At 36.6% G+C, this 63,748-nt stretch overlaps 1 protein-coding gene and 1 long non-coding RNA gene across 16 annotated transcripts; one reads left to right on the top strand and one right to left on the bottom strand.

Moving 5' to 3' along the window:
* Window positions 1–5,354: 5,354 nt before the first annotated feature.
* On the bottom strand, window positions 5,355–58,087 carry CREB1 (cAMP responsive element binding protein 1). Of its 15 annotated transcripts, none has more exons than XR_014079066.1 (11): window positions 57,873–58,087; window positions 39,164–39,285; window positions 32,540–32,686; window positions 25,474–25,574; window positions 22,870–23,012; window positions 18,668–18,850; window positions 17,329–17,391; window positions 16,807–16,948; window positions 16,344–16,494; window positions 12,698–12,863; window positions 5,595–8,193 (listed from the first exon to the last, which is right to left on the bottom strand). XR_014079066.1 is itself a non-coding variant. In XM_081578149.1 (9 exons), exons 2-9 carry the CDS (start codon window positions 39,275–39,277, stop codon window positions 8,049–8,051), a joined length of 1,026 nt encoding a protein of 341 aa, XP_081434275.1. In that variant the 5' UTR covers window positions 39,278–39,285; window positions 57,873–58,087; the 3' UTR covers window positions 5,355–8,048. The 15 variants fall into 15 exon arrangements, 8 of the variants coding, with proteins under 8 accessions (XP_081434275.1, XP_081434276.1, XP_081434279.1 ...); XR_014079069.1 differs by having other exon boundaries at window positions 57,989–58,087; XR_014079067.1 differs by lacking the exon at window positions 12,698–12,863 and having other exon boundaries at window positions 7,306–8,193.
* LOC145541504 (uncharacterized) lies at window positions 18,116–37,400 on the top strand. Its single transcript, XR_014079073.1, has 4 exons — window positions 18,116–18,381; window positions 28,878–31,356; window positions 33,686–33,831; window positions 36,217–37,400. It is a non-coding gene; the product is annotated as an uncharacterized LOC145541504 (long non-coding RNA).
* Window positions 58,088–63,748: the final 5,661 nt, after the last annotated feature.

Below are 63,748 nucleotides of genomic sequence, written 5' to 3'. Positions count from 1 at the left end.
TCAAGAAAATGAGAAGAAAACTTATAGGATAGAAAATATTTGCAAAATCCTATTATTTGATACAGTATCCAGAATATATAAAGAACTCAAAACTCAAGAAAAAAAAAAAATCTGAGCAATGAAGTTGGACACTTCCCTAAAAAAGATATACAAATGCCCAACACACACATGAAAAGATGTTCAGCATCATTAATCATTAAGGAATTACAAGTCAAAACCCCATAAGATACCACTTCCCCATCCATGAGAATGGCTTTACTATTTTTTTTTCCAAAAAGTAAACAAGTGTTGGCCAGGATGTAGAGAAACTGGAACACTTCTGCATCACTGGTGGGAACGGAAAATGGTGCAGCCACTGAGGCAGTTCCTCAAAATTTAACTCATAGAATTATCATATGACCCAGCAATTCCACTCCTAGATGTATATACCCCCCAAAAGTTGAAAACAGGCACTCAAACACAAAACTTGCACATAGGATTATTTACAATGGCTCCAAAGTGGAAACAAAAAAGGTACAACAGATGAACAAACTGTGGCATATACATACATTGGAATATTACTTGGCCATAAAAAGAAATGAAGTACTGATAAATGCTACAATGTGGAGGAACCTCAAAAACAGTATGCTAACTGAAAGAGGCCAGACACAAAATGTCACATATTGTATGATAATGTGAAATATCCAGAACAGGTAAATCTACAGAAAGATTGGTGGTTGCCAAGGGCTGAAGGGAGGGGAAAATTGAGTGACTCTTTATAGGTGGTGGTAATACATTATGAATGCACACATCAAAATGATGTTTTGTTATGAATTTGCACCTCAAACAAGAACAAAAATCACATTCAAACTCAAATTACCTTCTCTCTTCACTCATTAGGCCCTCACTAGCATTCTAAGCCCTAGTATGGTCAATGTGCTTAAGTTGTAGACAAATTAAAATGAAGGGGAAGGACAACCCTGATTAAGGCAGCTTAGTGGATAATGGTATCACCTTCAAGATGGAGAAGAACCAGCTTAAGGGAAAATAGATTTAGAGGAGAAATTAAAAGTTCAGTTTGGACCTCTGTTTTGCAGTCGGAGTACAGATGACAAATGTGAGTCTAGAGTTCAGGACTCAAATTGTGTAAATATGTTAGAATTGTTTCCTTGGCTGTGTGTCGTAGTTTCTTGAAGACAGGAACTTTTCAGTGCCCTGACTTGTGTTCTCAACAAGTATGTGTTTGTGAAATGAGCAAGTGACAGCAAAGTTGTGGATGGAGAGGACAGGCACTCTTTGCTTTTACTGGAGGTCCAGGCACCTAAACGCAGCTTACAAGGAGGGTTACCATAGTTCCCAATTTGCTCAGCATAGTCCTGGTTTACACCTCACCCTTTCCCTCTCAAAAATGTCGGTCTGTACAATACATTACGTGGTCACTCTTTGTAGAAGAAAAAAGGAATAAAATTCATGTATTTCTTTCAATACAATGGCAGATATAACAGGCTTAAACAACATGGCAATTTTTAAAAGTCCTTTAGACTGCAACTGCTAATTTTCAGAAACTGAATCAATAGTACAGGACAGAAAATCTTTTATTCTTGTGCTTTAAGCAGAGCAGATTAACCACATCTCTTTCCCTTTCCTTCCATTTTATGTGATCACAGAACTTTAGAATTACAAGGAGACCCAAGAAGTCATCTATTCTTACCCTTCCAATGCAAACATGCATTTTGTGACATTAAACACAGCTGGCCATATGTCTCCCATTGGTTTTCTCAACAGGGCAGTAACATCTCTAAATCCTCAAAAAGGCACTGTTGATTCATCTTACTGAAAAAAAGAAATCTTGTGCTAAAAACCAGGAATACAGTAAAATTAAGTAAAGATATGTTAGTTTGAGTTAGTTTTCTGCTGCTGTGCAACATAAGCTTGTGATATATTCTAGCATAACTTTTGCCATTTAACAAAATAAACCAAGTCCACAAAATATTGCTTAACACACCTAGGAAAAACCACAATGTAGATGATCCCCTCCCAAAAAAGAGACTTAAGGAGTTTTTAAAAGCATGTTTATGTGACAGCACATAAATGTTTGTGTAAAAAGGGCATTATGACAGTTGATACCACAAAGATTACAGTAAGAAAAAGCACTTTATGACAATATTTCACAAATTCACAAGGATTACTTTAATATACAAAGCAACTGCTACCATTCTGAACACAAAGCAGCTAATATGTACATAGTGTTAATAAAATGCATTATAACTCAGTACATTTTTTTCTCTTTACACAAAGCACAAAAAGATTTAGGTTAAAAAAAAATTTTTAAAACAGGGGTGCTTCTAGAATGTAGGGAATTTTATTAGAAATGTATTTTCCTCACTATAGTTACTTATTTAGTATTCAACTCCAACAGCAACATCAGAGTTAAAAATCAATACCCTGTTTTGTGCTGACAGTTTTGGGGGGAGGTATTCTTGACCCCAATCCTCAAGGAAAAACAAAACAACAAAACCAAAAACCCAACACCTTTCTCTCTAGAAACTTCCCTGATTATTTTGTTTCTAAAGTTTCAAGTGATACAGCTAGGTTAGAAATAATTCCTTTTTTGGGTGGGGATGACAACTGACATGACAAACCAGTCGGGCACTTTACATGGAAAACTGCGAACTAGCACTCTTCTCTGCCATCCTATACTCATAAATTTCCCAATTTTAATATAAATAATTTTATTACATACACAAATTGGAGTGGCACCTGGATAAAAATACAATGTCTATAAAGCATATACCAATTCAATTTTAAAAACGTAAGAAAATAAAACCTCCCGAACACAATGACAGATCGTTTCACTTGGCCAGCTGACTAAGGTCATCATCTGCAGGGATTTTCTTCCTTCCCTACCAATTTTTGAACTATGTTAGATTTACTCTCACATCTGAGATGCTCCTCAGACACCAGCTTAGAAATGCCATACTTCTATAGGCAAGTATTAAATAATGCCTGTATAAAGCAGTTAAAATTTGCATTTCCTATGGTTTGACCCTTTCAAAAAACATTTACTGAAGAATATGCATTTTCCTTTTACTTGCTGGTGAGAATAACTCAAAATGTGTCGTGTTTTATCCCACTAGGACCTGTATGCACAGTACCAGAATGCAGACAGGTCAATATTTTCTCTCTGTGCTAAACAACTCAGCCTGTTTATAGTATCAAATTGCTTCACAGGCTTTGTTTTTTTTTTTTTTTTTCTATTTTTATTTTTTTAAAAAATAAATTTCAAGCTAAAACACCTGAAATATAATCCCTCCATTCAAACGTTATCTGGTCCCTCTTAAAAGTTTGTCTGCCCCCTGAGGACACATACAAAGGCTTAAGCTACATTCACTCATCAATAAGAACTTATCATCAGCAGATGAGACAGATGGAACTGCAGCACCCTGTTTGATTGATTTGAAATTCTTCCATACTGACTCAGCTCCATGATATGTTCGACCCCTCAGGGATTAGTGCCTCTCTCAGCCGTTGATTCTCGACAGTCAAGGAAACCAGTTCCTAGTACATACAGTGACTGTGCAGTCAACTTAAAAAAAGTCAACACATCAACATTAAAAGTATTCAAGATGTATGTAAGCCATCCAACAAAAAGTTCTAGTTGTGCTTTGTACAACTGAGTGAACAAATTTATCCCATAATTCACCTATAGGCTTACTATAAGCACATCTCACTTTTCCTCATCTGAAACCAGTCAAATTTAGACAGTTATTTTTTATGTTAACAAAGACAATTTAAAGTGAAAAAGTTAATCAAATTATTACGTGTTCTCCATGACAACAATAATTAATTACCTTGAAGTCTTTCACTGTTCTGCACAAACTCAAGGATATCTTAGGATCCTACAGATAGTATTAATGTTAGGGTGAGGACAGAATCTCATTTAAAATTGGAAATAAATATTTATTTGAGTTGTATTTCCTTCTATATTTATTCATGATGAAAGAGAATTAGATAGGGTTTGAACCCATTTTTAAATTAATTGAGCTAGTCTAATTTCCTTATTTTTCTCTTTTTACAGCTATTTATAAGGCTAGCCTTTAGGTGTTATTAAATAAAATATTTTAATCAATAAAAAGCTTCCATAAAAAAGCCACATGATTTGAAGAGAGGAGAAAGACATAAAAAGTCAGATGACAATCAATTGATGAGGGAATTTCTCAAGTTTGCTAATACCCCAAACAGGGTCATTTTAAAAGTGCAAGTTACACCAAACATTTACAAAGAATATAATGTAAATATAATCCAAATAAATAAACAACTTTTGTATTAAGTCAATGGGAAACAATATACCAAGTTTTCAGGGTTACAAAGGCAACAAATAAAGCCTCTTGAAAAAAATGAAATGGTGCATAACAAGTGTCTTTGGAACCTACTTTAATTCAAAATTTTAACTTTAAGATGTCAGCCTTATTTAATCCTGCAAAATGAAGCGCCAACCTTCTGATCTTCAAAATAAAGAGACCAATTTATGCTGACAGCTGACTATAGCTGATCACAGAATTAAAAATATGAGAAATGAAAATAAGAAATCTAGATTGAAGTCACTTAAAGTAAGTAAAAGCATCCTGGTTTAAACAAACTTGTATCCTCCTAAGCCTTTGTATGATTCCACATGTCACCCTAAATGGTCAAAAGGATCAGGGATTAGGCCTGAGAGACAGAGATAAACTTCAGCCAGATGACTTCTGATCGGACAGCCTGCCTGACCGGTATTGTGCTTTCAGATACTAGCACTGCTGCTGACTTACCATCTAAGTATATTTTCTGACAAAAATCCCTGCTCAAATGAAAACACCAAAAGTTTTCCCCCAGGATGATTTTTGAAAAAATCAGTGGTACCTTTTAGAAGCTATCTTCAAAATGTTCTTACCACTGTTATAGCTGCCAGAGACAAAGCATAAAAACCAAATACTTTTGGGGGTGGTGGTGGTTGTGGTGGTGGTTCAAGTGACTAGTAACATGTTTAAAAGTATCAAGTCAAAGAAAATTAACAATTAAAAAAAAGAAAATTAGCAGATAAAAAATCCATCATGAGTGCTGGAGTAATGCAGTCCAAGAAACTACCAAAAGGGATGCAACAGATCACGCAAAAATGTAAGATTTCATCTGACCTCAATATACTATAATACTCAGCATTCCTGACTTAAGAGCTCTCAGAGCCTCAGATATATACTGTATGTATATATATATGTACACATATATTATACAAATGCCATCCCCCCAAGAATATCTAAATGAACAGAGCACCTATGACAATATTATGGTTGCCAATGTGGTACTTGAGTTTGAAAAAGAATGAACTTAAAAATTACATCTGGTATCAATTCTTTTTAATAATGTGAACACATTGGATCTAGCCCTTTCTAAACCACTTTTCAGTTAAACACTATCAAAGCCTAAAAACTCATAAGAGCAATATATCAAAAATAAACCCCTCCCACTTCATTTTTATTAGAGTTAATCTGTCCTATAGATAAAAGTGCCACATGGCCCTATATTTGCAAAGTGAGCAATACCAAACTTGCTATTTTCTAGGCAAATCAGTAGCATATGTACAGATTCCTATGATGACATTTTTATTCCCTTTTGGCCAATATGAAGAGAAAAAACATTTATAATGTGGCCACATATATTCTTGGCTGTAAGATTTTTAAAAATTATGTTAACAAAGATTCTCAAAGTTGCATGCTTAAAAACACACATTTTCCCCAATTCTCTTAAAAAAAAAAGAAGTCTTCACAAAAGATGCTTAATTTCTGTATAAACGAAAATCTTCAAGTCTCTCCAAGATCTAAACAGATGTAGCAACAGAATATACTTCTTACCTCACCATTAACTGACTTCAAACCAGAGCAGTCATCCTCAAAGTAACTTATAAATCCAACCAGCTAATATGGATGTGATTGCCTTGATTTATCAGGGACTAAGAGACCACCAACTTTCTAATTAAACAGAAAGCCTTCATTTCTGAAAACATTTGCTAAATATTAAGCAATTTTCATTTCTAAAGCTTATGACTTTTAAAATGTTCAGTTTTGACATTCTGACTCATTTAAGAATTCTGGTTCGTGAACAGATTTGTGATTTTGCTTGGTTTCTATCAAACCAGTTTTGGAAAATGGTGTATCTATGCTGGCATACAAATAATTTTTATGCTATAACTTTCACCGTTAGCTCAGCAGGATAAACAACAAAATTTACAGTCGTTTGAAAGCCTTCTTGAGAATCTGGTGAACTGTCCAAAGATAAGACTACATCACTCAATTCTTAGAATGATGCTGCTTCATAAACTTTGTTCATCCTTAAAAAAAGACAACGGTTTGTTACAAACAAAAAAATACCATTTACAAATATTAATTAAAAGTCTTTTCAAAATGGACTCAATAATTAATACCCACATCTGCATATTTTGTTAACACATTAACAAACTTTTAAAAACCCATGACATAACTAAATATAAAACATTAAATCCTAGACTCTTAAAAAAAGAACACCTTCTCAAATGAAAAATTATAATCTAACATTATGTCAATTTCAAATTTTTCAGATCCATCTCAGTCTTATTTTTTTAAAGGGTAACTTTTAAATTTATCGACTTAGGGAATAAAATGAGTATTAATAATTAAAAGTCATATTGGAAACAATGTGTGATACATGCAAATACAGACGGTTCTAGTCAGGAGTTAAAACAGGTAGCTCCTTTACAGGATAACAGGATATACAGCATACTGGAAAGCTAAGCATCCCTATCCCTTTTGGAAGAAAACAACAAAAAAAGGTCTTGCAAGAATGACAATTCAAATATTGTAGTACAGCAGTCATTCAAATAAGTCTGAAGAAAATTATTTTCCTTGTGTATATCTAATACTGTACTTTTAAACTATATCCTTATAACTTCTTTCATTAAAAAATTCGCTAAACTGTTAAAGTATGTTAATATGGAAACAATTTAAAATCAGTATTTTTCTACAACACACAACATTTTATAAACAAATATATCACTTTGCTTCAACATTTTGAAGGCTTTCCTGTTGGTGGTATAAGTGCAAAGGGGAGCAGTTTACTTAGAAAAACCTTTTTAAGTAAATGTGTGACAATGTAAATATGTTTGAAGGTGATGACAAAAACATTTACTTAAAAACCTTGTTATATAACTCAAGGAACTGGTTTACTAATGAGCATCTTTGTACTAAAAATTTAGTACTAAACTAAATGAAGCTTTGTAATTTTACTTACTTTGATTTAATTTAAAATCAAATACCATGCTTTTTCATTCAGTTGGTTACTTCTTTTAATGTATTCAAAAATGTTGAACACATACAGAACTGAATTAAGAAGCAACAACTGCCCTATCGAAGAGCTATGGTTAATACAGAATATTTTTAAGAACCAAGGACAAATGTTCAGTATTGAAGAGAATGTACATTTTGAAAGCACTCTGAATTCATTGTTAATTTCTTCAACACCATCCTAAAATTCTTTTCTCACAGGGTATGTCTCTTTAACGATTTTACATAATTCACAATGGAAATGTGAAAACATGTCAATTTGGCAATCAACACTTCTTCATTGCACCTTACTTACTTTAAGCATGCGGCCCAAACATTACATCAACTCAAGAAGCTGGGGTAATTCTGTCCCTAAGGCAATCAAGGAGCTCAGCACAAACCTCGAAATCATTTAAAAAAAGATTTTCTTTTCCTCATTTCCCCCATCAATTTACAAGTGAACAAATTATTACTTCTTGAAGAGGGCAGGGGATAAAAAGCAGAAGTCTCTTCATGATTCCTGGTGCTGAAAATTTCTTGAGGGGAGAAGTGGAGGCAGGTGTTGGAGCATTCACAGTTTAATGCAAAAGCACAAATGAATGAAATTCTGTAGTTGCTTTCAGGCAGTTTTGCGCATAGAAAAAAAGAAATGTTTAGAAAATAAAATGTTTATTTCGTCTTTCTGGTTGTGGCCAAGCCAGTCCTTTTCCCACCATAATAGGTGAAAATTTAAATCCCAAATTAATCTGACTTGTGGCAGTAAAGGTCCTTAAGTGCTTTTAGCTCCTCAATCAGTGTCTTGTTTTGATTTTCAAGCACTGCCACTCTGTTTTCTAGACATTTCACATATTCTTTCTTCTTTCTACGACACTCTCGTGCTGCTTCCCTATAAGCAAAAGACAGGAAAAATTATGCAACATTTCTGCATCCCTTATTTTGTTTTAGATAGAATACATTAAAAAAAAAAGATCTGGCTCAAAGCAACAAACATTTTAATATATTATAGATTAGGCATTTGAAAAAAATAGAGAATGACTTGGAATTTGCCTAATGTAAAATTTTCAACATACCATAGAAAACTGATTAAAAAAAAAACTGTTCTGAAGCACCAATTTTAATTGATGGGGCAGAAGGGTAGCAAGCGTTCTCACATGAAAATAAAAATTACTGTATTTTGAAGTAGAATACAAAGTTCAAATGAGCTTTAAATAAAAAATTTAAAGAACTCTTTAGCTTGGAGAGTGCCTCTTAAAGCGTCTCAAAAATTTCTGAGTATTTTTAAGAACAGAAAAGAATGAAAAGATTCTCCCAATGGACTGGATGGGCAAAAGGGCAGATACACAAAACAATGAAGCAAGCCAGACACCCCAGAAACAAGCCTATACAAATATGGTCAATTACATTTTAACAAAAGTACAAGGGCAATTCCACAAAGAAAGAATAATTTTTTTTAACAAATGGTGCTAGAATAAACAGTTGATACAGAAAGATGAACCTGAACACACTTCACACCTTACAAAAATTAATTCAAAAGGGATCAGAGACTTAAATGTAAAATATAGTTGTTAACACTTGATACAGAGCACTTGGAACTTTCATACATTGCTGGTAGAAAGGCAAATGGTATCTGCAGAACAGTTTGGCAGTTTCTTATAAAATTAAATGTATACTTACCATTTCATCCATCCAGGCCACTCCTAGATATTTACTCAAGTGAATTGAAAGTTCATATAAAAACCTGTATCTAACTGTTCATCGTAACTTTATTCATAATCCTTCAAAACTGGAAACGAAGATAAACTTTAAGGTGAATGGATAACCACATCCATAGAATACCAGGGATAAAACCAACTACCTGATTCATACACCACTAACAATGAATCTTAAATGCATTGTGCTAAGTGAGAGAAGTCAGATCCAAAACGTTACATTTATAGGAGATTCTGGAAAAGACGGAAGAAGATGGAAAACAGTTCAGTGGTTTCCAGGAGCTGGGGAAAAGGGTAGAGGCTGACCATCAAGAGTTATCACTGGGAATTCTTTTTAGCATGGTATAAATGTACTGTACGGCACTGTGGTGGTAGACATAATACCTGTGTGTCAGACGCCATAGAACCATACAGCACAAAGAGTAAAGTAATGACAACTTAAAAACAGAAAACAAGATTGTCAGGTAATCCCAGAATTGAATGAACATGTTGACAAATCTAACGTTACTGTAAATGTATGACATAACCTCACTGAGGGCTTCCCAGGTGGCTCAGTGGTAAAGAACCTGCGAAGCCAGAGATGCAGGTTTGATCCCTGGGTCGAGAAGATCCCCTGGAAGAGGAAATGGCAACCCACTCCAGTATTTTTGCCTGGGAAATTCCATGGACAGAGGATCCTGGCGGGCTATAGTCCATGGGGTTGCAAAGAGTCGGACAGAATTTAGCAATTAAACCACCACCACCACCCACCTCACTGAAAGGTGTGGAGAAAAAAGAAGCACAGCTAAGTAACTTTGAAAACAGTGCCTTCACTAGTACTTTAAGGTTATAAGCAAAGAAAAAAAAGAATTGTACATAAATGTTGTATTCTAACTTTGTTTCTCACAGGGGTATAAGTTAGCAATTATAAAACTATTTTATATGATACTAGTATTTAATAAATACATAAATAAACCATCTTTATTGGGAAGCCAAGGTTCTCTCAGGGAACAAAGTTACAAATAAGCAAAGGGGGAAGGGAAGGCTAAAATAAACTCTGTGGTTACAGATTAGTCAGTGGGGTTAGTAAAACATACTTATTATAGTAATTACTACAGTATATAGTAATACATAGAACTATAGATGTTTGTATACATGAGCTAGTGTGTATACACACACACGTATATATTTCCTAGCTCTGTCCTTTAAGAGGGCCTGTGAAACCTCAGTAGCAAAGAGCACTTTGAAAAATTTATAAAAAGAGAAAAATAACTGTAATGGGGGGACAGTTGGACAGCACTTTAACCAAGTGGTCAAAGTAAACCATTTTCCAATGAAAGAAACTAGGGCTCACTGAAGAAATGGCTGATTTCAAAGCTAAGGCAGGGAAAACCATAAGATGAGAAGTTGAACCTGGATAATGTAGTGTCAGAAAATAAAGATGTGTTTCAAGAAAATTAAACAATATCACACTTAAGTAATATTGAATTACAGCCCAAAGAATAAGGTAAATATCTGTAAGTTCATACTGATATAAATAATAAATACATGGGGAAGAGACAGATTTTCATTAAAGAATTCCAGTTAATAATTGCAGAAGGGATGGGGAAACAAAATCCTCATTAGAATATCATAGTAATAATCACTGCAGGAAAGATCTCCCTGTGAATACTAAAATTAGTGGGGAATACCTGAAAGAGAAATAACATATCTGCATAGTCTCCAAGTATCTTTGCGAAAACACACCAATTACTGTGTTAGTTTTCACCTATAACCACAAATTCTTTGATACTCTCTGTTCCAGGAGGCGGCATTTAATAATCCTCCATTTCAGTGTGGGCTGAATGTAGTGACTTGCTTGTAAGGAATAGGGTGTAAAAAGAGAAAAATAAATGTAGTGGAGCAGTTGGACAGCACTTTAACCAAGTGATCAAAGTAATCGTCAGGAATGAATCATGCTAGTATGTGCTTCCTGATAAGTGACAAGAAGGGGCAGACTACACCTCTGTGGGATTCTTCCCCCAAATTCATTACCTTCACCTAATCATAAAACATCACACAGGTCCAAAGTGAGGGATATTCTGGAAGAAACTTAATTATTACTCTTCAAAAGTGGCAAGGCCACAAAAGACAAGGAAAAAAACGGTCATAGACTGGAGGAGATGAGGGACCACAATAAGTAAATGCAATGTAGTAACCCAGATTGGATTTTGAAGAGAAAAGTGGAATAACTGAGGAAATTCAAATAAAATGGATAGTTCAGTTAATGGTATTACACCATGATAAAAAAGAAAGAAAGAGAAGTCGCTCAGTCGTGTCCGACTCTTTGTGACTCCATGGACTGTAGCCTACCAGGTTCCTCAATCCATGGGATTTTCCAGGCAAGAATACTGGAGTGGGTTGCCATTTCCTTCTCCAGGAGATCTTCCCGACCCAAGGACGGAACCCTGGTCTCCCGCATTGTAGGCAGACGCTTTACAGTCTTAGCCACCAGGGAAGTCTAAAATTACTATGTTAATTACCATCCATAGTATATGACAGAATGTTAATTTCTTTAGCTTTAAAGAAACACAGACTGGTTATATAACATGCTAAATTGTAAGAAGGTTGAGAAGGTTGATAGAGTATCTAGAACTCTATACTAAAATGTTTTTTTAACTGTTCCCATAAGCTAAAATTATTTCAAAATTAAAAATTAAAAACTATACTAAAAATATGTTATTTATCATTGCACATGTATACTAGGGGAAAAAAATTACACTCCAGAATGTTAACATTTTGGGTGGCACATTAGTGGTGATTAAATATTTTAGCTTATGTTTTCTAATATGCTTATAATGAGCACGTTTATCTTCTGTAATAAAAATAAATAAAAATGGGATTATAATATATATATATATTGGTAACCTGCTCTTTTCCACTCTGAGCATCTTCCCATCTCAACAGAAACAAATCTTCATTATTAATGGTTGGTTTTATATAGTTGAATGAAAAAGTGAAAGTCAAAGCTGCTCAGTCGTGTCCGACTCTTTGCAACCCCATGGTCTGCAGCCTGCCAGGCTCCTCTGTCCATGGAATTCTCCAGGCAAGAATACCGGAGTGAGTAGCTGTTCCCTTCTCCAGGGGATCTTTCAAACCCAGGGACTGAACCCAGGACTCCCACACTGTGGATGGATTCTTTACGGTCTGAGCCACCTGGGAAAGCCCAAGAATACTGGAGTGGGTAGTCTATCCCTTCTCCAGGGGATTTTCCTGACCCAGAAATTGAACCAGGGCCTCCTGCTTTGCAGGCAGGTTCTTTACCAGCTGAGCTATCAGGGAAGTTGAACAGATGTACCTTCACTGACATAGCACACACTTTACTTGGTTTGAAGTTTCGATTTTTTTAAACCCCACTTCTAATTCATTGTCTTTAAATCTACCTATTACATACCCTTAACTTATCAGTCTTCTGACTTTATATGTTATAAGGTTTCTAGTTTGTTTGCTTTGCTAGTTTATCTTTTCTTTGGCTAATCATAGGTATTGTCAAACCTACTTAACCTTTTCCTTTATGACTTCTACTTTTATGAAACCTGTTAAATTCTTCCTGCATTCTAAAATTACAAGACAGGCGTTGCATTGCTTCCATAATTTTTTACTCCTCCCTCCCTGTGGGAAGAATATACATCCCCATTTCACTGATGTTGGGCTTGTCCTCACCTGTGCTTTCGCCAGTGGTACTTGACTGGACGTGATGTTCACCACAATCAAGCAGATGCTTCAAAAAGCATTGCCCCTTTCCCTTTGCTACAAGGACAGGCCTCAAAGAGATGCTCCTCCTTTGGCTGGGAGCATGTGGAGGAGAGCCATAGCATATGACTTGCAGCTGCCAAAATGTAAGTAAGTGAGGAAGAGATTTTTGTTTCTAAGTCACTGATTTTTTTGTTACTGTAGCAACACAAATTAATGTAACCATCTATACTTTTAGAACATTTACCACTTTATTTTTGAGTATATGGCAATTTGAGTGTTATAGAATTTGAGGAATCACAACTTTTCCTTATCCAAGTTTAGAGGACAGCCTTTGTTTGAGGTGCATAAGGGGCATCTATCCTAGTGAGTACGTTCAGGAGAAGACTGATTCTCTAACTTTTCCACCTAAGTAATCATAATATCAGAGAAAACTAAGGATGGGGGCACAATCCAAAGCAACTACTGTTGGTATGAATTTATTTTTACCTTTAGTTTTGAATCTTTAGTTTTACCTTTAAAATGTTTGTTTCTGTCAAATTTTTGAGCAAAATAAATATTCAAGGAAAGCTCCCATGTTTGCTTCGTGGCCCTACATACCTCCAGCACACTGCCACCATGTGTTCCAGTTTGAGCGGCAGAGCAGGCGATGACAGTTGCATGCTGGAACCTGAGAGGTAGCATGTGCACAAGTTCTGGTGCCAGATCCAGGCTCATATCCCAGTTCTACCCATTTCTTAAAAGGTGTGACCTCTGGCAAAATATTTACCTGCTTACTGTAAAGTGGAGATAAGCTTCTTTCTTACTGTGGGCAGAACTAATGAAATATATAAAGAAACAAAGTACTGTGTCTAACATATACTGGTACCTAAATAAATAATACCTCAAGGGAAAGGTCAAAACCAGTATATAATTAAGTTGTATCAACATAAAGGTGATGCCTGAAATATAGGTAGGCATGAAAGTTTCAAGGGAAAATCTGAAAAGTAGGCAGAAAACCAGGTGAATAAGCCAAAGAAGAGCTTAGAGAAATGAGCAGTTAGAAGTGTCAAATACTCCCATAAAGGTAAAATGAAATGAAGAGAGAATACTAGATGTGACAAATGGAAGGGGATCTGTACGTTTTTGTAGACATAGGAGTGGTATGGTGGGCACAGAAGGCAAATTCTAGTGAATGAAAGTTGAAAAAGTAGCAGCAGCAGTAATCTGGGAATAAAGGGAAAAGGGAGCTATAGCAGTCAATGGGACGTTTCCTTAGAGTGAAATTAAATCTAAGCCAAAGTGTTTTATTAAAGAGCTCAGAGTAAGTTAGGCAGCTTCCCTGAGTATCTCAGGCAAGCAGAGGGTGTTAGGAGCTGTAGCTGTGTGCTCTGTCCCCAACCTGGGGGGTGTGTGTGTTTGTGGGTGGTTGTGTGGGGGGGAAATCATGTATCAAATGAATAGAGAAAAAGGAAAATTTGGTATGCCAATCAAATTAATTTGCTTTTATAAATGGGCAGCTTGCTCTCTGTACACCAGAGCAGACAAGAAGCCATAATGCTGCCTCCTCACCTAATTTTTAAGTGTTTCTGTTCTACAGAGGCAGACTACACAGACATAATCTGAAGTCCTTCTGATGTTTTCATAATCAAGAGATTTATTTTTTATCTGACTGCTGTGTCTGTTGAGAACTGGTTTCTTTAGTAAATACTGTTATCTTAAATTTTTTAACCTAGCCTTTACATGAGACTTCTAATCAGACTTGCTTCTAATTTTAAAAAGGGTTAAACATTTCCTTACAAACATTTAAAACTGAAAAAGTTTAAACAGTTTATATTTTTAAATACATTTAAATATGAACACAGCTTTTATGTTTCTGCTTATTATTCTAACTTAAATACTTACAGAAAATCACAGATTGATGGAGCACAAATAAGTTACCCAGCTTGTTTCCAACTCTTTTCCTAATAACCCAGAAAAAAACTGCCATTTCTCATAGTCTAGATGTAATTTACTAACATTCTGTAATAGCTAGGAATATTTTAGGAATGAAAGAGGCTGATCTGAGCTGAAAAATGAAATTGCAGAAAAACAGATGTTTCAATAGAGCACTGCAGTTACAAAGTGCTTTCAAAGGAATTATCTTATTTGACCCACAGAACAACCCTCTGGGTGGGTAAGAAAGAAAGTGAAGTTGCTCAGTCGTGTCCAACTCTTTGCGACCACATGGACTGTAGCCTACACCAGGCTTCTCCGTCCATGGGATTTTCCAGGCAAGGGTACTGGAGTGGGTTGCCATTTCCTTCTCCAGAGGGGATCTTCCTGACCCAGGAATCGAAGCCGGGTCTCCTGCATTGCAGGCAGATGCTTTACCCTCTGAGCCACCAGGGAAGCCCTCACTGGGTGGGTAGTGGGATCCTATTTTACAACAGATCCTTTGTAAAAACGCCAGAAAACTGAGGTTTAGGAGGTTATGTTCTGAAGTCACAGCAAAAAGGGTAGATCCAGGATTTGAATCTAGATCCTCTAAATTCAACTTGCATGTTTCCTTCACTTCATCACAGCATGTGAAGAATCTTGGGGTGAAAGGCAGAGGAATATTTTCAATGTTAAAAACTTTTAATATCTTTATTTTCCTTTTCTTTGGTTTGTCTTAGGTAACTTCCATATCTTAAGGTAAATATTTAAATCCTAAGCTAAATACATAAAAATACTAGGGTTGCTGCTGCTAAATCACTTCAGTCGTGTCCGACTCTGTGTGACCCATAGACGGCAGCCCACCAGGCTCCTCCGTCCCTGGGACTCTCCAGGCAAGAACACTGGAGTGGGTTGCCATTTCCTTCTCCAATGCATGAAAGTGAAAAGTGAAAGTGAAGTCGCTCAGTCGTGTCCAACTCTTAGCGACCCCATGAACTGCAGCCTACCAGGCTCCTCTGTCCATGGGATTTTCCAGGCAAGAGTACTGGAGTAGGTCGCCAGTGCCTTCTCCCAAAATACTAGGGTAAATACAAGTAAATAAAATTTTTTATTCTGCTTTTCTTTTTTAATGACAAAGCTATTTATAGCTATGAATTTACTTTAGGGAAATAACTTTCCCATGTTTAATAAATTTTTGACATCTAGCATGTTCATTGTTGAAGACTCGCTATATTATAAGATTTTTGTCAATAAGATATTCTCAGAATTAATCTATTTTTTGAAAAATCTTTATTTAGGTGTTTAATATGCATTAAAACTTGGACTAGCCATCATACATTTATCTTATTACAAATATGTTTAATGTAAATAAAGCTTAGCATTTACACACACACACAAAATTCTTAATTTTCTTAATGATACTACTTGTGACAAGAAACAATTTTTAAATAACTGAGTCGGCTGGCTGAAGCAATAGTGAAAATATAGCAAAGTTGTGCATTATCTCTCTCACGGAGAAACTGCATGAAAGAAAACAAATCATCAAAGACTGACCATTAGCCATCTCATTAAGTGCAGCTTATTAAATAAAGAAGTTTTAGCAGGATCCATCAATTTTACCAGAAAAAAATCCCAATGCAAAGATCCTACTGACATACATCTAGCAGAATCTGAAGTTATACTTGACCTACAACAATCTAAGTAAACGCAACGTAGGTACCTGTTCTTCATGAGGCGGACCTCTCTCTTTCGTGCAGCTTCTTCAGCAGGCTGTGTAGGAAGTGCTGGGGAAGACGCCATAACAACTCCAGGGGCAATGGTGCTAGTGGGTGCTGTTCGAATCTGGTATGTCTGTACATCTCCAGAGGCAGCTGAAAAGAGAAACAGTGAGCATGGTGTGAGACACTGAAGCACTGTGACTTGGTAAAACTATGGGTCAATTATCAATCTGAACATATATTTTGGATTAAAAGTAAAAAAAGCAATAGATGATTCTGACTAAAATGTTGAGAATCAGCAGCACTCTTTGGGTCATTCATTACTCAGAAATAATTCCCAATTTAGTGTATTTATTAGTATAGGCACTTGGATGAAAAAAGATCTTCATGACTTATGTCTGCTGGATCTTACATTTATCTTTCATTGGAACATAGTTCTGCTCTGTTGTTAACACGTTTACCAACCTTAAATCTAAAAGGTAAGTAGGGCACAGCTTGGATGATCTTCCTAGACAGAGTATAGTCCTCAATGTCTTCCTTTGATATTGGTAAATTCATATTAAAAAATTTCAAGTAGACTCTTGCCACGACATAAAAACGACCATGACTTTTCATAAAATAGCAAAATGGAAGAGAAAATAAAGCATTATGGTCAACTATTATAAATTCCTAATTGCAACAAAACTGAAAGGATGAAAAAGTGTATCACTTGATACCAGTTATATTACCTGTTAGCACTGTTTTAATGTAAATGATAATGGCTAAATAAATTGAAGTTTTATTTTTATAATTAAATGATTCATCATTTGTGAAATAAAAAAGTCTCTTTCTAAAAACAGCTTAAGAGTAAATATGCCCTCCTAGGAATAAGAAACCTAACATTATCCGAGAGAATTTGAAACTCTTTAAAAATCATCCATATCTGTTATTAATATCAATTAAAATGTGTAGTTTGAGTGGAAAAGATGTATATACTAAATGTGTTACCATCTTCAAACTGACGTTCAGAATTCAAATTCACTGACATCCTGCTTTACAATTTTTGAGTACCTGCATGTAAAGTGAAAAGGTGTTTTACTCCCATTAATAAGCAAAATATTATCTTCTTCAAATATTATTTGTTTAGTAACAAAATATTCTGTAAGTACATTAGGGCCCTTTAAATAAATTATGATTCTTTAGCTGGTTTTAGAATTATTGAAAATTAATCATCCATGGTGAAGGGGCATATCTGTCATTACCTAATAAAGATAAAACATACTATTAATGAAAATATTTTTAGAAACATTTATTATTTCCTTAATATGCAAATTTTAAATCTGGCATAAATCATTCTTAAAATATGCAATGAATTCAAAGAAAAATGATCCACTATTCATAAAGATTTCTGAAATAAACAGGAAGAAAACAACAAGAAAACGAAATAAAACAAAAAAAATTTTTGTAATTCACCATGGATTTAACTACTCTTGCTCATAGAGCAGTGAACTTGGACACTGGCAAAAGATTTTTCAGAATATAATGCTTTCCTTTAAAATAAAAAATGATGACCACAGAAATGAAGATATAAATTACTTTTGACTAAAAGCATAGAAACAGAATTTGAACTTCCAAAGATTCTTATCAGTGATTTAGTGCAACTTTTCATTTGACACATTGAAAAAAAATGAGGTCAAGGGAGGCTAGCTCTTACTCAAGGTCACAAAGCAAATCTATATACTTAGATTTAGAAACTAGCTTTTTAAACTCCTAATTTTATTGTCTTTCCCTCTAGCCTACCCCATTTCTCCTACATCCAAATGTTGCTGCTGCTGCTAAGTCGCTTCAGTCGTGTCCGACTCTGTGCGACCCCACAGATGGCAGCCCACCAGGCTCCTCCGTCCCTGGGATTCTCCAGGCAAGAACACTGGAGTGGGTTGCCATTTCCTTCTCCAATGCATGAAAGTGAAAAGTGAAAGAGAAGTCGCTCAGTCGTGTCCGACTCTTCACGATTCCATGGACTGCAGCCTACCAGGCTCCTCCGCCCATGGGATTTTCCAGGTGAGAGTACTGGAGTGGGGTGCCATTGCCTTCTCTGCATCCAAATGTTAAAGGTGTTAAATATAGAAGTTATATTTTTAAAACTGAAAATAGTTGTTTTTATGCCATGACATTTTGGTCCAATTGGAATAATGGAAGAAGAGTTCATGGAAAATATTATCTATGATGCAGAAAATAAGCTATATTTTAACAGTGCTTTGCAATACCATACTTACTTTTTTCTGAGTTTATATAATTTTAACCTTTTAAAGAATTCACCACACCCGAGAGTTCTGAATTCTCTTACCTTGAACAACAACTTGGTTGCTGGGTACTAGGATTTGCTGTCCATCAGTGGTTTGTGCATACTGCAGGATGGTAGTACCTGGCTGAGTGGCAGCTGCATTGGTCATGGTTAATGTCTGCAGGCCCTGTACCCCATCAGTACCATTGTTAGCCAGCTGTATTGCTCCTCCCTGGGTAATGGCAACTAAAATCCAACAGATTTTATTGTTACAAGTTTAATTAATACCATATAAGACATACATACACTAAATTCAAAGAATAATTTGCAAGATATATCTAGGAGAAATTATTACAGCAGATAACATCACCAAGAAAGATTCTGTATAGTCAAGTAACTTTCTGCTCAGGAAAATCTATATCCAATTTCTAGAATACAAGTATACTCTATGAGTCACATTATAATTTATAATAATGTCAGTTAACAATTAAAAAAATAAAATGAGAAAATGTTAAATTCCATTTGAAGTTATTTGGTTGAGAAGAGGTACCACTCTGTGACCCACACTTCCTTTATTCTGGCATTAATTATGTACTATATTTCTTCTCTACATTCATGTACTTATTAGCACAGACATGGGTATGTAATAGGCACTCAATAAATGATTATTTTCATGCATAATTAATAAAGCAGTTCAGTAGTGCATTCTGTTCTCTTACTCAGTTAGCAATACGTAAAGTATAACAGAAGTCCACTCAATGAGACAACTGAAATGTCCTATGAAACTTAATTATCACAGACCTCTCAGAGTTTAAAACTGGAGCCCAAGATGATCATTTAGAAAAAAGTATCTTATTGCTATTTCTAAGTTACATTGGCCTTCTCATGTAGAATCCATTGATTATTCACATGTGTCATTCATCTGCTCCAAAGGAAATAAATTTTGGCTCATACAAGACATTTTACTTTATTAAAAAAACTGAATTAACCTTTGGTACATGGAAAAAGTTAGTAAGACACTTTTTCCTGTTAAGAGTTCAAGTATTCCAGAAAGAGAAGGACTAAAAAAATCACAATATTACATATAAAACTGCATAATGGATTTTAACCAAGTCAACATGTCTGACTTGAGCATGTTACTTTGTGTCTGTTAGAAGGAAACTATTGATAGTTTGGGATCAACTGTCAGCTAGCTCTGCGTGACTAATATCCCAAGTCATTTGTGTATTAAAAATTATATTATTTACTGTTTAATCAAGAAATAATAACAGTTAATGGCTACGATTTAGTTTAGTAAATGATACCTGTGAAAATTCAGATACTGGCATATACAATCCATCCACTTTAACTAATTCCATAAATTTTACTTATCTTAGACAAGGGGGAAAAAAGAAATATGTAAAAAGTATTCTGAGATTAACAATGCTGGATAACTTGAAAGAATCAGAAGCTTAACAGAATCAAACCACAATTTCTCAATTAGAGTTAATGAGCAAATTCCACTGTATTCAACACACACAGCTTTCTTCTTGACTATATACCAATGAACTCAAGGTGGAAGGAAAGAAGGAAACTAGAAATCAGAAGATCTGGGTTCTAGTCCAAGTTCCATCACTAAACTGTTATTTGAATCTGTTATCTCTTCTGTAAAAATAAAAATATCTGGTTCTAACCCGTAAGTTCAATTGTTATAAAACACAAATGAGACCATGTATATAGGAAAGTACTCTGAAAACTGAAGTCTGATCCTATCAAACATTGTTTTTCTCTTAATATTTATTTATACACGTCATATTTTAAAAGGACTTAAGATTGCTCTCAAAAAAACTAAATTAAAACAAGAAGAAAAAGAAGTAACTAATGTGTATTTAGATGTATATTTATATATATATAATGATTCTATCGCAAAATAAGGAAAGCATATAATTAAACAAACTTAGCTGAGAGTTTGAGTAGCCAAAATGAAGAGAAAAACAATTTTATTTAGTGAAACATGTTTTTCTACCTAAGAATAACATCTTTCAACACTTATTATCAGAGATTGTGAACTAAGTAATCGACAAAATTAATACTAGTGTTAATAAAAAACCACAACCACCAATTTATTGACTACAAATTGATGCAGTCACTGGGAAGGGTAACTGGGCAGGCTGACTAGGATTCAACAATTCGACTCATTAGATGCTCCCCCACTGACAGGATAGGACACTACATACTAAAAGAATGTTCATGTAGCATTATTTGAAACAGTAGAAAAGTCCTAAATATTCATCAGTGTATGTGATTTTTTAAATAAATGTTATATTTACACAGTGAAACACAACGTACCTATTAAAAGAAACCACTTACATAACTATATATGCATATATTTGTCTGTAGTATATAAATAATGTAGGTCTCACATGTATAAAATTACATTTTACATGTGTATGTATAAACAGAATGAAAAAGAATGAAGGATATATACCAAACTCTTACTACTGGGGAGGGATGGGAAGGCCCTTTACTTTTTATTAATACTATAAACCTCTACCATTTGAATTTCCCCAACCATATACTTGTTTTATAAGAAATATATAATATTGTTACATATGTAAGTGGTCATTATATTGATTGTTAATAATAATCAAGAACATAATGTTAAATCAGTTCCATCAAAGTCATATATGCATATACAGAGAGAATAAGGCATAAACATTAATGCATAAAGCCTTTAAAATCTCAAAGTATTAACCTTTAAAACAACCAACTGTTAGAAGCTGGATGGAAGGGGTGTGCCAAATGAAACATCTATTTTTCTGAGCTTTATCTCCCTCAACTTCACTTCCCTATTTGAGATTCTGATATGCCTCTGTCTGAAGAGCATGCCTTCTATTTCTAGTTCATATGAGAACTGCTGTGGTAAATGAATCTCTGTTACTAATAGGACTATGCTATATTCCTCAAGTGTACTAAAGTTGGAGAAAAATAAAGTTCATGTATCAATGTGTTAGGACACATACCTTGAATAGCTCAAACTATTTTGATAAAAAGTACACACATACACCTATTTCTGCCAACGAAGAAGGAAGAGGATGAGTGAACTCTAATAAGCTTACAGAATGGACAGAAGCTTAGTCAAAAATACCTGCCTTCTACTTACTATTAAAAGTTTCATTTTTTTTTGTGAATTGAATTTTTTATTAGAAAAAATGCCATATTTTATTGATCACCATTTATGAGAATCCTACCAAAACACTACAACCAACTGGCCTTGAAGAGAAATAGCACAATGACAGAAAACTCAAAATACTATACCTTTGAGGAGCCTGCAACCAGGCCAACTGAAAATCAACACACAACTCCCACCACCCCACACACAAATATGAACAGGTTATATAAGGAAGCCAAGGCTGAGAAAACACAGCTTTGGTAGAGCTAAAAAGTCTGCTACTTGTTTTTAATATGGCTGGAATGCAAATTACTTATGCAAACCAAGGGCAAGGTGTAACTGGAAAATTATGAACTTGGGAGTCAAACTTTTATACATTTTTCTGACAAAGACTACCCCAGGACATTAGAAAACCGATGTAGTAAAAGAGTTTCAATGTGTACATTTGAGGTGTCATTAAGGAAGAGAGGGAGGGCAACTATATAGTGGGCAGCATTGTATTCAATAAAAAATTAAAATGAAGACATCAATGTGTGAGGCACTGTGGAAGGCAAAAAGATATTGGGAAAAAAGAGAGGAAAAAGGTACCATTCACACAAATGCCTTTGATCAAACAAAGGTAGACCTCAAAAAGTACTTTTGTAACAGATTGAGATGAAAGATAAGAAGAGAGACCCAAGTATCAGAGACATCAGAGAAATGGGAACTTTGATAATTTCTCAAAAGAAATCTTTGCTTTCTGCGAGACAAAAATTGGCCTTAAACATAATCAAAGAATAATTATCTGAAAAACTCATGTTTTCTATTAACATAATATGTTATATGAGGACTGAAATACATTTTTAAGTAGTGGTTTGAAAAACTTCTGAGACTCTCCATGCACCTGAACAAAACAAAGGGCCACTTAAAGGTCTTACATACCTGGGTAATCCTAACTAAACCCTGAAGAAAAGCAAATACTTCTGTTACAAAACTTTGCATATAAGTAAAGGAAATATAACAGTGACAATCAAGATTTAGCAAAGCACAGACTGTTTTTATAAGATTACTTTGAGGAGAATGCAGCCAATAGTTTTTCATCTCATTTTCCAAAACAGAAATATCAATTACTCACTATACTGTCCACTGCTAGTCTGGTAAATTGGAGTTGGCACCGTGACAGTGGTGATGGCAGGTGCTGAAGTCTCCTCTTCAGATTTCTCTTCTTCAATCCTTGGCACTCCTGGTGCATCAGAAGATAAGTCATTCAAAATTTTCCTAGAAAAATAGAGAACTGTATCCGTTAAAATAAAAGTAACATTTACTGGCCAAATACAAAGAAGAGGAAAAGATCAGAAAACTGACAGAAAGTTGACAGTACTTAGGATAGAATTTAAAAATTTTATAGTTTAAATGTAAAAACTTACAATAATAAACAATAAAATTTGCAACATTAAACTAAAAATGAATCAGGGCATCTACATGTCAAAACCATCAGGACTAGAAAAAACACAGATGTATTTCTCCTTACAGTGAACATAAAAAAAGACTATGATTCAAAATCCAGGTGCAATTAAAGAAGAGATGAATAGAAAAACTGGCTATAGGAAAAAAAACCCTTTTGCATGGCAAAGAATGCTTCCCTGGTGGCTCAGCTGGAAAAGAATCCACCTGAATATGGGAGACCTGGGCTCAATCACTGGTTTGGGAAGATCCCCTGGAGAAGGGAACAGCTACCCACTCCAGTATTCCGGCCTGGAGAATTCCATGGACTTTATAGTCCGTAGGGTAAAAGCGCTGGACACAATTGGGGGACTTGCACTTTAATCTAGACACTAGGTTATTTTTTTCTTTTAAACCAATGCAGTCTTATGGTATATTGGCTTTTATGGCAACCACATTTAATCAATGATAATTAAAGAACATTATCTTTTATAGATGAATTCTTAATCCAGAATCCTGTATGGGAATAACGGATTTTATTTTAAACTCAAGTTCAGAAATTTTACCATTATCCTCAACATTTCATCCTATTCGTTTCACTCTATTTCCCTTGGCTGCTATGATCTTTCAAGGTTTTTATTCTACCATCTATTAGGGTACTTTGCCCTTAAGTTTCTGTTATTTGTGGATCTGATAAACATGGCCTTTATGTTTTCAGCTCAGTTACTGATAAAAATACCAAGCCAGATGAAACCAAGTGAGAATCCTTCAAGGACTTCCTCTGGGTAAAAACTGATCACTGTGAAGCTGGGCTGTTCCAATAAAAACCCAGCATGTATTGTTTAATTCCCATTTCTCCAACTTCACAAAAATACCCTAAGAATTTTGATACAGATCTTGTTATAATCAAATTAAGACATACAAGCTAGGTTTTGAGAGTTCATAAACTAAAAGCAAAATAATGGCATACTCCGCTATGGAGGTTTGATTGTAAAGGAAGATACCCTTCTCTACACGTATGTGGTGCCAATTAAGGCCAAAAAAAAAAAAAAAGACTTTTTTCTAACATAAAACTCATGTATCATAAGGTTACAGCTAGGGTTTGCCTAGAACTTATATAGAGAAGCCATGTAGCTTGTTTCTTAGTATCAAGTTGAATTTGCTTCAGAATCAAATGTCTTACATAGTAACACTAGATATATTTCAAAGTTAAAAGATAAAACTAGCTATATTTTGAGAATTATGAGTATAAATAAATACAACACATACTTGGTAACACAGAATTCTCAAGACCTCAATTTACTGGTATTTCTTTAGGATCCCTAATTTAATTATGAGGATAGAGAAAAGGGCTAGCTTAGTAGCCAAGAAAATGGAAAAAAAAATTATAACATTCCCTTGAAAAATAGAAATATATATATATATATATAAATAGAAATAACGTAGGCTAAAGAAGGGAAAAATAAGCTTGAAGTTTATTAAACTATGAATTAAGCTTAAAGATTTGTGGAATTGCTCTTCCTGGAGATATTTAATATGGCTCCAATTTCTATGTAGTACTAAAAACAGTTTTGGTCCATCTTGGAAGCAAGGTATGAATTAGGCAACTTTTGTAGCTGAACATAAAACTGCAGTAAGGTGCCCCTAAAGCACCTTAGGGAATATCACCAAACATCACCCTAAGCAACTATTAAATTAACAAGCAGTTATCATGCTAAGTACCATGGAATAAGAAATATGTTATGAAGTACGTGGTACAGTCTCAGAACTGACTTATAACTAGAAAATGCTATAACCTTATCAAATGTATTCCAATCTTTTAAACAGAAAAACAGCAGCCAGCACAGTCTACAAAAATAGAAGGGAAAAAAAAAATCGGTCTTTATCCAGGATTGTTCAGAGTAAGGCTTCCCTGGTGGCTCAGATGGTAAAGAATCTGCCTGCAATGCAGGAGACCTGGTTTGATCCCTGGGTCAGGAGGACCTCCTGGAGAAGGAAATGGCTATACACTCCAGTATTCTTGCCTGGAAAATCCCATGGACAGAGGAGACTGGTGGGCTACAGTCGATGGGGTCACGAAGAGTCAGACACATGTTCAGATTAAGAAGTGCTCTTATTCTGTATGACAAACTTCAACTTAAAATTTGAGAAAAGCAACTCAAGATGAAAAGACATGCTCTGTATGGTCCTGAATCGAGCATCTAATTGGCCTTCTGACATCTCTTCATCTGTAACTACATAGGGGTACACCTTTATACTTCTGATCCTAAATTCTTTTAACTATTCAATTCCATACCTGTAGGAAGGCCTCCTTGAAAGAATTTCTCTTCGTTTTTGGGAATCGGTTACACTATCCACTGACTCCTGTGAATCTTCACTTTCTGCAATAGTTGAAATCTGAAAATAAAGAAGAACTTTATCATGATAATCAAATTTAGTTCCCATAAAATTTTTATGAATTTTAAGAAAACGTCCAATACAAAAGGGCATTTATCAACCTTATACATGCTTCAGTAGAAAATCAGTTTTTATGGGAGACAATCACACCATCCCTTTCTTCTCCCCTTTTTTCCCATCTTACAGAAGTCAGAGAACCTAAAATTTTTTCGTCAAAACCAAACTATTGTGATATCCAAATTCAGCCTAATCTCTTTTCAGGACTTCTTATAATCAACACTGAATGTATCAGTATCACTTGTCAGTTGTTTTCTTACAGTTAGAACAAAACTACCAAGTAAAATAAAATTCTGACATGAAGGAAAGAATAAATGACTAAATATCTAGCTATCAGTCTACTGATTGTACAAATATTTTCCTTTAACTAATGTGTAAATACTTTTGAGTATATTTACAATTGTACAAATAAGATTGGTGATCCTTCAACCATGTTCCAGATGGCTGTTTCTAGCAATTCTGGAAGAAGTCCTCTGCTACATATAGACATGTTTCAAAGTTGGCAATCCACAGTTTCTATTAAGCAAAACTTCAAGGTAAAGAACTGTGTATTTCTGGAAAGTATGCTTGGATTGAGAAGGAATAAAGGTAAAGTGAATACAGATTTTATGTGGGATAATAATAATAGCAACTAACATTTACTGAGAACTTACTATGTGGCAGATGCTATGTTAAAGCATATACATATATTACATTACTTGGTACTCACTAAAATACAGTAACTTTAGGTGCTAGGTAAGTACCATTAGTATATCCAGTTTATTGATGGAATAACTGAGGCACAAAGAGTTTAAGTAAATCACCCAAGTCACAAAGCTATGACGTAGTGAAGCCACTGTCAACACTTGCCATCTCAAATTAGATGTCCATACTAGCATCAAAATCCTGCTGGTTCCAATCTCAAACTGATTTTGTCAGAAGCAGCAACCCAGAAGCATTTTCAGACCATTTTAGACTAGAACTTCAGTCATTTAGGTCAGCTAGTCTGTCAAATTCACACTGCCAAGCTTCCCTAGGCTAAACAGCAGGAGCCTCCTGCTCTCACCTAACCTAGGTGAGCATGCTGCTGTCGGAGTGAGAGTTAAATTTAACCAAGGCAAAAGGGTCTATGTGGGATAGCGCCTTATCAAAATTTATGGCAAAGGCAGTAAGAACGAACACGTTTAAGAGAAACTTGAGAAATCAAGTATGTGGTTCGAGCCTAAGGGTTCTGGAGAGCAGGCAGTCATATTCGGAGGGCTTTGTGATACACACTCACTTTAAAATGAAGTTTGTTAAATCTAGTAATGTTTCACAAAATAGATCTACAATAAAGTAATGTATGTGCCCCTTAAAAGTCCTATAGACCTGTGATTCATGGTAGGGTTAACAACACTATAGTTACTGCCAAAGGAACACATGGAACACTTTCCCACTATCTGTAGCTGCTGTGAACTAGCTCACTCAGCAGTCTCTACACAGACTTTCTCAAAGATGTAGAGCTGATGAGGAGTTGTAAAGCCTTAGCAGAGAATCAGAATTTCAAGGGATAACAAGATCAAACTCAAAGTGAATAACCTGACAAATGTTTACCCTCATTAATGTTTTTTAGAAACTTAGTTTCTCTACTATTCTGTCTTTTTTTGTTTAACTCTCATTCTTACAACCTTCTTTCAAGGATATATAATGACTTAGCACACTCTTCCAAGTTGAAAGTCATTAAAATAACAATTTTAAAACATGTTACATAAACCACCCATAGACAATTTTGAAATGAAACAAATTAACATTGCTTTTTAAATATATGGCCTTTAATTTTTTCCCCCAAACTCAATGCATCTATTGCTCCCAGTTGAACAGTCTCCCATTCCTCTTACCTGAAACAATCTGTCAATTCACACAAAAGGAACTAACTTATACTCTACGAGTGCAATTTAAAAAAAAAATTGAAGTATGACTGCTATACAATGTAATTTATAGGTATACAGTATAGTGAGTCACAATTTTTAAAGGCTATATTCCATATACAGTTATAAAATATTGGCTATATTCCCTGTGTTGCACAATAAATTCTTATAGCTTATTTTATACATAATAGTTTGTACCTTAGTCCCCTACTCCTATATTGCTGCTTTCCTCATCCCTATCCCCACAGGTACCCACTAGTTTGTTCTCTGTATCTGTGAGTCCGTTTCTTTCTTAATATATTCACTAGTTTGTTGTATTTTTAAGATTCCACATATAATCATATGTACTGCAATTTTTTAAATGTAAAGGGAATTCAGAACTATTTAATACTACTTAATGAATGTAGTATTTCCTCTTTGGTGGAATACTATCCAGAGAGAACTTAGAATTATGAATATGAAGCCAATTCCTATGGACTATCTACCAAAAAACAAACCCCTCCCACAACCAAAACCCAACAAAAAACCAAAAACCCCCCAAACCACTAAACTCTCATTTCTTAAGACTATTAATCACCATTAAAATCCTTTTTAATAACAGATCAACACATACTTAATAGGTTATTAAAAATAACATGAAAAACTATATCCCACTTGTAAGTATCAAAGACTACCATCACATTCCAATGACAGAGCCCCTTCCTCTGGTTTTCACCTCCTGCCACTTCTATTATTAATCCCTTCCTGAGTTCCTTAAATAGGACTTTAATCATGGCCACTTTTAGGTCAAGAAATTTTTAAAAAGCCAAACCCATCACTGAACCTGTGAAGTTTTAGATCTGTATTTCTCAATATTCTCTTTATTTGTTAAAACAAAGTTTGTTAAAAACCCATACCTCCTGTTTATAAGAAGGAAAAAAACTCCCTATTTTGATGTTATTTGAAATGTCAAAATAAAATATACAGTGACTGGCACAAAATTTTAAAAATGGTTGTATTAGATGTTTTCTCAAACTATACATAGTCCCCTGAAAACTTAAGCACTTTCCTGGAGTACAGTTCAGGCTCAGGTTTAGGTATAGTTGTTTATTCACTGGATCAAGGAGTTTAATAAATGTCTAGAGCAGTTATCTCCAAACTATTTTGATCTGCAGATCTCCCTTATAAATAATAAAATTTGATATAAGCACATACATTTATTTGCAAGTTTTAAGTGTTATCTGTATCATAAAACAAATTAATTTTTAAAGAGTCAGGATAAGTATTAAAATACATTTGTAAATTTCTTAATATTTCATAGCAACAAGAGTGATGTGTTTTAATACGGTTCATTAAGAAACCATTTAATATTTCATAACAGTGACTCAAAAATCTGATTCTAAGCCTGGACTTTCTGAAATGTGATCTGACATCTGCAACTGCTGAAAAAAGGAGCTCATGACATGTAGATATAGGAGTAAGTGCTTTGTGGACGGGCTTACTAAATAAAACCATCTTTTTTTTTCACTTTCTTCTATCAATCGCACAAACTTTTGATGAGATTTACTAGTATATTTTCATCTCCCTGACTCTTGGTCAGTTATTACATGCTCATAAAAGCTTTTATATTTTAACAAATAAGTTCAACACCCACTTAAACTCTAGAATACTTCTGAATACTTTGGAAAACTCTATTTCCAGAATTTTAAAAAGTATATACATTTGAGTTTCTAAGTGACAAATTTATACTGTTTTCAGTTAAAAAAAAAGTATGGGAACATTTTCAAACTTCTATATTCAAAATATTCTGTCCAAAGCACGATTTCCTTTCAAAATGCAGGTATTCTCTCATACATTGTTAAAATGTCACCTTCTCTCAGTTGAAAAGAATTTTTTTTTCAAAAATATCTGTTAGCTAACATATCCTTTATAGGTCATCTCTTGCTTGCCATCATTATAAAGATCAGCAACTTTGGAACACTTGTCTTATGTAAAAACAAACAAGTAACATCCTTGTGTTTGTTCAGCAACTTAAATATTTGCTATATGATAACCATTGGGTATCTTGCACAAAAGATTTTTATTGTTGTTCCCATAACATTATAAAGTATTGTAAAGGCTGTATCAAAAATTTCAGTGCCAACCACAATCTCTCTTGCTCACTCTATTCAGGCCATGTCGTCTTGCTATTCTTTGGTATGTAAAGCATACTCTCACTTTTGGGCCTCTGGACTTGCTTTTATTATTTGTATGGCTTAGCCTCCTTCACTGCTTTCTAGTTTTCTGCTCTTTGTGTTCCCTGACCACTCTACATAAAATAAAATACCGTTGCCTCCACATCATTCTCTATCCCTTTCCCCTGCTTTAATTATCTTCCCAGCACTTATCCTCACCTGACATATTTTATTTTTTCATTGTCTCTCTTCGCTCAAATGTGATCTTCATGAGAATAGAGAAGTATTATTTGCTCACTGCTGTCTTTCACAGCACCTAGAACAGTGACTGGCACATAGCATGTGATCAATAAAAATTTGTTGAAGGAATGAATGTAATAATTTAAGGTAACATAATCCATAAATCCTATGAAATGTTTTAACTGCATTGTATTAAAAATGCATCCAAAATTAACAAATAAAAAGTGAGGATGATACTGTTAACTTCTATACATTTGTATAACTCCCATTATTTTTGTGGGAATTTTTACATAATCTGTGATATCTGACTTACACGTATACATAAGGGATAAGTTAGAGCACTGATGAATATGAAATATTAGTAAAGCTTAGTTTCTAATCCTCTGAGATAAAAAAAAGATAAACAGAAATCTTAATATCTTATTCTCACATCAAGAGAAATATACCTTATATATTTTGGAAATGCTGTTCTAGAATACTAATATTTTTCCATCAAGAAGTTTGAGGAATCAGTTCTCTCCTTGTTTGATCACCTCTTCTGTTATAAACCATTCTCTAATGATTAATTCTAATCACTGTTAACCAGCTGAAATGATCACTGAAATTTAATAGCTTCTCCATGGTTTAGGGCCTTTAAATTAAAAATACTGTTTGTGTTTCTGTTTGTAGAATTCAGTTTTCTAATTATAAGCACAGCTCACACATTTCTACAAGCTAATGGTCATTATTATTATTCTTACCACAAAGTAAAGCTTAAAATTAAGAATATAATCAACTAAACATCATTTATTAAAACCAATGTTTATAATGTTAGCAAATTTTGTGGTAATTTTTGTGTGTTCTTTATAGAAAGACCTCCTACCGTAAGTGAAAAAGAAAAAGTAAAGGTTAATGTGAGATCTGGAATCTAGGTCTCCTGACTAGGAGGTCAGGTTCTTTCCACTATTATCAAGAGGAAGATACGAGCAGGGAATTAGTAATGGCATACATCATACAAACAAGTTAGGCAGCATTCAATGAAATAAAAACTGAGACAAAAAAGAGGAGACTACTGTTCAATCAGTGTGGCTCTATAGAAATATCAAATTCCTCAGTCTTTACCTGGACTATACCATCTATTTAGCAACAACAAATTCCTTTTCAATATTACAACTTGATGATGTTACTTATATAAAAACATTCATTCTTCTTTCTCCCTCTACCCCTGCCCTAAATGTCCAAGCAAATGAAAAGCACAGAGATCAAATGAAGCAGAGGTGAGTTAACATCTAGTATATCCTTTGATGACACCAATAGAAGACAAAGAAGGGACTTCTCCCCTCTACAAGTATCAATCAACCTGGCTACTGTACTCAAGGGAAAAATAGCTCTCACCCACAAGATGACAACATGGATGGTGAAGAGGAAACAAAGCAATGTCAATTATAAATGGCTGAAGAAAAACAGGTATTTACTTGGTCTGGACATTTTTTTAATGGGAAGGATGTGGAAGATAGGGAAAGGAAGTCCAATAGAAAAAGAAGTTAAATTTGCTTGTTTCTGAGGATAGAATTGGTACCACTAGGTAATACTTTTAGAAAGATATTCTGGTTCACCTCAGGGAAGAATATTTTAGCAATTACCGCTGATTATAAACTGGTTACCTCTGGAGATTGCCTCCTTTCTCTGAAAGAGCTGAAGTAATGCCAGACTGCAGTTTGGAGGAGGAGAGAAGGATGTAAATAGGGAAACTAAGTAATAGATTAAGGGCTGGATAGGTAACAAGTTTGGCCTAGACCTAGAAGATAGGTAAGATTTTTATTCAAACCTTGAGTTCCATGTTTAGAGAGAAGGGACAAAGATATAAAGAATAATTTCTCACCTTCCTTTCTAAAAATAGGACCTAGGACTCACCTGAGTTCCGGAGAAAAGTCTTTTTAAGTCCTTACAGGAAGACTGTGAAGCAAAAAATATGAAATGGGAGGCTGGGGTTATGGCCTACTTGAATGAACATTCTTTTTTTTCCTTCCCCAATAAGCTCATTGCAAAGATGTATACTGCCCTAGTTTCCCTACAGTTTAGTAGAGGTTTACAAGCCTTTATTCCCCTTGGATCCAAATTAAAGGAACAATCTCTCCAAAGAATAAGATAACATGCATGGAAAAATCCCTGATTCTTAAGGTACACTTACTGAAGGTATCATTTCGAAGTTGTATATACTCTAACTTAAGACTCCTAAACATAGTTGTTTTTCTCTAAATTCAAATAATACCTTAGGTAAGGTTGTTAATTTTTGACAAGGGTTATTTTTTCCAATTGCATGTTTAGAAAGTAATTACAAAATTATTACTTTGCATCTTATTTCCCTGAGGTACCCTTATAGTCTCTCCCAACATTTCCACTTTATCCCGTATACTTTATGATTTTTCCCAATCCTTTCTTTCCCTCCAGTTTAAGAAACAGTTTTTTATTATGTCTGTTCTTGTGTATATATGTTCTTATACTTAAAGTGACTATACAGATGCAGCATATTCCATAATTACTATAAAATAAAACTCTAGACATGTTCCTATTTTCATAATGAAAGGAAGAGAAATATGGCTATAAACGACAGTTATGAAAGTAGATGCAGAACTTTTTATACACATACCTGAACTGTCTGGACTTGTGGAGACTGAATAACTGATGGCTGGGCCGCCTGAATAACTCCATGGACTTGAACTGTCTGCCCATTGGGCAGCTGTACTAAAGTTACGGTGGGAGCAGATGATGTTGCGTGAGCTGCTGGCATAGATACCTATGGTGTTGAACATGGAAAAAAATTACCATCACAGATACCTCCTTGGGAGTACTCATGTTTAATATGAAGCAACTTTTTAGCAGCAAAAGGATGACCGTTCTGCTAGGTTAAGTACTCAATGGTGTGAAAGGAGCTAACATTAAACTTAATATTCTTTTTGAAAAAAAAAAAACACAACAAAACACTACAAATACTTCCCACGCCCCCCCACTTTTAAACTCCTCTCAAATGACAAAAATAAAAAAACTGTTTTAATGTAATATCAAAATATGTAACACAGACTTTTTTTTGAACACTAAATACCGCTTTATTTGTACAGTGCTTTACATTTTCCCACCTGCTTTCATATTCAATTTCTCATTTGCTCTTTGAAGAAATCAGACTGGGTTAGAATAAGAGTTATCCCCATATTCTCTCCTCACTGAGAGACAGAAACATGAAGTGCTCAAAGAGATTACCCAAGATCAGGAGATAAGCTAGCTTTGAAGGATGTAAAATTCTTCAGAATATCATGTGTTAAATTAAGCCATGTTCTAAAGTATAACTGTTCCCAAACTTGGGCGAAGCTTAGCTACTAAGTCTAAAACAAATACACATTTTACAGTATAAAGCATATTTTTCTCTTGCAAACTTATTACAAGTATGCCTTTCATTCACGAGGAAGTACAAACTGAAAATTTCTATCCCCTCCCAGCACTGAACTGGTAATAGTTGATATTTTAAGGATTTATCTTCCTCTTGAAGAGATAAGGGGGCAGAATTGAGAGAATTTGAGAAACCAGTTTTCTCCTGAGGCACAAAAGGCAATTTTAATAAGTCAACACCCAGGTTAAAAGGGCTCTTAAGTCATACATTATCTATCAGATAGTATAGTATTTATGGTTCCTGTGCTTGAATGTGTTTGGGGGTAGCAATTTTATTTGTCCATTTGGTAAACAGTTACTGGGGAATTTAATGAAAGTCATGTGATCATATACTCTTTCCTTGGACTGCAAGGAGATCAAACCAGTCAGTCCCAAAGGAAATCAGTCCTGAATATTCATTGGAAGGACTGATGCTGAAGCTGAAGCCCCAATACTTTGGCCACCTGATGTGAAGAAATGACTCATTGGAAAAGACCCTGATGCTGGGAAAGATTGAAGGTAGGAAGAGAAGGGGACGACAGAGGATGAGATGGTTGGATGGCATCACTGACTCGATGGACATGCCTTTGAGCAAGCTCCGGGAGTTGGTGATGGACAGGGAGGCCTGGTGTGCTACAGTCCATGAGATCGACTCAGTTCATGAGTCGTTCAACTGAGTGACTGAACTCAACTACTGGGGATATGTGTGCCAGAACAATGCTAGAACTGCAACTACAGAAATGAGAAAGACATAGGTTTCTGCCCTTAAAGAAATTATTAAGGCATGTGTATGAAGGAATGGGGAAAAGACCACAAATAAATATAATTCAATGAAGTAATGAAATATAATTCAATGAAGTAATGAAGTCTGCAAAGAGAAAAATGGACACACTGAGGAGAGCTATCCCACTCAAAGCAAGAGGAGGAGAGGCTACCAGGGAAGTATGTTAATTTGAAACAAAGCATATGAGTTAAAAAAAAAAAAAGAGTAAGACGTGTTCTTCCGAGTTGCAGAGGGGAGGCACAGAACTTCACGCAGAGGGTGACACTGGGAAAAGAAAAGAGAAATAGCAATGTCTCTACATGGCAGAGAGGGATGACCAGCAGTTAGTACTACTGGAACATGTAAGTGTGTTACTGTAGGAAGTGTGTAGAGATGGAATAACAGGCAGGGACCAGATGGGCTAGTCATGAAATCTTATACAAGTTACATTAAAGAATTTGCATTTTATCGTGAGATTGGAAAAAACACTGAAGGGCTTTTGAACTCCTGAATATCATAGTGAGGCTTGCATTTTAGATAGATCACTTTACTTTAGTGGTAGTGTTAAAGATACTTATTTCAGAGGAAGAAAAAAGTAGAGGTGAGACCAACTGAGAAAGTCTATATAGAGCAGTAAAAGTGAAGGCCAGCAATTAGGCACTAGTTATATTAGGGATGGAAATAATATAAGTGATTTAATGAAAATTCAGGAGGCAGACCAGAAAGGGATTTATGAATGACTAATGGAAGGAAATGAGAGAGAAATCAAAGACGACCCACATAGTTCACATGTGTCTGAAAATGGGTAAACTATGCCAAACAGAGAACACAAGAAGCAGCTTGTGGGTGGCTGGGGTACTGGTGGAAAACGATGGAATTGATATGACATCTGAATTTGTAGAGATGTTTACAAGGCAGTTAAATATTTGACTATAAAGCTTGGGGGAAAGATACCTACTAACAGCAGAGGCTAAGGTCATGAGCTTCCCCTATGGACAGTGAGGAAGTCCTTCCTTATCAATCACTTTTTTTCTGGCCACTATAAATCTTACTTAGTTTTACCTGGTTCTCAAAATGTGATCCAGGGATTACCTCCACTAGAGTTACATAGGGTGCCTGTTTATAAAGTCAGAACCTCTGACAGACCCAAGGATATGTTCCCCGACATCAAGGTTGGAGAACCAACACTGTAAATTATTCAGAATATCTCATATCAATGGAAAGCTCTTCTAATATTTGAAGCAATTAGTATGTTCTCTTCTGAGTATTCTATAAGGTAAATATAACAAGCTAACTTAACAAATAATCCTCTTTCTACACTAATCATTTCACATAATGTTTCCTCTCATTGTAAATTTAGAAAATTCAGATACACCAATATAGAAAAAAATCACTTATATTCCTACCACTCAGAGCTAATCACTTGATATTTTTGCTGTAGATACACGTGTTTTTAAAGATGCATACATACTCAATTTTTATAGCACTATCACAGAATCTTTCAAATCCATTCTAAATATCTCTTCATACCATTAATAGTATTCTTTAATGGTTTTAATGACTGTATAATGGTAAAAATTACATAATTTAATAAATTCCTTATTACTATTTAGGTTTTCAAATTTGCCTGTTACAAGAAAGTTAATTTACAACAGTATTGCAACAATCATCCTTTCACCCAACTCTATTTAAAACCCTCCATAAAAATTAACATTCTCATCCTCAAAACCAACATGTTTTTTCTACTTTAAAAGAAATACTTGTAAATTCCAAAAGTAAAATAAGACATTTCATTATTATTTTAGATTGATTTTCCTCCTTCATTAGTTAGGCTGAATTTGTTTTTTTTACGTTTAATGGTCAAATCACAATGGTCTTGACAATTTTATTATAAATTTCTAGTTTACTACTTGACAACAAAAATAGGTATCAGAATTCTCAAAAAAAAACCCCTCTGTAATTAGGTACTAAAGAGAACAACAACAAAATTTACAAAAGTGAATAGACACTACTTCTCCTAAAACTCAAGTATCATGTCATTCCACTTATCAGTGATTATATGCTAATTGAACATGTGCATATAGTTTTGTCCCTTCCCGAATTTCCAATTAAGCTTCATGAAACTGATTTTGTTTTTACAGGCATAATCACACCAGCCGAGAAGAATGGGAAAGGAAATAACAGTAAGAGTTTTGGAGGCTGGAAACAGGTGGGTGAATGGTAACAAACTTGGAAGACTTCAGAGGGCCAACTCATGAGGCAGAGGCAGGGACAGCTTGATTCGTGCCAGAAAGTCCTTAAGAGGCTCAGAATCTAAGGCACCCTAGAAGGTAGAGTGAAAGGAGGGGCTGAAGATAAGGAAGCGGACTGAAGGCTCTTTGAAAAGCAAGTAGATCCCCTCCTCACTCTCTGTGAACGGACACTAATCTCCCCTACGAGGACAGAAAAACGTTGGTTTATTTTCTGATGGAAGGTTTCTTGACTGCTCGACACCAGGCATTGCTGAGGTGAGGTACTAAACTCCAGTCTTCTTCCACTGGTTGGCTCACAGGTCTTTACTTATATGCGACCCCATGGACTGCAGACTACCAGGCTCCTCTGTCCATGGGATTTTCCAGGCAAGAGTACTGAAGTGGGGTGCCATCGCCTTCTCCTTACTTATATGCAGGAGACAGTAAAGCTTTTCTCTGGGAACTGGACCAACAAACACCAAGTTAAGAAGAAAGACTTAACATAATGACACTGGGATGCCACCCTACCACGAAGCTCACAACTCACCGACGTCAAGCCCCAAACATACACACAACATCCAACACAGGTTTTTGGTCACCTACTTTTAAATGTAGGCCAACAACCACAAGTTATTAAATATCTGAGGAAAGCTTCTTATATGAAAGATAGTGACCAGAAAAAGGAGAGGAAAACTGTATACAGAAGAAAATCTATGTAGAGAGGAGAAAACTTAAAACTTAATATTATCAGAGATAAAGAGAAAATACTGCCTGCATGAAACATAAAAAAATTAAAAGTGAAAGTGTTAGTCGCTCAGTCATGTCTGACTCTGCGATCCCATGGACTGTAGCCCACCATGCTCCTCTGTCCATGGAATTCTCCAGGCAAGAATACTGGAGTGGGTAGCCATTTCCTTCTCCTGGGTATCTTCCCGACCCAAGGATCAAAACCGGTCTCCTGCATTGCAGGCAGATTCTTTCCTGTCTGAGCCACCAGGGAAGCCTAAAACAAACAGGATACTATTAAAATACAAAAGGATTGTTCAGAAACAAAAGGAACTCTTGGAAACATGATAGCAGAAATAAAAAAAAATCCGACAGATGGGGTGAAATGTGAAGCTGAAGAAATCTCTGAGGGCAGAGCAAAAAGACTGAAAACAGGAGAGAAAAGATGAGAAAATTAGAGAAACAGTCCTAGAGGTATTAACATCTGGATCACAAGAATCCAAGAGATAAAAGAGAAAGAAGAGGGAGAGAAAAAATTATCAACCAAATAACTTAAGGAAATTGCCCAGAATTGAAGACCCGAGTTTCCACTAAAAGAAAAAAAAAAAAGGGCCCACTGAATACTACTACACAATCGATGGTAACGATTCAAGGCCTTGATAATGAAATGGTGAAACACTGTGAACAGAGATTTTTACAAGATAACAAGAGATACAAAGTAAGAAATGGGTTTAGTCTTTTGAAACATCAATACTAGAAATTAACTGTGCCTTAAAAATTTGAAAAACATTTTCTTTACCAAGAATTCTTTACCCAGTCAAACTTGCTCAAGGAACCCCTGGAAACAAAACTCCATAAGAGAAAGACAGTAGGAAGGCAATCAATCTCCAGAATGACGTTACACAGCAGACGTGGAGGACAACCAGACCAGAAGAATGGTGTCCCGAGAGATAGGTATGTTGAGGACTGTCATCACCAAGATCCCTGCTGGTACTGTATCTTCTTTTTACCAGAGGGCTGAGTGCTTGGATGAGTCTCGATTCCTATCTGTCCACATTTGCCTTGACATGTACTAACGAGGCCCTGATGCTTTCACCTTTGTTCTTGCACCTGCTTCATCTTGACGACGTTTACTTCATCCCTAAATATATTCTGCTTTGCCTTATTCCTCAGGGCTGGAGGTGGGCCCCGGTGATCTCAGGAGAAAACACAAAACATCCTACTGCTTCTGACTACCAGAAGACCTAGTATTTGGCCCTAGTATTCCCGCTAGAGACCTAGTATTTGACCCGTATTTTAGCTCAGTGTGGTGACCATATGTGATTAGCCCTCCATTTCCCAAGATCCATTCTTGCTCATGACTCCTGTAGGAGAGCTTTTAAACTCTCTGGGAAGCAGAAGATCCACATCCCAGCACCTCTGCTAGGATTATTTTCTCTTGAGAGCTTTCATCTGAAAGAGGCAACATCCCACTCTTCTTATCTAGCAGGTTATTTGTTTGCTATTTGGTTTTTATATTAACCACTTTTCTCACTCATATATAACATAATGCCAATAAATGTTAATAAAACATTTGAGGAAAAATACGTAAGAACAAAAAATAAAGATGAGAATATAACTTTAGAATGTTTAAGACAAAGACAAAATGAAAGAACTATGAATCATACTTTAAGAAATACAGGGACAAAAACTATCATCTTTGATATTTACTTGTGTGTCAATTTATTTGTTTATTCTATCTTTTTCGTTTAAGCACATGTAAATTTAGCCCTTCAGATTTTGTGTCCCCATGCCCCCAAATAAATCTATATGATATGAAAAAAAAAAAAAACCCAGTTATCATATTAGGTTTTATTCCTTCAAGAGACCATCTACCCATCAGTTTAAATGTAATTATCCTGAATCATGTCACTACTACAAATAGTGTGTTAGTATTTAACAATACATTTTTCTATGTTACTGAATACTGTCATTTCTAAAATTAGGCTGATACTAAATAAATAGGAATTTTGATATTCTAAGAATGTTACCACTCATTCTATGTATATCTCTAATAAAAACTAAGTTCTCTTGTATTTAAAACATATTCCTCTTAGAAGAGACAACTTGGAATCTCTCCATGTTTTTATACCTGGGCTAATGTGGCAATCTGTGGCTGGGCTTGAACTGTCATTTGCTGGCTTTCAGCTTCTGTTACAGCTGCATCTCCACTCTGCTGGTTCTCTGCTCCAGATTCCATGGTCATTTAGTTACCTACAATAATATGGAAGAGTGTTACAAGCACTACAGTGCTTTGTGCTTTTGTGGTTTTAAAGGCAATTTTCAAGTTATAAAAAGGTATATGTGGTGGTTAGGTTAGCAGATGCACTCAAAAATCTAGTTAAACTACAATGTAGTTGGATTACTGTCAGACTTGTCCAAATATGCTGAGCTGTAAAAGTTCTAGTTTTTTCAAAAAAAGAAAAAAGCTTTTTCCTTTTACTTCCCAATATTACTCCATCTGTTACAGAAGACGGGATTCCCCTCTTCCATGAATCTGTCCTAATAAGGAGAGGAAGGGCAGCAGCAAAGTTTCAAAATGTATCAATCAGGTGAGGGAAGGCAGAGAGCAGAAGTGAGCTGATGACAGGGTCTATGAGATACTGGCTTCAAGGTACCTCCTATAAAGGTATTCCCTCTATCATAGGGAAGAAACAGAAAAATTATAACCTACTTCCCCAGGAAATTGCTGGTGGTTAAGACAAAACAGCCCAAGTTTCAAGAGCTCAACTTATAGCTCTTGACACAGAGTCAAATTAGAGACCTCAAACACGGAAAAGGTTCTTTTGTGTTCTGACTCCTTACCCTATATAATGTGCAACACTCCGCACACGTGCATGTATACACACAAACAACACACACACAATAAAACACTTAAAAATTTTAACTGTGAGATTCTGGATAAATTAATCAAGGCTGATCCTTTTAGATCCTGCTTTGCTAAGAGTTTAGAATGTTTGTTAGATCTGGCACTGGGTGACTGCAAAAGTATAGAGCAATTCCCAGCAGCGGACACTACTTTGAGGTTAGGAAACCTGATTATATATAGCAGATATAACTGGGGGAGGAACTGTGTCTCAAGGAGTCACAATAAAAGCGATTATTTCTTATTGTGTACTATTGTTATCATTCAGTTCCTAACATATTACCTGTCAAAAATAAATTTAATAGTAAGAACTACTTATGGTGATTTGATAAACAACACAAAAACTCCAATGCTTTTTCAGAATTTATTATGTTTATTTTATAACTCTGAAATTGATAATCAAAATAGTCATTAATCCTTATGTGATTATTACATGCCATCAAAATGGATCACATACTAACATTCTGCCACCATTCACAGGAGTCTATAAAATGTTTTTACAAGTGACAGTTAAAAATGAAAATATCTCTGTGGAAATGAATAATTCAGAAATAAAGAAGCCACAAAACAAATGACAAAGGAAAAGATCAACAGATTTGACTACATAATTATTTAAAATATTAACAAGACAAAAGCCACCAAGACAAGTACACAAGGAGAAAATATCTCATACATACAATCAACACAATAACATCTAGAATACAGAGAAACTACTACTCAGTAAGAAACTCTTATTATTGACTTACAAAGATAGAATTTTTTTTGGAATAGTAAAAAACTAGAAACAAGTATCCATCATTAGGAGGACCATTAAAAAAATTAAAGCAATGAAAAGCAACAAAGTCTAACTATAATGGAATGACAAATAAAGCTTTCCAAGACCGTGAAATGGCAAGTTATAGAACGTATTATAAAGTAGAACACCATTTACATTAAAAAAAAAAATGTAAAACAAATTGTTATAAAGGTATATGCATGGAAAAGGGGTAGAAATTATAACTGAACCAAAATAAGTGGTGGCTCTGAAAAGAGAAAGATTTGGTAGAATTGTATATGATGATTTTCACCTTTTACTTTTATATATTTCAGTACTTTTATTTATTTTTTTTCTTTCTTTGAGCATGGATTCAGGATTATGTGTGCAATTAAAGAAATTTTAATACCAGAAATGATGGGTAACATTTTGAAAATATGAACCAAAAGCTTTATTTCAGTCATGATTTTGAGATATCCACTGATAAAAACTTTTTAATCTGATACTTATAATATAAAGTTAGTATTTGTTCAAAATTTACCTAAACTGTTTACCCCAATTTCCAAAGAGTAAAAATAACTATTTTTTTAAAAGAATTGTAAAATAACTTTACTACCCCCTGTGATAATTCTTTAAGTTGTACACTTAAAATTGATCCTCTTTTAAACTAAACAGTTTCAGACAGACTTAAAAGTAACAAAAAACAACATCAAAAAATAGTTTGTGAATACTAAATATGGTCCATACTGTTGCTCTGGAAGAAAACATGAAAGCAAAAAAATCTAACCTTAACAACAATAAAACAAGTAAATGATCCATTTGAGGACAGCACTGAGTCAAGCTAAATAACAGCAGAAACCCACAAACTTTTCTCTATCTTCTCCTCCAAATCATCAACTTAATGAGAACAAAGATAAACACAAATTTACCATCATAATACTTTTTTGTAGACAGAGAATACACAACCATTTTGGAAAGACTTCAGTCCAAGCCACATTTTGTTTTTTAAATTTTCTGGCTGCACCACGCCACATGTGGAATCTTTCCCACCAACCATCAAACACACATCCCCCTAGCACTGGAAACATGGAGTCTTAACCACTGGACCACCTGGGAAGTCCGCCACATTTTTTTTTTAACCTACGCTGTCATCCAAATAGTTTCACCCTACAATCTGATTAAAAGTAACTCAAAGCACAGATCATACTTCTGTTTACTTTTCAATATGTTAGAGCCACTTAATTTTCTTTTAACATTTAAGGTGTGTGCGTGCTAAATCACTTCAGTCGTGTCTGACTTTTTGCGACCCTGTGGACTGCAGCCCATCAGGCTCCTCTGTCCATGGGATTCTCCAGGCAAGGATACTGGAATGGGTTGCTATGCCCTTCCCCAGGGGAACTTTCTGACCCAGGGACTGAATCCATGTCTCCTGTATCTCCTGCACTGGCAGGCCGGTTCTTTACCACTAGTGCCACCTGGAAAGGGTATCATTGCAACCTGCTTCAGAAAATAAAATATTTATGATTCTATAATAAAAGAATAAAACCATTAGTTAACATAAGTAATTATAGTTACAAGGTCACATTCAAAGAAAGAATGTGATTTCCATCTTCTTCCCTCCCCAACTAGATATTATTTCACTTACTTTTAATTTTCTTCTAAAGACAAAGTGTGGTATTTACAATGGTGAGGATCCCCCATGTAAATAAACTGCCAGTGTTTCATTACCATTTCATTCTGGAAGACAACCAAACCTTTTTCAAAGTGGGGGACAGCCATATTAATTAGCTTGAGTAGATATCAACCACTTGAGCAACAGAACAATTGTTGTCTTTCATCAGTTAATTCAGGCCTTTCTCAAAGTACAAGTGAGAATCATTAAAGGAAAAACAATTTGTTTCAGGTAAGAAATTCAAGAGTCAACTAAAACAGAAACTGTTCTTCTGGTTTTTACCTTGAAGGTACTGAAACAGCAGTCTCCAACTAAACTAAATTAGCATTTAATGTGAGCACATTAATTATGACTTTGAAAGCTTTTACTCCTTTGTATCTTCAGGTGGAGAGAGAAGAGATAATAAGGTATGATGTGTACAGTCTTCAATTTTTCTATTAACCCAGGAACAGTCTTAATCAACAGAGCAGTATTCAGACACAGGATTATTTAACAGAGCCAATATACGGGTTTCCAAAATTACTTGAAGAAAGGAGATTCCTAACTGATTATACAAATGAAATGCATTTTGGGAGTGCAAAAACAAGCAAAAGACCGAATAAGCAAAGATCAGGTACATATGAAGTCAGATAGAATGTTGTAAAAACACTGGATCTGGAACATTAGAAACAACAGATCTTTAGAAATCATGGAAAATCTAGTATTAGCTTGACCATTTGTCAAGAATTCCTGAGTTCTTCCAATAATTCTGAATTCCAAAATTTATTTGGGAATGATATTTAAGATTTAGGTATTTTCATGATTTATCCCTAAAAATAGAACGCAATTCTTTGAAAACTATGAACTTAAAAATGAATTTCAAAATAGTGTCATGCCTAAAAAAATTTTTTTTAAATAAATTCATTCACAAAGACATGCCATTTTGCTATAAGGGTCTTCAGAGTTCTATCTCCTAACATGAGAAACAGGGAATGATTCTGCAGTATTATGCGCCTCACCTTGAGCAAAACAAAGAATGCTGTTCTGAATAGTTGGGAAATAGCCTAACATCTGATGGAAAACTGGAGCTGTCATCAAGTGGTCATGGGACAAATTAAGTTTTTTGTGTTCTAGTTTCCGCATCTGAAAACAAGAGATGGATAAAAAGATCTCTCTCAACTTTAAATGCTTTGATCTTAGGAAGTGACAACACAAGATGCATGCACGCACACATAACTATGCAGGCCACTTAATATTTATTACCTCCTTTTACTGTATGGTTCATAGTAAAGACGATGGACTAGAAATACATCACCTAGCCTCTTAATCTTGGGCAAATATAAAAATATTACCATTCAGATATATTATGATACATAAAATTTATCAGTTTAACAGTCCTTTTCTCAATTTTCAAAGAGGATAAAGCAGCTTTTTTCTTTCCATCTTAGAAAGTTTCAAGAAATTTATCTGACTAGGATTGTATCACTTTTGTACCTTTATATAGTCAAGACAATTGATATTCAAAAATTTCAATATAGTTAGGGTAAACATTCCAGTAAACTGTCAAATGACTGCTTCCATGATATTTAAGAACAGAGTATGCTGCAATAGTCAAGAGTGGTGGAATGCCAAACACTGAGGATAAACACAGTATTAATAGATTTGGGGATTTATTTTCTGACAAGAAAAATGGTATAAGCAAAGACTAATTACAGTAGGCCTTTAGAGAAATGAGTGAGTCAGTGGCTGGTGTCTTATTTTGTATAAAGGATAAAATATAAAGATGGTCATTCCTAATCAATCTGCAGCTACTAGGGCAAAAAGAGAAGATGAGAATGATGTCTCCAAGTTAAGTTAATGGGTTTAGAATTTTTATGTTGCAATGTATTTTACTCTGTAAAGCAATATATCCTGAGGTAACTCACCAGAAGTGAATAATTCACTGTTCTTAAACCAACAGGATCTTCCATTTTAATAACTTACATTATATACAGTATACTTGTATTATATCTGAGTACTTACATGTTGAGCACCGTTCAAGTTACTGGAGATGAAGAAATAAATTTTTTAAAAACTCTGTGGAATTTATATTCTAGTGTGTGGAAATAAAAGAGAGAAAGTATAACAAGTAAAAACGTAACAAATCAGAACACAGTTAAGTGTTGGGTAAAATATAAGGGTGGGAAGGATGCTGAGGGATTTTTAATAGTATAAAAGTGGATCAGCATAAAGCCCTCATGGATAAGGCAGCATGCAAATTCACCTACCCAGCACCTATACAGAACTATACCAAATCAGGGAGAAATTTCTGGCGGTCCCAAATTCTGTAATAAAGGTCAATGAACAAGAAAGCAAGCCTGTATCATCACTTTTGCTACCATTAAGTGAAAGTAAAGAATGTTGTAAATCTTCACCTTGTTCTTTACCCTAAAATACTCTGAACTTTAAGAAGTGCCCAGGTCCTTAAGATCCTAAACATTCTAGCTCAAGTTTATGAAAAATAAATCCATCTCTCTCACAAGTTTACTTTTTAATCCCTTAAATCTATGACAAACGTAATCCAGTTTAGAATGAGAGGTTCAGTATTCATAGAAATGAACTGTGAATTTTGACTCTGAAGAAGAAATAATACATCCGTAACTAACAGAACATATGAATATAGGCCATGGTTTTTAAAATGCAGATGACCTTTTATTACAAACAAGGAAAAAAAAAAAACTTCTCCTGTATCTAGCAAGTGGGTGACTCCTGAACTCTTTCACCAAGTCCAGGGATTTAAGGAAATCACAAAAGCAGACTTTAAAGTCTCCAGAGTAATCACAGCAAAAAGTCACATTTGGGCACATGATTTTAAAACTAAATGACTAGTTTGTTGTCATAGTCAAATGTATTACTAAGCAGAAAACCTAAAAACATCTAGGGCTCATGTGCAATACTTTTTACATAGTTATTTTGTACTTGTTAATTTTTTAGTGTATTACAGCTGTTTGAAAGCCTTGCTAGCATACTTGTACACTTTTAATATGTCTTGATTAAGATTAATATTCTGAGTGTTACAATTAATTTGAGCTTCCCTTGTAGCTCAGTTGGTAAAGAATCTGTCTACAATTCCGGAGACCTGGGCTCGATTCCTGGGTTGGGAAGATCCCCCGGAGAAGGAAACGGCAACTCACTCCAGTATTCTTGCCTTGTGAATCCCATGGACAAAGAAGCCTGGTGGGCTACAGTCCATGCAGTCGCAAGAGTTAGACACGACTTAGCAACCACCACATGATTAATTTACTAAAGAGAGTAGCAAAATGTTCAGCTGCTACATAAAGGACTCTAGCTTTCCAGGAGTCAACGATTATGGTTCACTGCTTCTTTTCCTCTATTTTTTCCTCCTGTATGCTTTTCGGTTGTTAACCTTGAGACACTTCATTTATCTTCACTGTATGCCCTATTAAGCAGAACTGAGATGTATGCAATCAATACTGGAAATTTAATGCTTCAGGTTTTTGATGCTAATAATAGTCATTTGGTATTAAATACAGCATCCTTTCACTGAAACCAGATAGGAAAATAGCATATTTGAATGCTGTAATGTGTATGTATACATGTGTGTAGGTAGGCACATATGTATACAGGCACACTCCACACTCAACACACGTTATCAACTCCAGCTATAAGAACCTTATTAGATTACAGACTGATTACACCCTAACAAATTAAGGTTTTATATATATATATATATGTTTTTAGGTAAAGAACCAGAATAGGCAATGTGAAAAACTAAAATAACTTGGTAACTTTACGAAGCTAAGTAAATTCTGACATAATTTTCAGAAACAGTTTTCTCTATGATCCTACCAAGATCTTTCTCCCTTAACTGAAATACAAATCCATACTTTAGCCTATAGTCTAGTATTGGAGGAAGAAAAGCTGTATCTGAAATTAATTCTATGTGATCTGAATCCGATGAGATTTAATAACTCATGAGACAAAAGTAAAAGCTTGAAAATGTGTTTATATGTTTTAATAAATTATTAATAGTAAATGCCAGTACTCAATTACCACTACCTAAAAAAAAAACACATACAACAAAAGGGAATCTTTTCAATGTTATTTATTAAAACTAATTCCCTAATTTGTTTATTGGGCTGAACTTAGAGAAAACCACCTTAAGTTCAAGATTTACATGTTATGATTTATTGCAGTTTTCTGATTACCACAGTATCTGAATGCTATTTTTAATAAGTTATTTTAAACTATGTAGTATGCTCTGTAACAAATTGTCCTCAAAGGAAGTACTTAACAGAAATGAATTAGGAAAGTTATTATTTGATTTACATAAACCATCCTCATATTCTAGTGTGACTAATTCTATACTCTCTTTCAATAAGAAAGGTTTAGTACTTTCTCAAATCAGTTACTGTTAAGTAACTGATTTTTTAAGTAGTGGCAAAATGTATCCGCCTTGTTTTCCTTCAGGTAAGACTACTCATGGCTCTAAAACAAGCCTTCACATATCTGGTCACCAAGAGACAAACAATGTTGCTTAGCAAAGCAGCAGCTATGACTATGCATTATTTTAGATAATAAACATTTAACTGAACTCTTCCCATTCTTCTTTCTATCCAAACACCCATCTGATACCATTTTCACAGCTATTTCCACTTTGAGCCTTTCAAAGAAGTGACCTTATATAGGATTCTATATATGAAGTTCTACTAATTAGATTTTTGAAGCTGCTTTTTTTTTTAAAAGGGAAAAAAGCATTATGCACCTCCTCCATGTAATTACTTTTAGAAGAGCAATTTCCGTGTTGAGTAAAGAGTGAAGCTGTCTTCAAATTTCAAGTTCTGCTTCATAAACTAGCTCAAGGCTAACACTGTTAAGGACCTACAAAAGTTACGCCTGGAGGTTAAATATTTACAGCCCATTATTCCATTTATTCAACAAAACCAGAGTGACTATGTGAAAATCACTATATTGAAATGAAAAATGAATGTCCAAGTGTTTTTTTAAAAAAAGTGTATAAAGTTAATGTTTATTATTATAACCGTACTGCTTTGAACTAAATTTTAAAATGCTATTCTTGGTGAATTATTTACATACTAGACAACAAAGAGTGAAAATCAGTTTTCCTGAAGTAACACAGCACACGTTATATGGCAGGAGTCATAAGACAGGAATTCTGGCTTTAGCTCAGACTTTCCAGATGGAGAACTAAAGATGTTAAGAGATTTCTAAGAACTTTACAAGACTGTTTAGGGCTATGCACATCTAGCTTCCAATATAAAAAGTGAATAAATATGTGGCAGTAGAACTGCATAAACTATTAAGCAACATGCTAATCATTTTAATTATATTTGGCTTACCAGAAAAATCTCAAGCACTCAAATCACCAAGGGTATATTGAACTATATCTTAAAAATTATCCATGGTTAAAGTACAAAGATGAAAAATGACATGTAGACCACAGTAGACTTTATTTAGTTTTGATAAGGACTCACTTCACTTCATATTTAGCTATCTTTTACCTCTAATCCTGAAAGAATCAAGTCCAGCATTGCAGGTAAATGTAGTTTTATTTATCAAGCTGGTAGTGACTTCTGGTAATTACTTTAATACAGTCTCATGCTATTTTTCTTGTTTCAGAGGTGAAAAGCGTTAGTAAACTATCAGAATTAATTTAGACTCCAGAAAGAAAATTTTCTTTTTAAGCTATGAAAAAACAAATCTAATTTCCTTGGCTTTTAAAAAATAAATCTGTAATCTAAGCAATTATAAGTATCCGACTATTTGAGATCCCATGGACCGTGGCCCACCAAGCTTCTCGTCCATGGAATTCTCCAGGCAAGAATACTGGAGTGGGTTGCCATTCCCTTCCTTCTCCAGGGGATCTTCTCTACCCAGGGATGGAAACCAGGTTCTCTCGCATTGCAGGCAGATTTTTTACCGTCTGAGCCCCAGGGAAGCCCCTAATTGTCTAAGCATATGCATATATGTCAGCTTCCTCTAACCTCAAGGGGGATTGGTTTTAATCCCCCTTGGTGCAAAACCTCCAGGGAGATTGGTTTTAATCCTGCTTTTCAAATCTGTGACCCTCCAAGAGGAATTCATTCATTATAATTTTCGTGCATTTACATAATAAGTGTTCTGCCAAAAACTATGGGGACTATACCGTAAAGCAGCCAAGAACCCTTTCTCTCAAAGGGCTCACAAACTCACCAAAGAGCTAGGCAAGTATAAACGAATTCCTACCATCAGTTTCCATATAAATTCCCTCCAAACAAGTATTTAGTTAATAATTATTTCAAACCATAAACTGTTTTGAAATGATAGAAAAACAATGAATTATGTAAAAAAGGAAAGGAAGAGCTGGCTATTTATGGCAACCTTTCTGTTGATGCAGACTTAATTAATAAGATAACTAAATCAATATTTTTACAAGACTTTGGCTACAATACTTCAAGTAAATGAACTTTTATAAACCAAAACTATCAATGAGGAACAACAAATTTTAGTAATCATCAATAAAGCTAAACCTTCAAAACATTCTTCAGAAAGAGATAATGCTATTAATATTCAGAGTGACGAAGACTATGCTTTACTGTTATTTCTAGCCCAGGAAAAATGTTCTACTAGTTTGTAAATTTAAATTCTCCAGAGGTCAGTTTAGTCAACTGCAAAAAATGAAGGAGTTAGTACTGCCTCCATGGTGTGTGTGTGTGTGTTAGTCACTCAGTCGTGTCCAATTCTCTGCGACCCCATGGATTGTAGACTGCCAGGCTCCTCTGTCCATAGGATTATCCAGGCAACAGTACTGGAGTGGGTAGCCATTGTCTTCTCCAGGAGATCTTCCAGACCTAGGGATGGAACCCATGTCTCCCACACTGTAGGCAGACTGCTTATGCCTGAGATACCAGGGATGCCTCCATGGTAAAAGTCTGCTAAGTGTGAATTCCCCTAATACAGGAGAATTTAAATATATGAGTAATACACTACAGTCACACAAACATAATAAATTCTCTAGTAACAAATAATTCTCAAAAATTTGAATTAAACTTTGTTTCAAAGTTGCTATTTCTTGACATTTACCTTTGCTTCTTTTGGTCAGTACTCAAAACTAAGGAATCTGGACACAGGATAAAAGAGAAGGCCAGAGCAAGTGGGGTGTAATTCCAAATATGTATTAGTAGATTTAGTTATATTTTTCATTAAATAGTGGTGTCCTTTTTGTAGTGGCTTGCAGAGATATTTAGAAAATGTCTATAATAATTAAGAATTTATGATGTCCAAGATATGACAACAAAAAGCACAAGTAATGAAAGAAATAAAGAAAAAAAGATGAATTGGAAATGGTCAAAATTAAAAACTTTTGTGCCAGGGAAGTGAAGACAATCCATAGAAGAAAATTTCATAAACCATATATATCTGGTAAGAAACTTGTATCTAGAATAACAAAGATTACAACTCAATAATAAGACAAATAATCCAATTTAAAAATGAGCAAAGGATCTGAACAGACACTTCTTCCAAGATATACAAATGGCCAGTAAGTACACAAAAATATGCCTGACAGCATTAGTCATTAGGGAAATGCAAATCTAAACCACAATGAGATATTATTTCTCACCCACTAAAATGGCTACAATGAAAAATAAAAACAAGTGTCGAGGATACAGAGATATCTGAACTCTTATACACTGCGGCTGCTGCTGCTGCTGCTAAGTCGCTTTAGTCGTGTCCGACTCTGTGCGACCCCATAGACAGCAGCCCACCAGGCTCTCCCGTCCCTGGGATTCTCCAGGCAAGAATACTGGAGTGGGTTGCCATTTCCATCTCCAATGCATGAAAGTGAAAAGTAAAAGTGAAGTCGCTCAGTCGTGTCCGACTCCTAGCGACCCCATGGACTGCAGCCTACCAGGCTCCTCTGTCCACGGGATTTTCCAGGCAAGAGTACTGGAGTGGGTTGCCACTGCCTTCTCCGCTACCGATGGGAATGTAAAAGGGTACAACTCTTTAAGTCTGGCAGTTCCTCAAAATGGTTAACATAGTTAACCATAGTTATATGGTATATAAGCCAGCAATTCCACTCCTAGGTATAAACCCAAGAGAAATGACAACATGTGTAATAAATGAATGTTCATGGCAGCATTATTCACAATGGCCCAAAGGTCCAAATGTTCATGAATTCATGAATAAAATATTGCATATCTATAAAACGGAATATTATTTAGCAACAGAAAGGAATGAAGTCCTGATAAATTCAACATGGATAAATCCTAACAGTTTTACTGTGTTAAGTAAAAGCAGCTCATCACAATGGAATCCATTTATATGCAATGTTCAGAATAGGCTTCCCCAATGGCTTAGCAGGTAAAGAATCCGCTTGCGAGAGACACAGGAAAGGTGAGTTCAATCCTGGGTTGGGAAGATCCCCCTGGAAAAGGAAATGGCAACCCACTCTGGTATTCTTGCCTGGGAAATCCCACGGACAGAGCACCCTGGCAGGCTACAGTCCATGGGGCCACAAGGAGTCGAACACGACTAAGCACTAAAACAATTCAGCACTGGAGACAGAAGTGCCTAGGGAACTTTAGTAGTTGCCCAGGACTGGGGGTATGGAGCCGGTTACCTACATTTTAGCTTGTTATATCACACCATTCCTCTGTTTTATGTTGTTCCTCCTCTTACATGAAATTTAAAGCTTCCTGCTTCACACTTAAGGCTCCTCATACTGTGGATTTACATTTAATACGACACTTTCTTCACCTCACCAACTTGTGAATGTATTAAGTCCATTCTGTTTCCATGTCTTCGTTTTTGTTGTCCATGCCACTGCCCACAATACACTTGCCTTCATTTTTACCTTCCAAGGTCTTCCGTATGCAATTTGAGGACTATCTTTCTCACAAAAGTTTCCTCACTGAACACCTTTTCTTCTAAACTCAACAGTCCTTCAAGACAGTGAAAACTGACATTCTGCCACATATAAACCGTTTTTTCTTAAACTTGTTTGTCATCTCCGTTATACTGTAACTTCCTTGAGGGCAGTAAAGCCACATACTCAGGCTTCTATAGCAACTAGAACAATGGTTTATTTAATATCTATAACAATACCTGATTAAATTTTCTTATGACTATTTCACCAACTATTAAAAAGATAATGGTCAACAGATGTTCCCTGAATAAATGACTAGATGGATAAATGGCAGTAACAGCAAACAATAAATATTTTAAGAATATGATGCCCTTTTAATAGTACAGAGTTCAGAACAAGCAATAAATTTCAATTCAATGATGACAAACAAGGTATTTATGAATCTCCTATTGCTAATCACTTACACAAAAAGGGATAAGCACCCTCAAAATTGTTACTCAGCTTCGTTTAGATTACAAACATTTTTAGTTACATCTATACAGTCATACTCTTGCCTGGAGAATCCCACGGACAGAAGAGCCTGGTGGGCTATAGTCCATACGGTCACGAACAGTTAGACACGACTGAAGTAACTTAACACAGATACTGTCATATAATAATAACCAGAAATTCAAACACAGATAACCAGAGAAAGACTTAAAATTAAAGAAAACTTAGTTTGCAAGATTTACTAATCTTTGGTAAAGACATTTTCTAATACCACTGGTATAAACTCTCAGACCCATCCTCCACTCAGACACCAAGGTCATTACTTGGCTATTTTAACTTCTCACTTAATTCTCTCTTTTCCAAATTTACTTCTCTCCTTTAGGAAAAAACTTAGCATCAATGCCTCAGACCTCTTACTCTCTAAACCTTGATGAGTGATAAGATTATTCAGAGATTCTAGATCAATCCAACCAGGAAGAATTTGTTCAGACAGCCCATTTCACTTATGGTAAACTAAACTTTAATAATCTTACCTCAACCCTGAGGAAAAGCAACTCACGTATTTAAAAGTTTAACAAGGGGTACTATTCTTAAGCTGTGATTCATGTAATTGATTAAATACATAAAGGTAATTTTTCATCACTGGTTATGTAAAATACTGTCTTCTACTTATCTGCTGGAATTAACACCAGAAATCTTTGCCCCATCTTCTTATTGGTAACAGAGGAGACAGGTAAGCAAAACTAGGTAAAATAAGGAAACATATCTGTACAGGATCAGGACTGGCAGAGCTAAAAAAAGAGAAAAATGCAAAGCAAAACAGAACACAAAACAAAGTTTGTATATACTAAGGGTGCACATTGAGTCAGAAGAGAAACAAATGTGTCTCAAGTATGTCTCAAAAATCTACACCTACAGATTTGACAGTATAAACTTAGAACCATGCTTTCTTCTTGTAACTTCAAAAAGCTGACCACATATAATGACTGAGTTAGCATATTTATTAAATTGGCAGAGGAAAACAAGTAGCCATTTTCACAGTATCCGTTTGTTGTTTTAGTTCATGATCTTCACCTCCAACCCAAAAGGCAATTCACTGATACAATGAGACTGTGAGAAATCATTTAATTCCCTGGTAGCCCCCAGATATGTTCCAGAGGAAAACTCTCCTGTCTTTACAGATTTCAACTATCCACTCCCGATCTCTACCAGTCTATAAGTGCTTTGTAAACATTTTAGTCATTGAGTGGGTAAAAATAGCATGTATTAGTATTTTATATAAAAGACTAGTAAATCCTCAAAATAACAGCAAGACAATATTCTTACATTAAAAGCTTTAATATATCTGTCAAGTTAAGCATACAAAGAATGAGATCACCAAAACAGCTTCATTTAATGATTTGTTTTTTTGCAAGATAAGGGAGCTTTTTGAGTCCCTGCTGCTAGATTATTAATTATCATTTTCTAAGTTTAATCAACTTAAAGACCTTACAGCATGTGTATTTTAAAGATAAATATACTAACAGATGTATATTTAAAATGTACTAATAGTTAAATGCTGCTTAGACGGTAGAAAAAAAGAAAAAAAGAGAGCACTGAAACTTTTCTTTTGTGCTCTGGTTGAAAGGAGTTATTACGTGGGCCGAGTAACAACGTGGCTAGGGATTTCCACAGTGAAAGAAAAAAAAATTCATCTAAGAAGTCAAGTCTCAGTAGACAATCATACATGTGAAACTATTTAGGTATCAAATATAAAACTCACTGATAACTACACTAAAAAATATTAGAAAATCATCAAAAAATGTTAATGAGTATAAAAAATTAACTCGGAGAAAGCTAGTACAGTAATCAAGATTATTGGGTGATCGCATCCTGTGAGAATGGTCTACTTAAAAAAAGGTGTGGACTACACCTAAGATGTTCTTTCTTCAGATGTTCTTTCTCATTTAAAGAGAAAACTATAGACTTTTACTGGCTGAAATAATAAAAGGAAGAGTCTAAGGCTATAAGAATCACAACAAAGGAGTTAAATACAGACTAAATTTACGTTGAGAGTTAACTCTTATACAGCTTGTTTCCCTATTCATGTACATCTTGAACATTTTACTAAAACTAAAAAAAAAAAAAAAAAACAACCCTGAAACTAAAGATAATCGAGGGAGTTTAAATAACTTCCTATCACAAAGTGCTAGCTCTCATTCAAATGAAATCTTTCATTTAAAGAAATAAAGGCATAATGTCAGATTTCCTTACTTTAAAAAGCCATGAGAGCTAAAAATAAAATCAACACACCAACTGGTCAATAAACAAAGGTATATCCAGATGATGAAGTGCCTGATAATGAAAAGAATGAAGGTCTTTATGTACTGACACAACCCAAATGCTAAGCCGTGTCAAGTGAAAATTGCAAGTTATAGGAGTGTACACAGTGTAGTACCATTCGTGTAAAAAGGGGGATGGGGCAGGAGAGTACACACATACATGGTTTGTAAACGGATAGAGTACTTCTGAAAGGATCAAAGAGAAACTGGTAACACTTGGGTGATTGCAGGGTGGGGGCAAAAAAACATGACCTTCTGCTGCATTACATTTTATGTGTTTTGAATTATAGACTATCTAAAAGAATTACTTATTAAAAAATAAAATTGGAAATACAAAAATATAATCCTCTTTTCTTCCATCTTCATCAAGTGTGATCTCTTTCCTTTTGATTGCTTTCTTATGGCATATATTCTGCCTTATTAGTCATCATGTCCCCAATAGTTCCTTGAGGGTAGAGAGATATGACACTGTAATCCATCTTTGGATTTGCTGCAGCTTCTGGCCTAGTGAATTAAAACACAGTAACAATAATGATGATGAATAATTTAAAACATAATAGGAAACATTTGTTGACCACTTGTGACATGCCTAGAGTTTAATATGTATTAACTCATTTAATTCCCACATGTGTCTCAGTTAGATACTGTATACTTAAGATCAAGGAAAATGAGAAGTATAGAGAAGAAATCTGCCCAAGGTTCCACTAGGAAGAACTAAAATAGTAAGTTAAAATAAAACTTAAAAATAAATTGAATTCCCAAGGAAGTACTTGATAATTACCCGACAACACTAAAAGTAGCCGGCATTATTCTAACAGATAAAGAAACAAAGACTGAGAAAGATCAAGAAACTTCTTGTAGGTCACAAAATTCCTTGAGGGTAGGCACAGGATAATAGTGGCAACAGCAGGATTCAAATTGGCCTGTGATTCCCAAACCCAGTGCTCTTTCCATTAACTACATTCTTACCACAGTAAATGCTATTTGAAGTACCATAAACTGTGTCTCAAGTGATAACATAGAAATGTGTTCATACATGAGTAAGAAGAAAAAAAAAATCCTTTCATTTTCTTTTTCCCATTCTGACTACTATATCCTTAAACTCAGATTTGAGCTCTAACTAGTCAATAAAGAAGCCATCATTTGAAGTGACACTATGTATCAAGAAAGATATGCTGGTAAGATTATGTCACAGGCTGGCTATAAACAAGTCCATATAACCATGCCTGATAAGACATTTATAGAATAAATGAAATTACAAATTTCACGGATACATTGTAAGCATAAGATTACAAGAATTTTTTTCTACTGTGTAAATAAAGGAAAAGAATTTTTAAAATGAGGTGAAGTGAGGGATATATACCTGGTTTTACTGTAGCCATATTATACCCCCCAAAATAAAACTCAGTGTCTTAGAATGAAAAATAAAGCTACGTTTCTATAAAGAAACAAAAATGTCTATTAATCAGATCTAATCATGAAAATGAATTTCAGAAAGCAGAAAAAGGTGCCATTTTATGAATAAGTTTCCTTAGGCTCTTCTGTGGGGGAGAAAAAAAAATGATTCAAAAGGAGTTACACTGGAGTTTTATATTCCATAAGAAATGCCCTTTTAATAGTCTTCAGTTAATTTCTATCAAAGACTCACTGGCTTTCTGAATACACATCCATTAAAAAAAGGTTCAAGCAGATTTAACTGTAATTTCTGCTGATCCCTGGGAGGGGGTAGAAGTATAACTTAGTAACATGTTACAAATGAATATTCAAATATGAATGATTACAGAAGTTTACAAAGTTTCACCTGAGACTGCTAAGAATTAGATTATGAATTTATAATTAAAAAATTTAAAAGATCTTTTGGATAAAACAAAAGAAAAAACTATTGTAACTTTTTAAAAAAAATTTAACAAAGGAAGAGTCATTGTCAGATAGTATCTGTAAGGGAAAAGAATTCTATTCAACTCATGCTGGTTCGCAGAAAATCCTTAAGGAAAACCAGTAATCTATGGCATCATCAAGAGCATAATTTCCTCAGTGTTTGGAAATAAAATCATCTTCCCAACTCTTAATGGAAAAATACTCGTTATTTCATCTTCTTAATTAAACTTCTTGGCAATGAAAAATGGCTAATTTTTTTTTTTTAATACTAGTAATATAGCAAGGAGGTTTTGGAAAAGTGACTTGGATAAACAAAACCAGAAAACAGTGCTTCTACTAACAGTATTTATTTCTAACAAGAAACCTTGTATCAATCACCATTCTATCATACCACGAGACAGGGAAGTATTTTAAAAACAACCTTTTGCATCACCTAAAATAACCGTTCGGCTTTATTTTTAAATCAGGAAATGAATGTAAAAGATTTCAACAACTGGCAACCAAAAGTATTTTATACTAAACCTTTAGAAGGCAGAACTAATGAAAGCTAACGCTAGCATGAAATTTTAACTTCTGAAGAAGACAAACTTAAATAGGTCACATCCCATGGTCCTTTAAAAACTGTCTTTTAATTTTTGATGTGTCAATGATTTTTCTGCTGTCCCTTTTCCCCAACAGGGAAAGAAAAAATAAACCTTGTGGCTTAAATTATTGTGGGTCTGGGGCTAGGGTTACCACCTACTACGGGCGAGGCAAATAATGGATACTTTTAAATGGCTATTTTTAGAATTAGGGTTAACCAATCTCGTATTTAAGAAAGATGTGAGAAATATGGTCGGAGTGCGACGGGAGATCCAAAGGACCCAACACCACGGCTGCCCCCCCGCCAAGGTGATGTGAAACAAAAGTACACTGCTAATACTCGTTTCAACGAAGTGTTTCAGAATGATCGCTCTCAAGTGATTACCTTATTGAAAAGGGTTAAAACCGAAACTGTTTTCAAACATCAGCTTCCCTTTTAGAAGATCCCAACAGGTTTTTTTTTTTTTAATTACAAATATATTTTTCTTAGCACCCCCTTCCTCCCCCAAAGAATGCATTTCCATGACTACTGATTTAAAAAAAAAAAAAAGGGTGAGGGAAAGAGTCAAAAAATTATTTTAAAAAGCACGAGTTCTTATTACCTCATGTAAGCAGAAAAGCACAGAAAACAGCATTTTCCCAATGGGGCGGGAGCGGGGGAAAAGGGCGTGAATAAAATACAGGACGAGAGGAAAACCTTGGGTTTCGAACTTTATTGCACAAAGAGAGGAGAGGAGAGAGTAGGTCAGACGGAGCACCGCTTCCCCTCGCTAGGCGGGCATGGCAGACACGGAGGCTACCGGGAAGGCAGGCACCTTCACCTCCTCTGCCCTTAACTGTCGCCTTCTTCCTCCTCCACCCCCCGCAGGCAACCCGGCGGCGCTGCCCCGGCGGACTGCGGGCCGGGTCGGGGGGCGAGACGGTCGGCGGGGGCCGGGCAGGCGGCGCAGGGGGCAGCGCCAAAGCGGGCCGGCGGGCGGCCTCCCCCGGGGCGGCTCCGGGCTCCCGGCTCCGCGCCCGGCCCGGCCCGGCGGCGGCGGGAACGCGGGCGCCAGCTCGCCGCGGCCGGCCGCCCGCCCGCACACACCCCCGGCCGCCGGCTCCCACCCCGCCCGCCCGCCCGCCCGCCCGCCGCCCCCCGCCATGAGCGCCGCCGCTGGCTGCAGGCAGAGTCGCTGCCGCCCCGGCCGCCGCTGGCTCCAGTCCGCCGCCATTATTCTTTGTTCGCTGCGAGCGGCGGCGATGGTGTGGGGCTCGGGCGGAGGCTCCATCTTTACCGCGGCCCCTCCTGCGAGGGGAAGGCCCCGAGCGCGGGTGTCCGGCGCCTCCCCGTCCCCCCTCCGTCCCCCCGGCTCTCTCCGGCTCCTGCCTCCTCCTCCTGCTCCTCTTACCGGTGGTACAAGCTCCTCCGTCACTGCTTTCGTTCGCGGCCCGGATCTCGCTGGAGTTTTATTCTCTCCCCCACGTAACACACCGCGTCAAACTACACCTCCGCCGCGTCACTCACCAACACTCCGCTTCTCCCAGCCGCCCGGGCCACAGGCAGCAGCAGCCGCCGCCGACTGAGGACTCGCAGCCAGGGAGCCAGCCAGCGCCGCCCAGTGCCGAGTGCGCAGCGGCCGCGCACGGAAACAGCCGAGCTCGGTCCGGAGGAGCTCGAGCTGCCCCGCCCTCCGCGCTGAAGGCGGAAGTTTCCGAAGACCTTCGAGTTCCTTCGGGCGCGGCGGAGGGGTTTCTCCCAGAGAGGGAAAGCGGCGGTGGGCTGGGACCCGGGAGTGGGGTGGAGGTTGTTGGGGGTCTTTAAGCACCCCCGCTGCCCTCGCCGCGTGTCGACGGTTTAAAACCTGCGGCGGAAATTTGCAGGAAGAATTGGGGTTTGTGTGTGGCGTGGTGGGGAATTCCCGAGGGGTGTGGACGGTTCGATGGAAACCCCCGCGCGGGCTGCCCTTGCGGCTGTAAGCGGCGGGCTCTAGGGCGGCTGCAGCGTCACGGGCCTGGGTCCCGAAGCGCCGCCCGCCCCGGGAACTTTCAAAAGCGGCAGGGACCAGAAAGACGCGCCACTGGGTCGGGGCTGCGGCTGAGCTCGGAAGCCCTGAGGAGCCGGGGAGGAAGGCCTGCTGCAGCTCTGCGGTTCCCCGAGGCCTGGGCCAGACGCTGGGACGCGCGGCGCCGGCGTGGCCCGTGGGCGTCGTGGGTCCCTGTGGGACGGGTTTTCTGCCTTTCTGGACAGGCCGGAAGAGTCCGTTCCGAGAATCCGCAGAGAAACCTGGCGGCCGCCGGCGAGAGCGTTGAATTTCGGGCGACGGAGGCCCTGGGACTCGGGGCAGCTGGCGGAGTTTAGCCGGGCAGCGAGGACGGCCAGGCCCGTGGGGCACACCTTCGGTCTCCGAGCCATGACCGGCCCTGACCGAGGTTGCTCATTTGCACTTTCGAAATGTCTTCCCCTAACCTCCCCTACCTGCCCGCCTTTTGGGGGGAGGGGGGACCATCCTGTATTGCTTTCTTTTTCACAGCCAGTTTTCTACTGCAGCCGCTGCCCCCTTTTCTTCACCACCCACTCCCCCATCCGAACCCTCAGTGCGACTTCCGTTGCCTGGAAGCTGCTGATCTTGCCCCCTCAGAGGTCACCTGAGACTCGGTGCTGACTTTATCATTATCCGTTTTATTTAACTCGGCAATGCTCTCTCCCGGGCTTTCAGGTCTGTTGTAATTCACTTTCAGTCGCTTAAAGCTCTGGAGAAGGAAATGGCAACCCACTCCAATATTCTTGCCTGGAGAATCCCATGGACAGAGGAGCCTGGCGGGCAACAGTCCATGGGGTTGCAAAGAGTCGGACACGAGTGAAGCAACTTAGCAAGCACGCTTAAAGCAAATGTGTCTTACGAAGCGGAGAGGGTCCAAGCCAGAGCTCCGCCCCATACTGACTTCCTGTTGAAAAGAGTTCCCTAGCCCCGTACTGCAGCCTAGTACTGTAGATCTCTTCCTGCTTTCTCTTTGGGCTGAAGAATAACCTCCTTTCCTTCCGTTATTTTCAACCTTTCTTCCTCTACCTGCGTTTCTGTCTAGTATTTGAACAGCCTTAAGTCTCTCTCTCCTGGAGAAGGGAATGGTAGTTCGCTCCAATATTCTTGCCTGGATAATCCCATGAACAGAGAAACCTGGCAGGCTACAGTCCATGGGGTCACAAGAGTCGCATGCGGACTTAGCGACTAAACCACCACCAAGTCTCTGACGTTTAGATTTCTGTGTTTAAGTCCCTCTCCATCTCTTACCACGTGGACATTCTTGCATGAATCACTCCTCAGCCCTTTCTAGTCTAGTTTCTGTTCTTACCACACAGTAAGAGCAGTTCTGAGTTGTCCCAGACAAGCTTCAGGCCTCTGCTTACAAGACCTTGTTCCGGCATCTTACACTATTGCCCACACGTTCATCCACATATGTTCTTGTCTTCCGCTCTTGTTTTCCTCTTAACTCTCTGGTTGTTCTTAAACAACCCGCTTCTCCTCCTTTAGCCAACTGTTAAATACTGGAATCCTGTTGAGCTTCATCCGCTTCTGGAGTCCCACGTATGCACTTTCCTAAGTGGTTTCATCATCCTCTTCTGTTCGCTTCAGATATCATACGCTGAAGACTCCAGCTCAAAACTCAAGCCAGATCTTGCTCTTGAACTCTAGATTGATATTTCCAAGTACCTTTGCTACACTTTCATCTGGATGACTTGGGTGTGCCAAACCCTCTTCCTATAGCCCTTGGTTCAGTAAAGGAAATCCTATCCGTCTATTCAGTTCAGAAACCTAAGACACCTCCAACACACATCAGAATCACCTAGACCTGCATTGAAATAGGATTTGTGGCTTCTCTCTGTTCTTACGACCACTTTTCCGTCCCACTCTAAGCTAACTTCACCTCTTGCTGGAAGTTCTGCAGTAACTACCATCTAGGTCCTACAAAACTGGTCTTGACTGATTCAAATCCATTTGCCATACTGCAGCCAGAGTAATTTTTAACAAATACAAATCTGATTAAGTTGCTACCCTGATTGAATTCCTTCAGTCCTTCCCTTTGTTTACTGAACACAATCTGAGTCCTTATCATGAAGGCCAGGCCCTCCGTTATCCAGGCTTGTATTCTTCTCAGCCTCCCCAGTGATTTCTCTAGCTCTCTGCACTCCAGCCATGTTAGTCTTTTATTTTTCCAGGCTCTTTTCTCTTGTTCTCTACTGTAGGCTCTCACCTCAAGGTATTTATACATGCTATTCCCTTTCCTTGAAATTCTTTTCTGTCACCCACTCCTCCTACCAAACTGTTAACTTAGCACTTTCCTGATTCATCGTTCTTGGAATTGTTTACTGTCCATATAAGTCGGTGCAGATAGTGACCAAGTGTGCCTTGTGTTTACCACCAGAATTTCTCTCCTCCCATCCTCAGCTCAATGCAGTGGTGTTCATTAAGTATTGAACAAATAATATCTCTGTGATCATGGCAAAATTTCTTAATATTTTAGGATTCAAAATCTGGTTCAGCTGTGTGACTTTGGGCATGGTCTTCCCTCCTGCACCTCAATTTTCCCATCTGTGAAATGAAGATGATAATAGCTACTACATTATAGTGTTCTTATGATAATTAAATGAGATCATTCATGGAAAGTGTACTTTGCACAATGACGTGTAACAAGTGTCAATTAAAATGTTGCCCATTATTAGATTTATTTATGTATCTCATCTTTGTGTCAAATACACTTTCAAAATGTAGCGGATCTCCTTGCTTTTCTTACCCTGGTCCTATACATGATACCAAAATATTGAAATTATTTGGGGCTTCCCACGTGGCTCAGATGGTAAAGTATCTGCTTGCAATGCAGGAGACCTGGGTTCGATCCCTGGGTCCAGAAGATCCCTTGGAGAAAGGAATGGCAACCCACTTCAGTATTCTTCCCTGGAGAATCCCATGGACAGAGGAGCCTGGCAGGCTACAGTTCATGGGATGGTAAAGAGTTACTCATAGCCTATACTTATCACTCACCAAATATGGTAATTTTTAATTTTAAAATTTCCCTGCTGCTGCTGCTGCTGCTAAGTCACTTCAGTCCTGTCTGACTCTGTGCGACCCCATAGATGGTAGCCCACCAGGCTCCCTCGTCCCTGGGATTCTCCAGGCAAGGATACTGGAGTGGGTTGCCATTTCCTTCTCCAATGCATGAAAGTGAAAAGTGAAAGTGAAGTCACTCAGTCATGTCCGACTCCTAGTGACCCCATGGACTGCAGCCTACCAGGCTCCTCCATCCATGGGATTTTCCAGGCAAGAGTACTGGTGCCAAGAGTAGGGTGCCATTGCCTTCTCCGAAAATTTCCCTACATTCTCCTTTTCTGTTTGCACTGTGAACTCACTTAGAACCTACCTCTTCATGTCTTAGTTGCTTTGCTAACTTCCTAGATGCTTTTTAACTGCAGGTCCACTTCCCTGATTCACCTTTGCCATATGGTCAGATCAGTGAGCCTCCCAACAGTCATTCAATCGTATTTTGTCTTTGATGTCAGCTCCCCTGACCTCTGTTCTTACCTGACCTCGTTAATTCACTTACTCATTCAGTCATCCAGTCATCCAAGTGCATGTTATTTTACTAGACACTTTGGATATACTTCAGGTTTGAAATGTAGTCTTCTAATTTCATGTATTTGTATATCCATAAACCATAAAAATGAACTAGAAACAGCCAGCTTTAGCATCCATTTTTATCTCTGGGACTTGGAAGCTTCTCCCATTTTTGACTCAATTTTTCAATTGGAAAACAGGGTTAATGTTGGGGAGGTGGAAGAGAAGAGCACATGGGTGCAAGTGGACTTAGTATAGGGTAGATGAGGTGGAAAAGGGAAGGTCTCATGAGATGGTTGTAAAAGGCTTCAAGGAGAAAGTGGTATCTGAGCACTTTTTTTTTTAAACCACCGCTTCCTTTTCCTGTTATTTTTCTCTCTTGCTTCCGCTGTTGAACCTAATTTTTACCCTCACTGTGAACTCAAGTTCCATGAACCCTGCCTGTTTTTTTAGTTCATCACCTCTCGTGACTTAGCTTGTTTTTCTACCTAACCCAAGGGCCATGGTGACCTATTTTGTTTATTCTAAAAATACCTGTTGAGCACCTACTTTGTGCCCTGTACTACAAAACTGGAGCTATAGCGATGAACAAAAGGTTGTTTCTGCTCTCAAAGATACTGCTTTAGAAGATACAAGAATAAAATCTTCAACTTCTCCAGTATCTAATATTTATCTTTTTTGTTCACTCCGTTATGCCCTCATCCTGTTTTGTGATTGTAAATACAATGCCCATGCTGATTAACTCTCAAAATTATATCTTTTCCCCAAATCACTCTCCCAAACTCCAGACTCATACAAACAGCTATCACTCACGCCTTCACTGTTGTCTTAGGATGTTGTCTTAGCCTTGGTTCTCGCAGAAAACAGAATCTGAGGCAGAGGCTTCTGTGCTCTTGTCTTATTAGGGAGTACAGTCCTGGGGAAATGAGGGTAGGGATAAGAAGTGAGTCAGGAGAGAAGGTTAAGATTCAGTCAGAGGATGCTAACACTACCCTCCTCTGGAACATATACACACTCAGTTTTGTGTGGGCACCAAGCAGACCTTTGTGTGAGATGTGTGGCCTGAGCATGAGGCAAAGCACTATTGGGTGGTTACTGCTTGAGGTTGAGTGGCCAAGGCAATAGGGACAAAATAAGTTGCAAATTGTCCCACAGGCAAGAGGGCCAAGAGGACCCTAGGTGCTATCAGTTCAGTTCAGTTCAGTTCAGTTCAGTTGGTCGCTCAGTCGTGTCCGACTCTTTGTGACCCCATGAGCGAGCTGCAGCATGCCAGGCCTCCCTGTCCAATAACAACTCCCGGGGCCCACCCAAACTCATGTCCATTGAGTTGGTGATGCCATCCAACCATCTCATTCTCTGTCGTCCCCTTCTCCTCCTGCCCTCAATATTTCCCAGCATCAGGGTCTTTTCTAATGAGTCAGCTTTTCGCATCAGGTGGCCAAAGTATTGGAGTTTCAGCTTCAACATCAGACCTTCCAATGAACACCCAGGACTGATCTCCTTTAGGTGCTTTAGGGGTGTCTAATAGACATCTCAAGCTCAATATATCCAACACTGAGCTGATTTCCCCCCTCACATCTGCACCTGCAGCGTTTTCCATCTTAGTTGCTGAGGTTAGAAATCTTGGAATGATTCTTAATACCTTCTTTTCTCTTTTATTCCACATCTATTCTTGC

This window comes from Giraffa tippelskirchi, chromosome 3, assembly GCF_054371585.1.
Source record: "Giraffa tippelskirchi isolate mGirTip1 chromosome 3, T2T-mGirTip1v1.2.pri, whole genome shotgun sequence".
Lineage (NCBI taxonomy): Eukaryota > Metazoa > Chordata > Mammalia > Artiodactyla > Giraffidae > Giraffa > Giraffa tippelskirchi.
Note: the sequence above shows the minus strand (reverse complement) of the source record. Positions and strands in the feature narration are given on the sequence as shown.

What these genes read in the sequence shown, in the direction of transcription:
- CREB1 (XM_081578149.1), bottom strand. Translation starts at nt 39,277, where the DNA reads ATGACCATGGAATCTGGAGCAGAGAACCAGCAGAGTGGAGATGCAGCT. An exon ending in GACTTTTCTCCGGAACTCAG is followed by an intron (nt 25,575 to 31,803) that starts GTGAGTCCTAGG and finishes CTTTATTTTCAG; the next exon opens with ATTTCAACTATTGCAGAAAG. An exon ending in CAACCAAGTTGTTGTTCAAG is followed by an intron (nt 16,495 to 18,667) that starts GTAAGAGAATTC and finishes TTCTCTTTTCAG; the next exon opens with CTGCCTCTGGAGATGTACAG.